General features: G+C 44.3%; 2 protein-coding genes across 5 annotated transcripts; both read right to left on the reverse strand.

Moving 5' to 3' along the window:
* Positions 1-8784: 8784 nt before the first annotated feature.
* Positions 8785-45033, reverse strand: LOC138969167 (phosphoglycerate kinase 1-like). 4 transcript variants are annotated; one of them, XM_070341892.1, is made up of 14 exons: positions 44886-45033; positions 43039-43112; positions 41479-41550; positions 32447-32497; positions 31974-32126; positions 30711-30959; positions 28842-28961; positions 20395-20509; positions 18056-18235; positions 13971-14047; positions 11609-11709; positions 10451-10549; positions 9609-9687; positions 8785-9577 (listed from the first exon to the last, which is right to left on the reverse strand). In XM_070341892.1, exons 1-13 carry the CDS (start codon positions 44970-44972, stop codon positions 9647-9649), a joined length of 1419 nt encoding a protein of 472 aa, XP_070197993.1. In that variant the 5' UTR covers positions 44973-45033; the 3' UTR covers positions 8785-9577; positions 9609-9646. The 4 variants fall into 4 exon arrangements, with proteins under 4 accessions (XP_070197993.1, XP_070197992.1, XP_070197996.1 ...); XM_070341891.1 differs by having other exon boundaries at positions 8785-9687; XM_070341895.1 differs by having other exon boundaries at positions 8785-9687; positions 44990-45006.
* Positions 45034-49845: 4812 nt separating this feature from the next.
* Positions 49846-59891, reverse strand: LOC138969168 (flagellar attachment zone protein 1-like). Its single transcript, XM_070341896.1, has 3 exons — positions 59703-59891; positions 54703-56695; positions 49846-53000 (listed from the first exon to the last, which is right to left on the reverse strand). The coding sequence occupies exons 2-3, from the start codon at positions 56330-56332 to the stop codon at positions 52594-52596; spliced, it is 2037 nt and encodes a 678-aa protein (XP_070197997.1). The 5' UTR covers positions 56333-56695; positions 59703-59891; the 3' UTR covers positions 49846-52593.
* Positions 59892-61750: the final 1859 nt, after the last annotated feature.

The raw sequence follows: 61750 nt of genomic DNA on the forward strand, positions 1-61750 counted from the left end.
GGTTTTGAGCCATTAAGGACTTGAGTGTTTGTCCGCTTTCATACATAAAATTACACAAAAGCCGCCAGACCACATCACAAACAGAACTGAACAATGCACAGGTGTTGCTTACATAGAGACACACACACTCACACACACACACACACAAAAACACAGAGAAGCCGTATCTATAGAGAGATAGATGACAGTGTATTTTTCGCGTGGCTATAAATTGATTCGACCTTTGCACTTTTACAGTGAGGATAATTTACGGGTCCAATTTACGTTCTGTACACTGCGTTGACCTTCTAAAAATAGTAACAGTAACAGAACGCCGGGAATATGCGAAGACGCTCAGCGCAGTGGACAGCGCAGTGTAGTAACTTACAACTGAACGGGAAAGCCACACGAAGGAAGGGAGATAAACGCCAAACACTGGAGAAGATAAGGAAGAGTTACTTATAATGGTGAAATGAACACAAAAACGAAAATGAGTTCAGCGCTGCGCGCTGAGAGCACGTGTTGAAATATCTCATCGATGATATTGTGTCCGGGGTGTAGCTGAATACGGTGTCCAAATTTGAAAAAGATCCACCGAGAACTTTGGCGTTGTGATGTGGTGTAGCGGCTATGGTGTGTCGGTATGGGGGCCCGGGTAGCTGAGGTGGAACCAAAATAGCTGAGGTGGAACCAAAATCGGTTCCGCGCTGCGCGCTGAGAGCACGTGTTGAAATATCTCATCGATGAGGTTGTGTCGGGGGTCTCTCTGAATAAGCCCACCAAATTTGAAGCAGATCCATCGAGAACTTTGGCCGTGCATGGCGATTACACAAATACACAAACACACAAACACACAAACACACAGACACACAGACACAAGTCGTATATATATATAGATAATATGTTTTATTCAAAACAACCTAAAAAAATTAAACAGAAAACAGAAAAGCGCGCTTTCCTGCTTACCGCAGTACGCTATTGCGCTATTCTGCCTCGTCAATTTCGCTTCGTGTTGCACGGGAAAACAGCAGCGGGGATTGACGAAGCTCGGTTAAAAAAAAAAAACCAGTGCGTTCAGTTTCAGTCTGTGATTTCAACAGCTTGACTAAATGTAGTAATTTCGCCTTACGCGACTTGTTTGTATGGTCTTATCCCATGTAAAACCTGACCGGCACGGTGGCCTTGTGGTAAGGCGTCCGCCCCGTGATCGAGAGGTCGTGGGTTCGAACCCAGGCCGGGTCATACCTGAGACTTTAAAATTGGCAATCTAGTGGCTGCTCCGCCTGGCGTCTGGCATTATGGGGTTAGTGCTAGGACTGGTTGGTCCGGTGTCAGAATAATGTGACTGGGTGAGACATGAAGCCTGTGCTGCGACTTCTGTCTTGTGTCTGCGCACGCTATATGTCAAAGCAGCACCGCCCTGATATGGCCCTTCGTGGTCGGCTGGGCGTTAAGCAAACAAACAAACAAACAAAAATTAAACCATATAAAACCTGACCAGATCTGAGGTGGTGAGCCGAACTGATTTCAAGAGAAGGAGTGTCCCTTTAAAGGCTTCTGGGACGGATATAAATCTCTCACAGTGTCGTAGCTTAAACGGGAACTCTAATGATATTGCATTGAAAACGTACGTCCTTTTGGAGAAGTTTTCGGGTGAATTTAACCTTCAACAGTCCATGGAAAATTCGCCGGGGCTTAATTTAGACTCTGATTGTTAATTGCTAATTGTAAATTGTTAATGAATGAACTCGAAATATTCCGTAACTATGCTAATCAATGTTATCACGTTAAAGAGGAGAACGTTTTTTGATCGCAAAGTCTTCAGCGTTAGAACCCCGATTTTGTTCATCAATGTTTTGTTTGGGCAATCACCCAAACCGGCAAACGCTAGCAGCCGAAGCCCGTACAAATTGTAGGTAATCAAATGTGAAATCGGCGAAAAAAATATAGAGCGAAGCGACAACAGAGACATAGTGCGTGGAGAAATTGTATAGTCTGCAAAGATGACACAAACCCAGCTTTAAGAATTTGAATTATTGAACGTTCAAACACTGATGTAAGGGTATTTCTCGCGTGTCGTGACATTGTTGCAAGCCCCAGACTGAACTGTGTAGCTTTTGGAGTGATTTGAGACCGTGTTTTGGTCGCGACTATCCCTTAAACACCTTGCGTGATTAGCACTCGAACACTTGTTAAAAGTCATGTGCTGTGATCCAGGGCTGATGTGCACGAAAAAGTTACCAACCCGGTGGGAGCCAGCCGCGGTGCTGGATTGGTTGACATTGAGATTTGTTGCGATTTCCACCAATCAGACCCGCGGTTTGTTCTCACCCGTTTGGGTGGCACCCACTTTCGCTTCGTGCACTTCAGCCCTGCTTTCTACACACCCACTGAGCGATCACAGAGTTCTGAACATGACTAGTGTTTGTTTTGAAACGTTACACCCAAATTGTCAAATCTTGTTTTCAAATGTCATGACGGATTCTCTGCTTTCAACTTTAGTAGTTGAAACGAAGTGTGTTCAGCTTCAAAACTGAACACATATCTTTATCATGTACATTAAAATCCTCGGACTATTTCGCTTTTTGTGTGCATAAACCCTTCCCCTTAGACAAAAAAAAAAATAAAAGAAAATAAAACAAAAACATAAATGTTTCTTGAGAGCTCTTCCTTTGCACGTTTGAACTTGTGTGTGTCAGGAAGCAGAGTTCTTTAAAACTGCTTATAATATATATATTTTTTTAAATGAAGCAAAAGAAGACGAAGAAAAAGCACTAACGATTGCTCCAGGCATTCTGTTTCCGTCTACATTTTCTCATTAGAACAGGGAAAGCTGCACAAAGGCACGTCAAATGTCTTGTCTCCAAGTTTACTTTTACTTTAACGATTTCTCTCATACTGCCACTTTTCTCCCGGGTGAACGTTTTCTGAAAGAATGTCTTTGGCACGTATTTGTCTACTCTCAGACAGCTCCAGAATTTTCAATTACAGGACGTAGAATACAAGACGTTGGAGGACTTTTTTCTTCGTTTCTTTAGGAAGCTTAATATTAATTAAAGCGTGATTGATTTGTCTGTCATCTTGAAGAGTTGTGTCTGTGCGAGTTGAATGCAGTTACTGGTTCGTGGTTCAACGTCTGCCTTTTCCAACCTCAAGGTAGCAATTATAGCGGACTTCTGTTTCTAAGATACATAATGTCAAAATCTAATAAGTTCACTTTTTACATTTAGTCAAGTTTTGACTAAATGTTTTAACATAGAGGGGGAATCGAGACGAGGGTCGTGGTGTATGTGTGTGTGTGTGTGTGTGTGTGTGTGTGTGTGTGTGTGTGTGTGTGTGTGTGTCTGTCTGTCTGTCTGTGCGTGTGTGTGGCACAGTGTGTGTGTAGAGCGATTCAGACCAAACTACTGGACCGATCTTTATGAAATTTGACATGAGAGTTCCTGGGAATGATATCCCCAGACGTTTTTTTCTTTTTTTCGATAAATGTCTTTTATGACGTCATATCCGGCTCTCTCTCTCTCTCTCCCTCCCTTTCTCAATGTCCCGCTCCCCCCCCCCCCCCCTCTCTCTCTCTCTCTCCCTCCCTCCCTCTCTATCTCCCTCTTACGCTATTTCTGCAGTTCCTCCCGTCCACCACTCTGAAAGATAACAGCAACAAGCCAAACGAGGTGAAACCTGCATTAGGCATGATTGTGGCTAGAAATAAAATACAGACCAGAGAGGTGCACTTGTGCACCACAAGGTGGAAAGCAGTAACAAAAAACAAACTTTTTATATTTGATATTTTAGAGAAACTGTCCACAGAAAACGGAAACTGGCAAGGAAAGAAAAGCACATCCTGAAGTTCTGAAGTAGAAGCTTCCCGGCAACAGAGGCATCGCGCACGTACTATGGCAGAAACGTAAATGAATCCCTGTTGCGCGCGCGGGCACGCACGCACGCACGCACCCACACACACACGCACACGGCACACACACACACACACACACACACACACACACACACACACATACACACACACACACACACACACACACACTCACGGTTTGCAAGAGCACGGGGAATTCTTCAGCATTCAAAATGACAGGATGAAATCAACAGGAAATTGAGACAGTTTCTGTCAGTGAATTTCTTCTGGAGCTTATTCCTGCTGCCCAGCTGAAGACAAACATTCTTGAAAACCTACAATGTTGTGGAACTGTCAGGATTCACCACAGTTAACAGCATTTCAAAACACAAGTGGCGTTGCACGTTCTGGCATGCCAGTTACGTTCGGTTGCTGTGCATGCGTCCAGGGCTCCCCAAAGTGCGCGTCCCTGCGTCCTGTACGCACTAGAAGCTAAAATCACGTACTAGATATTCATTGAGGGGGTCCCGGGACGCACTAAACCTATATAGAGCGGGTCCCGGGACGCACTAAACCTATATAGAGCGGGTTCCGGGACGCACTAAACCTATATAGAGCGGGTTCCGGGACGCACTAAACCTATATAGAGCGGGTCCCGGGACGCACTACATTACCGCTATATCGTGTGCACTCTGTAGGTACTCTTTTCAGACTGTAGTCGTCGTCAGTCAATTATAGTGCAATCACAAATGCCAATTTCACGCCGGAACAATATGAAAAAGAGTGTGTGTGTTCCATGATTTAACAAGGGAGAGTTGAAGTGTCCTCTTCGAATATTCTGATAAAAAAAAGACACTTCATATCACCCTACTCGTGATAACAATGCGTTATATGAACACAGAGGGTTTGGGGACCATTATAGACTCTTGGGATCCTCTCAAACTCCGCGTAGGGGGTCCTAGACCTATGGGCCCTCTAAAAAATCAAAGTGGGGGCCCGGGACCCGCCTGCAGGAGAGACGTCCAAAGGGAGCCCTGCGCGTGCTCAAAGTTGTTCAGACTGCATCACGAGAGCTGGCAGTTCTTTTTTCTGTTTTATTGAACATCTGCTTGATGGTTCTGATACATGTGAAAGTAGAAAAGAAAATGCTCACATACGACTCACCTTCGCCATAAGTAATACGAATTAGAAACAAATTATCGGATGCTCTAGCTCTATCAACATTAAAGAAAACGACAATTTCAGGGCTACTGTTTGACCCGAACTCAACCCCATTGTGACCTTGAAAGGTGACAATGCAAGATCATTCTGACTCGAGTCATGCCCAGAAGTCAGTAAACACTGGAAGCGTCGGAATTTTTAAACATCTTGGTTTAGAAACTGTCAAGAAAATCGTATTTTTGGAATTTTTGAACACCAACTTTACCCCACTATGACTTCAAAACTTTATGAAGGTCAATCAGGCTTAGGTTATCAAACCATTGGAGTGTGTGAAGTTACAAAGCTCGTGCGTTACAGAAAATCATCACTGTTCTTTATTTTCTCACCACTGAGCACAGGGCCCCGCTCTGCACTTGAAATGTCAGTGACTAGGTTCGACAAGACTGACATTATGCCTGGATGTCATCAAACCCTAGAAGTGTGTGACATTTTAACGATCTGGCTTCAAAAACATTCAAAACATAGATCATTTTTGATAGTTTTACCTGAACATGATCCTGTGACCTTAAAATGTGACGAAGATGGACTAGATTTGCGTCATATTTGTTACCCTCCACCACGGAATGAGTCGCATGTCACCTCGCGCGGTTCTGCGCTAGGCTTGATTTAAGTCCCAGGGCCGGCGGGGGAACTGTGGTAACAGTGTGAGGGTCACCTTAGTCACAGGCTTATAACTCGAAAATTGTTCGCTCTTTTCTAAAACGGGTTTTACCACTGGATAGAGCATATAACACTCTTTAGGAAAATGTAAAAATATGAACATCATGCAAAGGTGACATGCGACTCATTTTGTGGTGGAAGGTCATATTTGGAGATTATCTAAAGTTTCAATTGGCCTGTGTGGCCGGGGGGCGGGATATTGATGGCAGCCTCTCCCCGTTGGAACAGTGCTGCTTGAAGAACGTTGTTGAAGGCTTTTCTCCAGTCACTGACCTAAAGGAACCCTACCTTCCCGTGTTTAATGATCGAGGCAACCCCCACATTTGTGGAATTTACATTTGCATCAAGTTTTATGTTTCAAATTAGGAAAATGTGTTGTCAATTTATTTAATTAGTTGTTGTTTTTGTGGTAAGAATTTCATTTTTTTGTGTGCGTGTTCTGTTGCTAGTTTGTATGCTGCCGATATGGTGTGTGCGTCCTTGTGCGTTTGTCCAGCTGTTTGTCTGTGTGTGCATCTCGGCTATTATCATGTCATTTGTGTGTGTGTGTGGTTAATTTGACCATGTACTATATTTCTTGTTATTCAACTTGATGATTAATCAATTGCTATGCCTTTGTTGTTGTAATTGTTGTACATGTTAATCATATTCCTAATTCCAATGCCACAAGAGGACTCCCTGTGATGAGCTGTAAAAAAACCTTGAACCTTTACATTGTTTTTCCCGCCACCTTTTCTGTACATGTTTGTAATTTGACATCAACTTTGTGATAAAATCATGTCTTAGAAGGTGGGGAGTTGGGTGGGGGTGGGGGTGTCGACTGGCACTTTGCCTGGTTGGTTGACGTATACAGAGTTGGAATTCTTAGCTGAATTAATTTCGCTGATAGACAAACATGTCAGTTACGAAAGTATCACAGCAAAAACAATCCCCACTCTGCACAGAAAGCAGCCAGGCTGTTAATGTGCTTCAGTGGGTGCCAGCTCATTGTGACATAGCAGGAAACGAGGCTGTTAATGTGCTTCAGTGGGTGCCAGCTCATTGTGACATAGCAGGAAACGAGGCTGTTAATGTGCTTCAGTGGGTGCCAGCTCATTGTGACATAGCAGGAAACGAGGCTGTTAATGTGCTTCAGTGGGTGCCAGCTCATTGTGACATAGCAGGAAACGAGGCTGTTAATGTGCTTCAGTGGGTGCCAGCTCATTGTGACATAGCAGGAAACGAGGCTGTTAATGTGCTTCAGTGGGTGCCAGCTCATTGTGACATAGCAGGAAACGAGGCTGTTAATGTGCTTCAGTGGGTGCCAGCTCATTGTGACATAGCAGGAAACGAGGCTGCAGACAAACTTGCCAAGGAAGGTGCCTCAAAGGAACATCTCACAGACAATCGGAAACCACCACAACAAGGGAGGCTACCGCTCCTTTCACAGCAGACTCTGCACCCGAGTTGTTGGCCTTTAAGTCAACACCGGTGGATTGTGGAATTCTGTTTGTGATGGGGTCTGGTGGTTTCCGATTGTCTGTATGTTCATGGAAACCTTCGGGTTCGCATAACAGTTTTTATAGGGCTAAGAAATTAGCCCTAACATTTTCAATCCTGTTTGATTGCACTTTGCCTCCCGAGGTGATCGTAGTGTTATGGCACTCGGTTACACCGGAAAAGTAGCATGCCTGTATACGGCCCCAGAGAGGACAGCACATTTCGCCCTGCAGTCCGGACTGACGATCCAACAGCGAACAACAAGAAGAACAATGTGAGTCCAAGTGAATGGGTGCTAGTTATCCTATGTTAAAAGCCTGGGACTATGATTTGTGTCAGTGAAAGTGGTCGCATACAATAATTAAACAGCCTCTTTTCAGATATTGAGTTGAAATTTCGTATTACTTTTCAATGGCCGATGTTATGCACCAGTCAATAGCCCTCAGTTCATAAAGTTTCAATTATAATAGAGTGTTCTGTGATCAAAGAGCAGAATTTATTTTCCACGTGTGAGTGAGTGTGTGTGTGTGTGCATGTGTGTGCAGTGTGTGTGTGTGCGTGTACATGTGCCAGTGAGTGAAACATGTGTTTGATAAGCTTTGTCGAGTATATATTAGAACAAGAAGGGCAAAGCCCATACGACTCACATGCTTGACCTCGACCTTTAGGGTAACTAAACCTAGCAATGACATCATACACTAAGAACTGCTTTACACATTTTTCCTACCAAAATACATGTGACCTTGACCCAAGGTCAAGGTCATCCAAGGTCATGCAACACAAAGCTGTTAATTCAAGACATAGGAAGTACAATGGTGCTTATTGGCTCTTTCTACCATGAGATATGGTCACTTTTAGTGGTTCACTACCTTATTTTGGTCACATTTCATAAGGGTCAAAGTGACCTTGACCTTGATCATATGTGACAAAATGTGTCTCATGATGAAAGCATAACATGTGCCCCACATAATCTTTAAGTTTGAAACAGTTATCTTCCATAGTTCAGGGTCAAGGTCACTTCAAAATATGTATACAATCCAACTTTGAAGAGCTCCTGTGACCTTGACCTTGAAGCAAGGTAAACCAAACTGGTATCAAAAGATGGGGCTTACTTTGCCCTATATATCATATGTAGGTGAGGTATTCAATCTCAAAAACTTCAGAGAAAATGTGAAAAATGTGAAAAATAGCTGTTTTTTAGGCAACATTTATGGCCCCTGCGACCTTGACCTTGAAGCAAGGTCAAGATGCTATGTATGTTTTTTGGGGCCTTGTCATCATACACCATCTTGCCAAATTTGGTACTGATAGACTGAATAGTGTCCAAGAAATATCCAACGTTAAAGTTTTCCGGACGGACGGACGGACGTCCGGACGTCCGGACGACTCGGGTGAGTACATAGACTCACTTTTGCTTCGCATGTGAGTCAAAAATCTTTTTTCCCTATCAAGGTGTTTTCATTCGTTTTTTGTTTATTTATATAAGAAGTTACTGCAAGTAAAGCATATGATTTCGTCATCACCCATTACTCAGGTGAGTCAAAAATGAACAGACATTTGAACACATGTAAACATACACACCCAAACATACAATCCACACTTATTGCCAAGTTGGCAGGTTTATTCATCTAGAATCAAAACATGGGCCGGTTACAGCTTAAAGTACCACCAGGGAAATCAGAAGGAACAAAATCTTGAAACTGTTGCTTTTTTGCACATCCACAAACATTATCTTTTGTACTCTCTCTCCATCTCCCTCTTCCTCCAGCACACACACACACGCACACACATGCAAACACAACTACGAACGGGAGAGAAAAACTCTGAATACTTAAAGACGGAGCTGTCTGATATCTCTTCCTCCTTTGCGAGAAAAGAGAACTAAACTGCTAAGTAACCGCACAGGTGTACTCATCAAATACTTCGGTGAAAGAAAACAAATATTGTAGCACATCAGACACCAATATTCAAAAATATGAATTGCAAATGCTAAATCAAAATGTAACTATAAATGTAAAAAGTTTGCCACAACATACTCTGATACACTTAAACATAATTGTTCCAACCAATCAGTAACAGAAGAAGGAAAGGGAGGACTCTTGCACAATCTTTTACTATTTTTATTGTACATATACTTTATATTTCAAAGGAAAATGGTTTTATGCTCCCTGCGTAGTGAAAAAAAAAATCCCACGAGACAAAAATGCCAGCCATGCTTCTGTTCTTTGATGGAAAGACATTTGTCTAAAATATGCAAAGAAGTAATGCAGCTGGACAGAAGTGTGGTTCTGCTTTACAATCACATGGCTAATCTCAGAGAGAACTCCGCCCCAGATTCTTCACTATTTGGACAACTGCATCTGCCTGATAATCAAACCCACTCTAAGCCACTGCCTAGAACCCTCGCTGTCCGGAAAGACACAGAGCCAAGTGGAAAGTTGCCGTGGTGACCAAGACTCAGGCGTCTGATAGAGCTGCCACACCTGGCAAAGTCTTGCCTGAAATGGGAACAGATAACATTGTAGTGTTACCAAAATAACTTTGGGTTATTTTCAGTTAAGTGGTTCATGTTTAGTTTTAGTAAATTATAAGGCTTGTTGATGTTAATATATAATTTTTGCTTTGGTATAGTGACAACATATTCACATTAGATGTTGAAATAATTTGGAGAACAGGAATAGCAAGGAAACAAACAAGAGACAGGAAACAAAACAATATATTAACTATACAAAACATATCCTATATGAGCAGCATGGAAAAAAACATCAATACACCAACAGCCACCATTTCACGACAATGATAAGCTGTGAATTTTGTTGTTGTTGTCCAGGAACAGCCAAACACAATTAAACCACATTCTCCGTTGTATTTTTATGACCAGCAAAACCCACAGTCATCCAGACAAACACACACACTTACACAGAGAGAGAGACTATTAGGGATTAACGTCCTCTTAGGCCAGTTGGCCTATATTGGGACAGGTATGGGTAATACGCTAAAGATATGGTGTGATACTTTTGACTCGAACAAGCCCGCTGTGGCAGTTTTCTTCGACACACCAGCATTGGGTTTGTCTCGACAAAGTATCGAGATATGATCATGATAATCAGAGACGAGAGATGTTGCATGTGTTGAGAGGAGAGAGAGAGAGAGAGAGAGAGAGAGAGAGAGAGAGAGAGAGAGAGAGAGAGAGAGAGAGAGAGAGACACACACACACACACACATGCACACACACAGAGGGTCAAATCCATGCATGGTTACCTTCCAAGAGTTCGAGACTGGCGCCACCTCCAGTACTGACGTGGCTGACCTTCTCCTCTGTGCCAAACTTGGCAGCACAGGTCGCTGTGTCTCCTCCACCTGAGACAATTAGTCACATTGTAAGACCAAGAGATACGACACAATAGTCAAATTTAACCCCTGTCTTCAGCTACCAGCCCATTCCCTCTTAATCTTGATAACTCCGTCAGGTTTGTATGGGTTAATTGTGAAAGAGTACCCTTGCTTTTCCTCTGACAAATAAAGTCACACACGCTCTTGTCTACGTGCTTCTGACACACCCCTCGCTATTGATTGGTAGTCTGCTCAGGTTCTGAATGTGACTACAGAAACAAGAAGCTACAGCAGAGCCCTTCATTTTTAAACAGCTCCCCCCCCCCCCCCCCCCCCATACTCTTCAACCTGGTCCCCTTTATGATCCTGATTTCTCAATTTTTTTCTTAATTTAATATACAACATACCTGGGAACCCCTGTTTTGCACTTGGAGTATACTCAAAAAAAATTGGTGTATTTTCAGAAATATCTAGGGTCATCAAACCCTAGCATTTGCAACGTTTCAAAGCTTTAGCTTTACCCTACACAGCATTTGAACATCCATGATTCAAACATGCTTTGCATTTGTCCGTTGCACTGTGCAAGTTTACCAATACTTTTAAAACAGCAGCTGATGCTTCTTTCAATATTTAATAAAACAAATGAAATCATTGATCAAAAGTTCTAAAGTTATCTTTAAAATAAACAGTGCCCCAGTAAAAATACAGGAATGAGAATTTATGTGTGTAACTGAGTATGTGAAACTCTGATGTGCTTGTGAAGAAAAGTAACCGAGAATTTCTTTTGGACGTATTTTTTTGCCACCGACGGTACTGATCGTATTAGACATTTAATCGTACAAAATACGACGAATTCGTATGGGTTCCCAGGTCTGATACAAGTATGTGAATTTACCTTCCCATTAAGACTTAAAAGACTTAAAAAAGCTATACGGCCCCAGAGAGGACTTGGAGAGGACAGCACGCTTCGCCCTGCAGTCCGGACTGACGATCTAACAGCGAACGACAAGAAGAAAATAAGAAGAAAAGACTTAAGACTTGACTTAACAGATAATGGAGGGGCATGGACTACACAAAATTACCCACCAATGATTGTGGTCGCTCCTCTGGCTGTTGCATCCACTACTGAGGCCATCACTGCCTTAGTACCTGCTGCAAAGTGGGCAAACTCAAACACACCTGGGGGGCTGCACAAAGACAATGACATCACCTAAATTACAACACAAGATTGTATCATGTCTAAGAGCCAACTTGCAGTGTGTACACTTTTACAGAAGAAAGAGAACAACAAAACACAGAGACACACACACACAGACACACACACACACACACAGACACAGGCTATTAATGTCAAATAACAGAAGGTAAAAAAGCGAACTGGAGGTAAATAATTTCTGAAAGTATATTATATGTAACATTTTAAAGCGTTAGCTTCAGAAATTTTGTGAGAAAAGTAAATATATGACCCAAACTTGACCCCATCATGACTTATAAGTTTGAGGATCGGCACAGACACTTGCAGACACACAGACACACCACACACAGACTATTGTCCAGTAAAGAAGGTAAAAAAGCGAACTGGAGGTCATTAATATCTGAAAGTATGTTATATTTAACATTTTAAAGCGGTAGCTTCAGAAATGCTGAGAGAAAAGTATATGACCCAAACTTGACCCCATCATGACTTAAGTTTGACGAGGGTCAACCAGACTTGGGTCATATCTGCAAAGGGACATCAAACCCTAGCATGTGCAACGTTTCAAAGCTTTAGCTTCAAAAACATCGAAGAAAATGTCAACTTTAAAAGCTTTTGTTACTGGAGGGACAGAACAGCAGGCCAACCGTCCGTCCATACTGATGAACACTGCTAATTAATATTTAGACTCACTGATTACTCAGGTGTGTTTGTTTATTTGTTGCTTAACGTCCAGCCGACTACGCAGAGCCATATCAGGACGAGGAAGGGGGGGATGAAGGGGGCCACTTGTCAAGCGATTCCTGTTTACAAATGCACTAACCCATTACTTGTGTCCCAGCAGGCTTTAGTAAAACTAAATTAATACCTACTGGAAGATTACCAGTTTCCAGTATGTTAAAATAGGCTTAACCTATCTACTGCTGGACTTACATCAGAACACTAACAGATTAAACTATACATGAATCGCGAGACAAGCGGCAAGAGAATTTGTTTGTTTATTTGTTGCTTAACGTCCAGCCGACTACGCAGAGCCATATCAGGACGAGGAAGGGGGGGATGAAGGGGGCCACTTGTCAAGTGATTCCTGTTTACAAATGCACTGACCCATTACTTGTGTCCCAGCAGGCTTTAGTAAAACTAAATTAATACCTACTGGAAGATTACCAGTTTCCAGTATGTTAAAATAGGCTTAACCTATCTACTGCTGGACTTACATCAGAACACTAACAGATTAAACTATACATGAATCGCGAGACAAGCGGCAAGAGAAGAGATTTTTGGAAAAAATACAGGTGAATGAGCAAGAAGGCAGAAAAAAGAAAAGAATTCATGAAGAAAAAGAGAGCATGACAGGAAAGAGGAACCAAAAATCTACCTAACAGCAAACTAGAAAGCTCCTGCGGTTCCAAAAACAGGAGGGGCCTTTAATTTCATAACCGCAGTGCCCCACTGCGGGAGCGGAAAGAGAAGAGATTTTTGGAAAAAATACAGGTGAATGAGCAAGAAGGCAGAAAAAAGAAAAGAATTCATGAAGAAAAAGAGAGCATGACAGAAAAGAGGAACCAAAAATCTACCTAACAGCAAACTAGAAAGCTCCTGCGGTTCCAAAAACAGGAGGGGCCTTTAATTTCATAACCGCAGTGCCCCACTGCGGGAGCGGAAAGAGAAGAGATTTTTGGAAAAAATACAGGTGAATGAGCAAGAAGGCAGAAAAAAGAAAAGAATTCATGAAGAAAAAGAGAGAATGACAGGAAAGAGGAACCAAAAATCTACCTAACAGCAAACTAGAAAGCTCCTGCGGTTCCAAAAACAGGAGGGGCCTTTAATTTCATAACCGCAGTGCCCCACTGCGGGAACCCCATCATGACTTAAGTTTGACGAGGGTCAACCAGACTTGGGTCATATCTGCAAAGGGACATCAAACCCTAGCATGTGCAACGTTTCAAAGCTTTAGCTTCAAAAACATCGAAGAAAATGTCAACTTTAAAAGCTTTTGTTACTGGAGGGACAGAACAGCAGGCCAACCGTCCGTCCATACTGATGAACACTGATTAATATTTAGACTGATTACTCAGGTGTGGAGCACCACAAAAAGAAGAGTTTTAGGTGTCCCCTGAACTGTTTTCTATGAAAATGCGCCATCCACATACAGTCTACCCTCTCCTCACGAATAAGGATGTACAGAGTCAAACAAAGTTAAGTACCTTACACACTCAACAGAAGCTTAATAATAGTTCATTACGCACTTACCCATTCCACACAATGACCTTTGCACGATTAATAGCTGCCTTGAACGATTCGATTGATTTTGGACCCACATCCAGACCCTGCAAACAAACATTGGAAAAGTAGAAATCAAGTCGAACATGGTAATTAATAACACATCTTCCTTCCCTTTCGTAACAGTCCAAATAAAAACAAGGAGTCTATCCAGACCTGTTTACCCCCAAAACTTGACAAGAGTAATGGTCAAGTCTTCTTCTGCGTTCGTGGGCTGAAACTCCCACATACACTCGTGTTTTTTGCACGAGTGGAATTTCACGTGTATGACCGTTTTTTACCTCGCCATTTAGGCAGCCATACGCCGTTTTCGGAGGAAGCATGCTGGGTATTTTCGTGTTTCTATAACCCACCGAACTCTGACATGGATTACAGGATCTTTTTCGTGCGCACTTGGTCTTGTGCTTGCGTGTACACACGGGGGTGTTCGGACACCGAGGAGAGTCTGCACACAAAGTTCACTCTGAGAAATAAATCTCTCGCCGAACGTGAGGACGAACTCACGCTGACAGCGGCCAACTGGATACAAATCCAGCGCGCTACCGACTGAGCTACATCCCCGCCCTAATGGTCAAGTAAAAAAATAGTAATCCAATGACCAAAATAGTAACCCAGTGGTTACAAACCACAACATTAGTAACACAAACCTTAGTTGAAGCACATTTGAAAATCGTAGTCTGAACTCCAATGGAGTATTTTCCCCCAAAAATCCTAAAAAATAGTAATAAATTACTCCAAAAGAGTAAGGGTAAACAGGTCTGTCTATCCCATTCCCATGTGATCGTATCCATTCCAACATTCAAAACGAAGGTGTGCATCCACACTGTGAGGCAATTATCAACCAATACGCCCCAAATAAACCTTATTTTAACATTATTTTCAATGTACACCAGCAATCCTTATGTTTTGTAAACCCTTTTGTTGCACCAGCAATCCTTATGTTTTGTAAACCCTTTTGTTGCACCAGCAATCCTTATGTTTTGTAAACCCTTTTGTTGCACCAGCAATCCTTATGTTTTGTAAACCCTTTAAGTGCACGAGTACAAATAGTCAACAACAAAAATCAATACTGTGGGAAGGGAGACAACACCTGTAAGTTACTCTTTGCAGACTTTGAGGCAATTGATCACCTCCCCTGGATACCATTTGTAATATATATGTGTGTGTGTTTTACAAAAACATATTACAGTATTAGGCCTAAAAAAAAAAATAGGTGTGGTTACGGTAACCCGACCTACCCTATTTTTAGGGGCCGACCCTATAACTTTTTAATTACATTTGTCAAAAAAACGCACAAAAACGAGTGCAGAAAACGCAATGAAAGCGAAAGCGCTCGAGTCGCACACTTATTTCCCTGAAAAGTAGGTTTAATTTGTACACATTAGAAAAAAAAGTTTAAAAAAAAAAGTGATTGCCTACCTTCCTACCCTATTTTTTTTGGCTATGTTACCTGAACCACACCTATTTTCTTTTTTGGCCTTAACATTATTATTATTCATGTTATTGAGACATCCCAGTGCACTGAGGGATTTATAGAGCAAATCGAGAAAATTCATTATTGAACGAAGCGCATTGTTTCAATAACGATATTGTCGGTACCACCAGAGAAAAAAGAAGATACAACACGCACATTTTGCTACGCGCATTTGAATAGGCATAACTGTGTGGTCAGGTCGTAGAAGATCTACTTTTGTGCAGGCTGTCTCAAGTGTGTCACGCTTTCATGACACGCAAACTCTTGTTTTAATTTCTGTTGGTAAATTCCAGCGTAGCGTTATTTGCTAAACAGTGATGATCTTTCAGAGAGACCTCATTTGAACTCGGAGAAAGGACTGGGATCTTAGTTATTTGTGATTCGAAACCTCAAGTCGAGCTTCGACGGATTGACTGTACAGAGTGACTCCCCTTGAATTGGCTAACCCCCCAAGGTCGACGGTTAGCACATTTTCAAAATAAATGTGGCATGTTTCTCGTGTTGTATCTTCACTCACCGGGGAGTCTGATACTAAATATGAACGGTAAGAATGCTCTGAACCCTACACATATTATATCCCCATCGTATTTTCGTTCACAAACTTGCTGTTAATTTGCTGAGCGGGGTTTATGTCGTCTGCTAGGCAAGGGCAATCGAACCACTGCAGTCTGCACTGAGTCTGCACGCATGAGGCAGGCTGGTAATAAGTCTTATATATGGTAAGAACGTTCTGAACCCTACACGTTTTCGATTATGATTGTTCTTGCCTTGAAATAATAATTCGGAAACCATTCCTTTACTGAACTGATGCAGTCGTATTCAGTGTAGTCTGCTACGTATGACAGAGTCGATCGAGTCAGTCTTCCAAAATGCTGGTACGTTATCGGAATAACACTTGTGTTTTCTGTTAGCCGCTGGGAATTGTATTCTAACTCATCATTTGTGACCGGCTCCACCACGGAATGAGTCACATGTCACCTCGCGCGGTTCTGCGCTAGGCTTAATATAAGTCTGGGGGATGTCTGGTAACAGTGTGAGGGTCACCTTAGTCACAGGCTTGTAACTAAAAAAATGTTCGCTCTTTTCTAAAACGGGTTTCACCACTGGATAGAGTATAGGAAAATGTAAAAATATGAAAATCATGCAAAGGTGACATGCGACTCACTCCGTGGTGGAGGGTCACATTTGGTAATGTGGATGATAAGCTACATGCCACTAACACGGCATATGAGAAGAATCTATGCAAGTCGGCGAAAACGAGATGAAACACAGCGGCTTCTATTTTTAGATCAGTGGCACTGTGGCACAGGCACATGCAATCTGTCAGAAAAAAACCCACTTCTGCTTTAATTGAGAAGCAGGGAATTTATGGTCATTTGGTATTGTGGAGAATATAAGCTACATGTCATTAATTAATTCTGAGGATGAGAGCACAGTCTCGCTTAGGCAAAGGGCGGAAGAATACGCTCTGTGGAAAAGTTAGCGCACTCTTGGAGTGCGCTAACAGTTTTAGCGCATCGCCATTAGCCAATCAACTGGTTCACATCAGTCATGTGACACCAGTACTTACTGACAATTATTATTATAATGATTATTTTAGTTTTTTTAGATGTAGTTTTCTTGGATTGCGTAGACAAAGTTTTTTTTATTTTTTTCTATTTGCCGATTTGTTAATTATTTTTTTCATGGCAAACGCAAAACTAATATGCCTCTCTTTCCCCAATGCTAATCCTGCTAGGAGAATTGCATATTTTTGCCTTTTATACAAATCAAACACACAACTGTTGCTCTGTGATTATTGCAACAATGAAAACTACTCTTTCACAATGTTTTCCTGACATGAAAAAGTCAGTCCGCATAAATATTGCTCCGTGAAACCGTTTTCCTCATTATCACATACATTTTGCACATTTTTAAAATAAAAGGTAGCATGATTCCTGTTGCCGTGTTTGGCTTTTACGTTGTGATTTTTTTTTACCAGTGATTTTATCATGCAAGGGGCTTTGAGCAACCATGTAAAATCCACACCGAACATTTAAACCAAGGATAATAATCTGAACACTCTACTGCATAAAGTCACAAGAGATTACTCCCTTCCAGGTAAGTTTTGAACAATTTTTGAGTTACCGTAAAATTAGCAGTTGTTTAAAGTGTTGTTTGATACAATGATTTGGCTGAAAAACAGTGACAGTGAAAACAGTGACCCCTGCTTCTGTGAGAATGATACATGTACTGACCTATTACATTTCAAAAAGTGTAATAACTGCCTAAATAATGGGACCAAATGACCTTTCTTTTTGCAACTTGTTCACACAAAGTTCATCTCAGAAGACAATAAGCTCACTCCATCTAAAATGATATGTTCCCTTAGGCAAACTAATCGCACCCGGCCGTCTCAAAGTAACTGCTTGATACCTTATTTCAAGCTGCACAGACACAAACAAATGACCACAGCACACTGCGGACACAAAAACTGACAACCAGACACAGAAACTGACCACAGCACACAGACACTGAAACGGACCACCGCATAAATTATAGACACCGAAACTGATCACTGCATACAGACACAGAAACTGACCATGGAGCCAGCTGGGATGCCCGACTTGACGTCAGCAGTCTCCACTTTGGCATCTTCAGCAAACTTGTCACCAGTGACAAAGTCCACTGGGAGGTGGATCTGAACCTTGTTCTTCTTGGCCTTGTCCATCAGTGCCTGCACAATCTTGGCTCCCTCCTCATCAAAGAGGGAGGCGCCAATCTGAAAATAACACGCCAATTAGTAAGTCTTCGATTCATTTTGTATGTTTTGTGCTTGATTACACACTGAGGAATAAAAACAAATGTTAATACTACCTATTTTATTCATGTTTTTATTACTTAGTTAGTGGAAGAATCTTTTGTAATGTATGTTTGATGATGTATGCTTTTAATTAAGCGTTGCTGACTATGAATGTAGATGTAAATGCTTGTATAACTGTGTTTTAATTTTAAATGTGTCAAGCGCAAAGAGCATAATTGTAAAGTTATGATGTTGAGCTATATAAATGCTCATTTATTATTATTATATATTATTATTATTAAGAAGTGCTGTGCCAGCAGGAGCCTATTTTACTAGAAGCACCTTACTACTATTACCAGCAGTCGACACACGATCATACATATATATATATATTGCCCTTTGACCTTTCCTTGGGGATATCCCGTACTAAAAATAGAATACAGGATTGTGGGAAAGCTGTTCAATGACACTCACGCACTATATTCGATTTTCAATACACGACTCAAAACCTTTGGGATAAATCAAAAAGAAAAAAAAGATAAGTATAAAGAGTTAAGAAAAGAAGAAAAAGTTGAGAAAAAAGTTTAAAAAAATACTTAATTTGCCCATTTCTTTCTTTCTTTATTTGGTGTTTAACGTCGTTTTCAACCACGAAGGTTATATCGCGACGGGGAAAGGGGGGAGATGGGATAGAGCCACTTGTCAATTGTTTCTTGTTCACAAAAGCACTAATCAAACATTTGCTCCAGGGGCTTGCAACGTAGTACAATGTATTACCTTACTGGGAGAATGCAAGTTTCCAGTACAAAGGACTTAACATTTCTTACATACTGCTTGACTAAAATCTTTACAAAAATTGACTATATTCTATACAAGAAACACTTAACAAGGGTAAAAAGAGAAACAGAATCCGTTAGTCGCCTCTTACGACATGCTGGGGAGCATCGGGTAAATTCTTCCCCCTAACCCGCGGGGGGAAATTTGCCCATTATGGGACTCAAACTCGAGACCGCCAGATCAGCGAGCAAACGTACTACCACCCCGTCACGGCACCTCTCGACCTACCTGTGTGAAAACTAATACTTGAACTGCAACCATACCTTCCAACGTTATTGAATGAGCATTTATTGGCTAATCGATTGCCCCGTTCGTATTTGTGATTTGTACATTGTCACGTTCTCATCATTACATGTATAGTCGCGGTGTTACCTATAGGGCATTAAATTTTCACCAAAGCCGAGGTTACTAAAGAAAAGAATTATGGGAAATTCTGGGCAAATTGTCCCGCTGGAAGTACTCAATAATTATGCAACTTTTTGATATTTCCATTCATTACATCATCCAAAACGTTTGGAATGAAGCAAATGAATAAAATACAGGAATTACGAGTTCAGAAAAAAATTAAAATAAAATTGCCGTCGAAGCGAATCGAACCCAGGACCACAAAAGTAAAGACTAGCGCATGATAAGGCACTTTACCAACTGAGCTATTCTGTCGCACTATCGACGAGGGGGATTTTAACTTCAAATATTACACTTGATATCTCGAGCGTGGCGACAACACTCCTGTAAAATTTCATAAAGATCGGTCCAGTAGTTTACTCTGAATCGCTCTACACACACACACGCACAGACACAGACACACACAACGACCCTTGTCTCGATTCCCCCTCTATGTTAAAACATTTAGTCAAAACTTGACTAAATGTAAAAAGGAGACGAAGAGCTTGTTTACATAATTTAGAAATGTATTGAATATGGGCTGTGTGATTGTATGCTTTATTGTGTTTTCCCGTTGTTTTCGTGTTGTTTTTTTTTTAATCTAATTTTTTATTTTTTATTATTTTTTTTATTTTTATTTTTTTTAAGATGCATAGTTTTGTATGGTTGATGTTATTTGATGTTGCTGTCTGATGTTGAAGTCGTGTACCAAAAAGAATTAAAAACGTGTAAAAGAAAAAAAAAAGAAAAAAAAAAATAAAAATGCACTTTATCCCTGGTTTTGTGGTGCCTGGTCACAAATGATGAGACTGTTTAACAGAACATACAACATCGATTTAATTGGCAGAGATTGGAGCTTAGTCGTTACTTTCTGCAAAAAAAATGTTTGGCTGCAGCTACTTATAGCTGTTACTGACCTCCATATTGTCTGTGACCTTCAGGAAGGTGAAGGCCATCCCTCCACCAATGATCATCTCATCCACCTTGTCCAACATGTTTTCAATCAGCTGAATCTTATCAGCTACCTTGGCACTGTAACAGATTAATTTGCACAAAATAAGAATATGATTCATAAACGTATCCAGAGGGAGGACAGCAGCCATCTCAGACAGAAATTCACTCACCAACTCGTTATTACAGAATATGTTAATGCAATGGGCTAAACTTGTTTGGCTAATACATTATTTTCTCATTTTTCTTCTGCAACTGCACATTTATCTAGGTATGGGAGCAGTTATGGACTTAATTTTGCATACATTTCAATTTTCGTAATAGATGCATATTGTTATGTAGGAAAACTCTTCCTGATTTGTTTTTTTTTCTAAGCCACCATTAGTATGATAGGATGTAACTTTTTTCTTGGTCCAGACCTAATTTTCTTTTGTCAATCATCCATTCGATGATTCATGCACTCAAATGTTTCTTAAACTGCTGGAATTTTAGCTTGAATTCTGGCTTATAAGCCACATGCACCCATAGACAGACTGAGACATTCTTCTAGCACCAGCAGAAATTAAATCGAAAATTTTTAATTAAATTTTCATTTGATTAATATACTTACCCGAGTCACATATTAGCATTGACGCAGTCGAGATGCTAGGTAGACTGAAAAAACGCTATCCCGTCTATAGTATAAGGGAAGCAACCCAAGCAAAAAAGTAGCAAGCTTGCTACCCTGGGTTGCCTCCCGTAGCGTGCATCACGCCACAGATCTCGTACCCAATACGAGACACCCTCATTCGACTTCTAGAATACAAAGAAACTAAAAGCGGGGAAGGTGGGAGGGAATTACCTATGTGACTCGGGTAAGTATATTAATCAAATGAAAATTTAATTAAAAATTTTCGATTAAATTACATATTCTTACTCCGAGTCACATATTAGCAGATAACTCCAACAAGGTGGTGGGTAAGATCAAAAAGTTCAAACTCACTCTAAAGTTCTGGAGAGACAAAAGCCAGCTGCCGCCAAGGAAGGAACAGGCCGAGACCCATCCTGACAGAGGGCAGCAATGTCTGCAGAACCTGATAAGACAAAATCCTAGCGCCAGAAGCTGTGCGCAGGACATCATCCAAACCCCATAGGCAAAAAAGGCCAAGGCCCTGGAAAAGAGCTCAGGCCGAGCCGAGGGAAAGATAGCATAAGCTATGACAAGGCGGAAGGCAAGAAAATCCCTTGCCGAGAAACTGGCCCACTGCCAAAAGTCAGGAAAGGATCCCGTGAGAAAGCAACCACTGACTCACTCTAAACCCTTGCCAGGAACTGGCCCACTGCCAAAGGACAGAATCGGACCGAGAACCACCCTGATTGACAGCCGAGATGTCTCTCAGGCAAGAATGCGAAAGACAACCTCAGAGAGCCAGTAAGCTGTGCCCAGCACTTCTTCCAATTTTCTGAACCGTAAAACAGTCCGGAAAAGGACCCCAGTCTTGGATAAACCCGACCAAGTAGAGGGAAGGACAAGCTGCCCCCCCCCCCCCCCCCCCTTAAATGGAAGGAAATGCTAATGGCCTGGAAAAGATCCGTGCGTAAGGTTGCCGGCTAAGCCCTGAAAAGGACCGACCCTCACGGAGACCATAAGGCAAACATGCCAAAGTAAGAAAACTTTGGGATAGAGTGAGGCCCAAAGGCCGTTGAGAGAACAGTCAGCTCCGGAAGAGTGACCAAACTCCAAACCGGAAAGAGAGAGACGCCTGAGTATCAAGTACCAGGGTCCACCTCAATGAGCAAAACTCAAGGGAGACGGTCACCAGTCGTCCCTTGCCCCTCCCTGCGCAAGCAGAGAGAGGGGTAAAAAAGGGGACGAAGCGACCTAAGGTAGTGCCTAAGCACCGCAAATGCGGACCCGCAGTGGCCAAATCCTAATGTGACCGGAGACCGGAAACAAAATGACGAAAGCCAGCGTGATCTCAGAGCAGACTGCTTGTAGGTAATTGAAAATGAATCAAAAAACCCGAAACAGAAAGGACGAAGCTGGTAAGAAAGACGGAAAACCGTGAAGCGAACCAGCCGTCAGCCTCCCGAGACCAGAGTTCTCAGTAATAGTCATAGTTGCAAGTGAAGAAGGGGTGACCAGGCCGGAAGCCCAACCCGGCAGAAATCGTCCCAACTCACATCATGCAAGCATGATGGAGAAGAGGAAGAGACGAAATCCGCAGTCACAAGAACCAATTGCCAAAGTCGCAACACGACAGGCAGGAGACTATAACACAGGCTAAGGCCGAGAGCCTTGCTGCCCGTAGGCCGGCCATTGCGCCAAAGTACTCAAAGTACACAGGCACAGTAAGAAACCAAAAGTTTCGGCCGCCGAAAAAGATGCTGGCCTAGAGGCCAGCACCGAGAAAACTGGAACATTAGCTAGACCTCTGCCCACAAAGGGGAGGAGTAGCCAAAAAACCTGAGAAAAAGTGACAAGCCAAGAATGACTTCTCAAACATGCGTTGCCCAGACAATGCACCCTCAGGAAAATCTGAATGTTACTTCCGAGGCCAACTCAAGTGAACCTTAAGTTTGGACGAAACACCAGAACGCGTCTGATCGCTAGAGAAAGACAAAGTCAGACTCGGCGAAAGACAAACCTGGACCAAGTCCAGAAGCTGGTGGCAAGAGAAAACGGGGAAGCCCAAAGGCAGAAACCCCCCTTTAAACGGAAATCGACCTCTCAGCACCCATACGCTGGGAAAGAGAAAGAATGTCGAAGCCCGAAGCCACAAGCACAAGGAAAACAACAACCACCACCTCCAACGGATGAAATGGCTGTTGCTCCCGCCGAGGCTAAAACCCCGAAGCCCTACGGCCGGCTGTTGTTTCAAAAACCCAGCGTCCTATGACGGCTGTGAAAGAAACAATCTCACCTGAGCTGAGGACGTAGGCCGCTTAGGCTGAGTCCGCTAGGTATAGCCTGCTTAGGAGCGGCCTGCTTTTGCTGCTTTCAAATTGAAGCTCAAAAGAAGGGAACCGCTGTTCTCTGTTGGTCTCAATCCCCTGCTTCTGGCATGAGAGGCCAGGCTGCCGGAGAGAGACCGTCCACCAAGGATGACGAACTGAGAATGTTCCTTGTCGACTCCTCAGAAAACCGGGAGTGGGCAAGAAACAAGTCCCTTCCGCACGAGACCGCATGGAAATAGCGCAGAGAGGACCGCCTCATCTGTGCCTCGTTCACCCTTGTAAGTGTGGAGAGGAGTGAGACACTTCCTCCGCGTCCTGCCCTTTACTAAGGGGAAAGGGCGCCAAGGAATCTGCCAGAGCGCGAGAAAGCGCCCGCAGGAGAGTCTCGGAAATGGAACTGAGTTCCAAAAGTTGTCAGCCCCCTTCCTCAGAGAATAGGAGATTCTGCCCATAGAACGTCAGAACCGAATTCTTCCTCAACGGCTTCGTAAGAAGCGAAAGAAGTTCCGGCGTGACCGAAAAACGGTGCGCGCGGACGGGGAAAGGCCAACAGGCAGCTACGAGACGACCTTGGCCAAGGCAACTTCCTCTGGTCCGCTAAGGGCACGAAGGAGGAAGCCTGCGCAGGAGCGGCAAGGCATTCCGATGCCAGCTCCGAAGCTGAACCCTGAGGAACCAGCAACGAAACCGACGCCGGAGGCCACCCCCTGTCGAAGAGGGGGGCTCGGCGAAAAGGCAAAAAGGCGAAAAGCTACTAAGGGCGATTCTTCCAACCAGAAGTAGCTGCTTCCTCTTTGCCGACCGAAGTCCTTCCTGTTGGCAATCGATTGTGCTCATTCCCTAACTGAGAGGGGGATGAGAGGAATCAAAACCAAGGAAAGTGGGAGAGAGGAGCTCGCGGCCACCACCGGAGTGTGTGGATGCTGCTGTCCCAACAGAGGCAAGAAGCCTGTATGCCCATAGGGCAAGCCTTGTTCGAAATTCACCGGCGACCAAACGGAAGCAGCGGGAACTGAACCGGAAAATCCGGGAGGAGCCGGAAGTGCGGCAGCAACAGCAGCGCTATGCCAAAGCTGGTGCTGAGCCACCTACGAGCTGAAGCTCGGAACCCAAAGGTAGGCCGTAGGCCAGAACCGGAAGTGACAGTAACCTGTGCACTACCCGCTTGACCTACCCTCCTGCCAAGGCCGGAAGCGAAGCTGCCGGAAATGGCTGCCGTGCAAAGGGCAAAGCTCAAACCGGAAAGGGCCATGGGCTGCCCACATCCCGATGAACTAACATTTCCAGCCGGAGCCGGAAGAGAAGCTGTCGCGGACGACTGCTTACGTATAGCGCAGCTCAAGCCGGATGGGATCATTATTTGTCCACCTTCCAACGAGGCACTACTTCCGTGAACCGGAAGTGCCGCTGTCGCGTACGACTGCCGACGTAAGGCAAGGCTCGAGCCGGACGTGACAGTAGCCTGTGCACTAACCAGTGAACCTACACTTCCGGTCGGAACCGGAAGAACAGCTGTCGCGGGCGACCGCTGTCATAGGACAAGGCTCGAGCCAGACGTGACAGTAGTCTGTGCACTAGCAAGTGAACCTCTACTTCCGGCCGGAGCTGGAAGCGGCTGCCGCGAACGACTGCTGACGTAAATTCGGAAGCTGGCCAGAGCCGCCGAAGGCAGCTGCTCCTCGTACACGGACCCGAAGTCCGAAACGCCACCTGAAGGGGACGGCTCATAGCCAAAAGAACCCGACAAATGACGCTGCGAGGGAAGGCCGTACCCATCCTGTTGGCCATCGATGAAACTCGCACCCCTGACTAAGAGGAAGATGAGAGTCACCAACGACCGAAGGCAGCTGAAGAGAGGAGCTAGCGGCCACCACCGAAGTGGGTGGCTGCTGCTGTCCCAACAGAGGCAAAAAGCCTGTATGCCCAGGAGAACCACCGTATTCGAAATTCACCGGCGACACAACGGAAGCAGCGGGAACCGAACCCGGAAAAGCCGGGAGGAGCAGGGAGTGCAGACGCAACAGCAGAACTATGCCATAGCTGGTGCTGAGGAGTCTGCAAGCCACAACCCGGAAGTGACAGATGACTGTGCACGACCCGTTTGACCTACATTTCCTGCCCAGGCAGGAAGAGCAGCTGCCGGAAACGGCTGCTGTAGCAGGGCAAGGCTCGAACCGGAAGGGACCATGGGCTGTCCGCAAACCAGTGAACCAACACTTCCGGCCGGAGCCGGAAGCGAAGCTGCCGCGGACGGCTGCTTACGTAATTCGTAGCTCAAACCGGCAGGGACCATGGTCTGTCCGCTGTCCAGTGAACCACTACTTCCGGCCGGAGCCGGAAGGGAAGCTGCCGCGGACGGCTGCTTACGTAATTCGTAGCTCAAACCGGCAGGGACCATGGTCTGTCCGCTGTCCAGTGAACCACTACTTCCGGCCGGAGCCGGAAGGGAAGCTGCCGCGGACGGCTGCTTACGTAATTCGTAGCTCAAACCGGCAGGGACCATGGTCTGTCCGCTGTCCAGTGAACCACTACTTCCGGCCGGAGCCGGAAGTGCAGCTGCCGCGGACGGCTGCTGCGAGCACATACCTTGTGACGACCGTATCCCAAAAGGGACCTGCTCAGGTGCACTCCCGCAAGCGGTAGCCACCGAGCGCCGGCCGAGAAGAGAAACGCCTCCCTGTTCACCGCCTCCAGCACCAACGCCGAAGCCAGCAGGCTGGACAGGTGATCCGGAAACAACAGGAACACAGGAAGCCAACGACCGAGGGTCGCACACCCCCGGGAGGGAGGCAGAGCTGGAAACAGGGTCCGTCCGCGCCATCTCAATTTCTGGAAGCAAAGAGGACAAAAGGCTAGCCACAAGAGTGCCAGCCTCCGGCACAGGCGCCGGGTTCGAAACGGACGTGGTAGCGGTAATGCCCGCCGCCCGCGAGCCAGACGAAGTTTCCTCCGGCGCCGAAATGGGCACCGAAAAAACGAAGTTAGTCTTCGGGTCAGAAACGTGAACCGTGGGGTTCCTAGCCGAAGAAGTAGAAGCCGAGGACTTAGGTTTGCCAGGGCCTTTGCCCTTACTCTCGGCCTTAGCCGCTCGCTTTTTCTCACTATCAGACATGCTGTCACGCGAGAAAACAAACTACTGAAAATACACAAGTCTCTAGGACGTTAAAACTTCAGCAGAATAAACTAGCACAAAGTACAAGTTACAAGCAGGTAATAGTGCTACTGGTCGACGCTAAAAGTCCGAGCACGGACCCAAACTAACCAGCAAAAAACACCACGTGTAAGCGAAAAATGGCGACCAAAATGGCGGCCACAGCAACAAACTACCGAGCAAAATTCACAAGTCCGCGGACGAGAAAATTCTCAGCAGAATGGCAAAGCAAACAACAACAAAATGGAACAATCTCACCGCTAGAAACAGCTATGAGCAGACGGGGAGCCGAGGCTGGTGGGTGTCAAGCAGACAGCAAACAACAGCCTAGGAGCGAAATCAAGCACGACCTGTCTCTCTGGCTGAAAGATGTCGAATGAGGGTGTCTCGTATTGGGTACGAGATCTGTGGCGTGATGCACGCTACGGGAGGCAACCCAGGGTAGCAAGCTTGCTACTTTTTTGCTTGGGTTGCTTCCCTTATACTATAGACGGGATAGCGTTTTTTCAGTCTACCTAGCATCTCGACTGCGTCAATGCTAATATGTGACTCGGAGTAAGAATATGTAATTTAATGTGTACTTTTTTCTCACGAAAACCACAACTGTATAATTGGATTCTCCAACGTATTAGTTTACTGAATACATGTAGATGGATGCAAGTGGGGTCCAAACAAATTAAGCTCTATTTAAACATTCCCGCAGCGGAATGCATAGCCCCTCCATAGGAGCCTAAATTGATGACGTCACTGCAATAAAGTCTGTAGACTCCATAAAGTCTCTTATTTCTAATGCATGGACCGCGTATAGAGCCTTATGCCATCCATAAAGTTATAGCAGGTCCCTCCTTCCAACAAGAGTTATGGAACCGGCTATTGGAGCGTTTAAAATGGCGGCTGCTTTCATGCCGATTCAGGACGAGAAGAAATTTGAGAAGCAACCGGATCTTTCTTGACCGCCTACATCCACTGAATCGTTACGACGACGTGGAACTGTACAGAAAATTCCGCTTTCGTCGGCAGGACATTCTTGCAATCATGGATGAACTGCAAGAGCAACTCGAACTGCCGAATCGAAAGGGTGCATTGCCGCCGGTTCTGCGGGTTATCTTGACTTTGGGTCAGTTTTTACGCATGCAGATCTTTTCAAGATGTGTGTGGCGAACTGATCGCGATACGTAACAATAAGGATAATAATAATAATACGGGAATTTATAACATCAAACACAGCATGCAGAACCAGCAAGAGAGTGACTTATACCTTTATGGCGAGGGTACCGGAATGGATATAGTTTCCAAACCACGAAAGCCAAGTTTTATCAGGAGACAGGCTTTCCAAACTGTCTGCGGCAAATGGTGTAAAACTGACCCGCCGCGAAGCATCACAAAGCTTGACGCATGCGCAGAGACACAGGATGACGGGGAATCCCTTCCACTATCTACGTGTTAAAAATAGAGCCGCTCTTAGTTATTGCAGGCACTATTTGACCTCATGCATGCGGACCGCTGAGTTCTATAGTGCGTTTCATAGCTATGCGCTCCACAGCACTATGAAATCCTAAAAGTATGGAGGGGCTATGCATTCAGGCCCTGGTCTCTTATAGTTCTTCAGACCTTGTAATTTCTTCCTGCACACTAAAGGAACATATAAAAGCTGAAATTCCATCTTCAAGTATATATATGTAGCCACATGCCACCCTGTCCGTAGAAATCTGTTCATGATTTAAACATATGTTGCGCGCAGCTTATAAGGATACATAGAGAATACTACATGGCTTGCTGTGTCACCAGATTTACACGAGTTGCAGTTTTAAATATTGAACTGTGAGCAAAAGCAAGCTTTTCAATATTTGAAAAGGCAACGAGTGTAAATCTGGTATGACACAGCAAGCCATGTAGTATTCTGTTTATCCTACATATTGTACTTATGTGTATTTTACTCAAAACGTCCTGCAGTCGAGGCGTCCAAATTGAAGACGCTTCTTTTGGAACCTCGATCTCTTCCAAAGCCTCGTGCAATCTTTGACATCAAAGCAAAGAAACGTCACTCCAAAAAGTACAGCGAGACGTGTTAGTTCTAAAAAATTTTTCAGGTGAAACAGCAGACGCAAAAGTGTTTTCATAATGACGTTACTAATGTCTTGGTGACTCTGGCGTCATAAGCAGTAAAAACGCAGGTCCCTGCCAGACTAGTTAAATGACACGACCTCATTTACATGATATACACACATGTGGTTTGAATGATATTGTTATCTCATGAGTGGTCTCTCTCATGTATGCTAAGGATACACCATACAGCGTGGCAGGAATGAAAGTCAAAGAACTCACCCTCCCAGGATGGCCAGGAAGGGTCTCTCAGGGTTGTTGAGGGCCTTGGCAAAGTACTGCAACTCCTTCTTTAGCAGGAAGCCTGAAGCTCGCTTCTCCAGTTTGCATCCAACCATAGAACTGCAAAAATAGTTACCAAATATAAGGTGGAGGACTTTCTTTTTCTGGTCGAGGTTACCTGAAAGACCCATGTTATTGACCTTAGCACCGCAGCTTTTATGGATTGTTACGTGTAAGACAGTTTTTACCCCGCCATTTAGGCAGCCATATGCAGATTTCGGGGGATGAATGCTTGGTATTTTTGTGCCTCTATAACCCACCAAACTCAGACAAAGATTACAGGATCTTTCCCATACGCAATTGATCTTGTGCTTGTGTGTATGTATCAAGGGGGATAATTATAAAGGCACTATCACGTCTGCCCATAAGTTGACCTGGGAGATTGGAAAATCTCCACCCTTATTAACCCACCAGACACGACTGGGATTCGAACACTCAACCTTCAGCTTGGGGGGCTGGGGTCTAATCCACTAGACCATTGTGCCCATCCTAAAGATACTGAAGGTGCTATTTAGTACTAAAGTAGAGCAAACAAATTTAAAAAAAACAAGTCGCATAACGCGAAATTACTACATTTAGTCAAGCTGTGGAACTCACAGAATGAAACTGAACGCACTGCATTTTTTCACAATAACCGTAGTCCGCCGCTCGTGCAAAAGGCAGTGAAATTAACGAGCCTGTTTAGCGCGGTAGTGGTTGCGCTAAGCTGCAATTAGCACGCTTTTCTGTACCTCTCTTCGTTTGAACTTTCTGAGCGTGTTTTTAATCCAAACATATCATATCTATATGTTTTTTGAATCAGGAACCGACAAGAAATAAGATGAAATTGTTTTTAAATCGATTTTGAAAATTTGATTTTAATCATAATTTTTATATTTCTAATTTTCAGAGCTTGTTTTTAATCCAAATATAACATATTTATATGTTTTTGGAATCAGAAAATGATGAAGAATAAGATGAATGTAATTTTGGATCATTTTATAAAAAATTAATTTTAATTACAATTTTCAGATTTTTAATGACTAAAGTCATTAACCCCTTGACTTCCGGAACTATTTGAGGATATTGGTAAAAAAAGAGTGTTTTGATTTGAGAGTGCATAAAAACTGTTAGGATAACAGTAGGGGAAAGAAACATATATGTATGTGTGGGTATATGATTGGAGATTCCAACAATACCACAAATTACTCAAAAGGGGCAGACAATGTTTGACGCAAGGGGCAGATAATCCAATTTATTCAGTTTATTAGTGAAAATATAGACAAAATGCTATTTTATGCTTGTAAATAATAAAAATATCCAGTCAAAACTAATGTAGACTTCAGGAGGAGTGGGACACCATCCCACAGCAAGATATCCGGCATCTGATCCAGTCCATGCCCAGAAGGTGCCGGGCAGTTGTTGCTGCTCAAGGCAGTCACACCCCCTACTGACTTGACAGCCTCGGCACCCAATCGTATTGATTGACTGATTGATTTGAAGATGCAAATGAACTGTGTGTGCATTCAACTGTGTCCATACCAAATTTCAAACAAATAATCTAAATATTGGATTTTCTGTTAATTTTTTCGAAAAATAAAACAAATTTGGCAAGTAGCAACTATGCGTTTCTTTTTTTTAACAGTATAACTTGACTTTTGGGAGATACAAAAATCTAGACTCCTTACCCACCAGGCGCGGCCGAGATTCGAACCCACGACCTTCCGATTGGGAAGCCGGCGTCTTATCCACTTGGCTATTGTGCATCATTCACCGTGAACGATCCACAGAAGGTCAAGGATTCAGTACTGTAATACAACCTGCACATACCTGTGAGCTCTGTGGGCTGTGCCAAAAGCGTCGTTGACATAGATGTCTCCCAGCTTGGAGAGTGAGGCACGGAACTTATCGACATCCTCCGGGCTGGCCTTGGTCTTTTTGCCGTCGGCATCCACCCCCTTGCCTTCCTCCTCCACATGGAACCGCAGATTCTCCAGCAAAATGACGGAGCCTGGAGCAGGGTTAGCACACGCTGCCTCCACTTCAGGACCCACGCAGTCTTTCAGGAATTTAATGTCTCTGAGGTGTAAAACAGAAAATTGCAATTAAAGTTGCAAAATTGTTTAAATCTGAGCAGCTTGGCAGCAACAAGCACATTAACACTCACCTTTGAAAGTTGGTTTACCAGAAACACATTAATATATTATATACAGAACATTTCCCATTGTAAACAAACTTTAGTTTTCAGCCACATACATTTCACTTACCGTACTTATAAGGCGCTGCCGTATAGAAATGTGTACATAGTATACCCTACTTTTAACAAAAAAACTGAAAAAATCCTAGAATAATGCGATGCCATGGATAAGGCGATGGTGTCGTGCATAAGGCGACGACATGAAAGAAAAAAAAAATAAAGAAAAAATATGAGAAAAAACATCGTACGTAGGAAAAAAACAAACCCATCAATGATCAAACATGGCGACCGCTCAAAATCGGCACGAAACACTGTTTCAAACAGAAAGTCAGGGAAGAAGATCAGCGGTACCTCAATCGTCACTCGTTGTCGTCGTCACTCTCACTCCCAGAAAATCCAGAGAAATCTAATTTTTTCGGCGATCAACATTGCTTGAATTGTGTTCACTTAAATGGTTGTTAGTTGCTCATTGATCTTTAGTTCACAGTGCTCGTGAAACCTATTTTATCCAAGAATAAGGCGACCCCACAATTTTAAGTGAAAAACAAAAGAAAAAATATCGCCTTATAGTCCGAAAAGTACGGTTAATCCAATGAAAAAAATGTAACTGAAAGCTACTAAACCACATTATAAGTTTAGTAAATTTACATCACAGTGAACAACCATGTAGTGTCTTTGCAACATTTGCATTTTCACATCTGTACTGTTAAATCATATTAATCTTCGTTTAAACATGATTCTTTGCATGGGTACATGGCTGCAGATTCCTAAACAAAAACAACAAACAATCAATTAAACCTCAGGGTCAAAGAGTCACACACAAACAATTGCAACACACACACACACATGCAAACACACACACATACACAAACGCCAAACAATGAAAGCATCCTTACTTTCCAAGGAGTTTTTTCAGCTCTGCAACCACAGGTTCCAGGGTGTACTTGGGGTTAGGCAGACCGTCAGGCCTGCCCAAGTGGGACATGAGCACAACGGACTTTGCACCCTTGTCCAGTGCATACTTGATGGTGGGTATGGCTGCAGTGATGCTGCACAGTAAAAGCAAGGAATGCGTCATGCCAAGTCTTCAATTAATCAATCCGGGTCTTCAAACTTTGTGTTGGTCTTTTCTTCTGCGTATTTTGCTTTTGTGAGTTCAAAACACACTCGCAAATCTTGTTGTTAGTTGTTTTTTTACAGTGGACTGATCGCGATCTACATGCCTTAGGTTTCTAATCTTAAACCTCCTTCTTCGCATCTTGTTTTCATGGGCGAGAACATGCTTGATTTTTTTTAATGTGGAGGGACATCAATCTGCTTAAACAATATAAATAAATCTTATAACAAAATGTGTTACTGAGGTGCTTACCGCTGGGTGTTTGTGATCTTTCCATCCTTCAGTGGCACATTGAAGTCGACCCTGAAATATAATTTCACAATTAAATCAGCAACTAAATCTAACAAAAAAAACAAGGCAGTCATGGCTACTATTGTGCCTCATTTATACAGAATGTAATTGATGGCTTGGCAATTCTACAGGCTTAATTTACACCGCTTAACAGGGTGAGGCTAGCTACTCTCTTTATGTTTTGCCATCATAAACTCATTCTGGGATTTTATTGATACAAACACTATAATCTCTGAGAACTCTGTTTTAGATATCAGTGCCTGTGACCTGATACGTCTAACTGATGTCGTAATCTGGCTCGGCCATTTTCTGTGATGCAAAGACTTTTAGACTGTTTAAGGTGGCAAAACAAGTTCTAAAAGATAATAATTAAGTTCTCTGGTGTTTGAATGGATTCAGTGTGTGGAGAGTGCAAATTAACATTCATCTTGTCACTCTCAGAAACAGAAGGCTGATATGTAGTGTCCTATTTCTAAAAGTAAAAAAATTGGTAGCATCGATCGTCCTGGACCCTATAGTACTTTAGAATTAAGGCTTTATGCAAAATAGAGCCCCCCTCCCCCCCCCCCCCCCCCCCATAAGCAAAAAAAAAAGTGGTGTAAATTAGTCACTGTAAATTAAACAAGAAGAATGAAATCATTGGAGTGGACCAAAAGAATGTACGGTGTGTATTAAATCACATTTTATTTTACGAGAGCTTTGGCATAAGCATTACAAACGAGCTTTCTTTCAAACATGTATGTAGCCCTCGCTCAGAGAGGGACTATACTCTAATATCACATATTATACGCACTGGCTATACGCACTCGGAGTGTATACAAGACCTGACCACTGTATACACTCCGGCTTTAACTTCCGGTCGCGAAGCGAATTTGCCATTCGACACCTGCACTTTGCAATAGGAACGCAGAGCAGTTGATTATAAGAGTACAAAGAAACAAAGACAATCTGATGCTGCACGGCCTTTGCTGTGACGTAGATTACATTTTCACCATTGAACCGCATCAACACTTGGAGCGTCATTTGATGCCATTTTGCAAAGCGGTATACGCTTCACTTTCGATTCATGGTATCAAAGTATGCTGGGAACAAACACAGACGGAAAAACAAACAGACACACGAAACTGCATAATGCTTCCAGTTATGGCGCTAATATTTTTTGAAACTGGTACACAAACTTTTATGATGAAAACTATCAACAACAAAAAAGGTAGGCTGGTCATTGGAACCAGTAAGAGTCCAACTTAAGAGTACTGGTTTTGTTGTTTTACCAGAGAAAAAAACAGTAGTTCTAAAAATCAATCGGTAGGTTATACCGGCAGCCAATTATTTTCCGGTATTTTCTCATTTCAACCGGTAAAATACCGGTAATTACCGGTTAACGCCAATACTGTGCTTCATGGCAGTTAATTGTCAGAGTTTGGAACACATTAATTTGGAGTGTGTATCGACCTAGAAACGGTTGTATCGACCTAGAAACGGTTGTGAATTAAAAATTTTAGTAATAAATTTTCATTTGATTAATATACTTACCCAACTCACATATAGCAATTAACCCTAGTTCAGTGCCGGTAACGCTGTACGCATCCCCTTGGTAACCAAGGGAAGCCCCTCTAAAAAAAGAGTGACCAATCCCATAAGGCCATATTAATACATACTTCCGACTTCCGTATGCGCGCGCATACACCGCCATATGCATCATTCCAAACGAAGCCCAACTCACACCCTTTTTTAGAAACCCACAACCCACAGCGGGGAGGCGGGAGGGAATAAACGATGTGAGTTGGGTAAGTATATTAATCAAATGAAAATTTATTACTAAAATTTTTAATTAAATTACATATCTTACCCAACTCACATATAGCAGATTGCTACTATAGGTGGCGGGTACTCACCCTCTCAATTACGAAGAACCTGCCCGGCAGCCACCAGAGACGGCAAGGCAGACGAGCCGTCCTGACGACAAGAGGCAACATCCCTCAAGTAGTGGTTAATGAAGATGTCCTCTGATCTCCAATATGCCACCGCAAGAACCTCCGAGAGGCGTCCTGAGCGGAGCACAGCCAAGGACGATGACCATGCCCTAGCCTCATGTGTTCTGGCAGAGGAAAGAGGCAGAATGGCTCTAGCATCCCCCGACTGGGTCTGCCACCACGCATAAGCCTGCCTGATTGTCATCGACACCCATCTGGTCAGGGTAACTTTAGAAATGTCTTTACTTCTGACAGTATTGAGTGAAATAAAAAGAAGCTTTTGAGTTTCCGAGCGAAGAGGAGACGTTCTAGACAAGTAACTGCTGAGGGCACGAACCGGACAGTTAAGAGCATCAGGATCTCCTGGAGCCAGCACAGCGCTCAAGGGGGGAATATGAATAACCGGGGAAGCATGACCGGGCTTTTGATTCTTTGCTAAAAAATCCGGCCTAAACTTCAACGAAAAAGAACCATCCTTCTCTAAAGAAATATCACGCGCCAATCCCGACAAAGCGTGCACCTCACTGCCACGACGAGCTGTGGCGAGCAGAACAAGAAACAAAGTTTTCCTCGTAAGCTTAGCTAGACTAGCTAAGTGCAGGGGCTCAAATTCGTCCGATGCCAAAAAACGTAAAACTAAAAACAGATCCCACGCCGGGAGCTGCGTTTTAGACCGAGCTGAAAGAAGGGAAGCGCCCTTTAGCACACTCGCGATCACGCCACTTAAATCAATTTTGCGTCCCAGCTGTCTAAGCGTCGAAGATATAGCAGAACGCCTCACGCGCAAGGAAGAAGGCGATCCCCCCCTCCCTGCCAACCAAGATAAATGATTGGCAACTTGCATTGACCTGGGAGAGAGAGGGCTAACACCATTTTCAGAGCACCATTTTGTCCACGCAGACCAGTGCGAAGAATAGACCGACTTCGTCGAATCTCTATGCGCTTGCTGTACTAAATTCAGAGTTGAATTTGAGGCACCCGCCCGGAGCAGAGAGCCTCTGATAGCACCCAGCCGTGAAGCTGCAACGCTTGCGGGTCCCCGTGCGGAATGCCCGACCTGGGTTGAACCAGGTCGCCCTTTCGAACGCCTAGAGGAATGGGTGGACGAACCGCCATGCGCACCAGATCCGGATACCAATGTTGGCTGGGCCACCGCGGGGCCACCAGAACCAACGCTGGCTTTTCTATGTCTGCTTTCCGCACCACCTTGCCTAGCAGGCAAAACGGAGGAAAGGCATAAGCCTGCAGACCCGACCAATCCAGATCCAGTGCATTCACGGCCCAAGCTAGAGGGTCCGGAAACGGAGAGACAAACAAGGGGAGACGAGCCGAGAATCTCGTTGCGAACAGATCGATGGGAGGCTTGTGAACCTGCACCCAAAGACGATCCAGAGCCTGATGGGAGAGAGTCCATTCTGAGTGCAGGACCTTGCTCCCCCTGCTGAGGGAGTCGGCCAGGACGTTGAGAGAGCCCCTCAGGTAGACAGCTGACAGCCGAATGTTGTGAGTGCTGCACCAGACCAGTAACCGACACGCGCTGTTCGACAGAACCTGAGAGCGCGAGCCCCCCTGGCGATTTATGTAAGCCGCTACCGTCGTGTTGTCCGTGTGTACCAGAACATGACTGTTTGCCAGCAGAGGCAGAAACGAACGCAGACCGAGTGCCACAGCCTCCAGCTCCAGAACATTTATGTGCAGAGAGGCCTGACTGGCGTCCCACACCCCTGAAGCAGTCTGGTCTGCCAAATGAGCCCCCCAGCCCGAAAGCGAGGCGTCCGTGAAAAGATTGTTCTCCGGTGCAGGGAGAACAATAGGGACACCCTGTGACACCCAGGGAAGAAGCCATATGCTCGTTGTACGGCTGAACCAAGCACCCAACTCGATCAAGCAATTCCAGCCTTGAGTCGCTTGGTCCCACTGCGCTTGGAGCGCTGCTTGAAAGGGCCTCTTGTGGACTCTTCCCAGAGGGACAACAGTGGCCATGGATTCCATCTGCCCTAAAAGAGAAGTCAACTCCCGAGCCGTAGACAGATTCTTTCCGTAAAGAGCACGGATAGCCTCCTGCAACTTGTCCACCCTCTTTCGAGCAGGACGGACTGACCAGTTCAGTGTATCGAACTCCATCCCCAGGTACGTGAATTGCTGGGAGGGCACCAACTCCGACTTCACGAGGTTGGCTGTGAAGCCGAGCTGAACCGCTAGACTGAGCACCCTCTGAGTGTGCGTATTGCAAAGGACCTGGTCTTGATGCAGAATCAACCAGTCGTCCAAATAGGCTCTCAGCCGCACACCCTCTTGCCTCACGAGGGCACAGAGCTGACGCACGACCATCGTGAAAATCCAAGGGGAGAGAGACAGACCGAACGGAAGCGCCCGAAACTGAAAGATCCTCTCTCCCCAGCGGAAACGAAGCCATTTTCTGTCTGCCACATGCATCAGCACGTGAAAATAAGCGTCGGTCAGATCTACAGACGTGACCCAGTCCCCTGGCCGAAGGGCTTCTCTCACTGAGGCAGGCGTTTCCATCGTGAACTTCACGACACGCAGGAACCTGTTCAATGGCGACAAATCCAGAACAGGCCTCCACGCACCCGAGGCTTTGGGTACTACAAACAACCTGCCGTAAAAGCCTGGGGACCTGTGATCGATCACCTCCTCGATCGCGCCTTTTGAAAGGAGTGCAGCGACCTCTCCCTGAATAGCTGCTTTGGCCTCCGCGTCTCGCGGAAACACAAAAGGCGGCGGTATCCTGGACAGCGGTGCCTTCCCGTCTGCCCAGAGAAGACGAAATCCCGAACTGATCACCCCCAAAATCCACTGGCTGGACACCAAACGAATCCAGGCAGCGATGGCCCTGGAGGGGCCGCCCGCCACCACCAAGGTGGGGGCTAACGGGGCGATCTGCTCGGGAAGACATCATTGGGGGTGAGGCTTACGCCCCGACCCCCTAGAACCACCAAACGAACACCTCTTCTGATAAGGGGCGCCACGCCCCCTGCCTCGAGAAGAGGAGTTCTGGTTCTGGCTCTTGCCACCGCCCGAAAACGAAGGCTGAGCCTTGTTCTGCTGCTGAGGCTTACTGTGCGGTTTTTGAAAGCCCTGATGGGCGATCCTGGCAATCGCCAAATCCCTGGCATCCTGGGTCTCCTTTTGCAACGCATCGAGAGACGAGCGACTTACAAGAGAGCCGTCCTCAAAGGGAGAAAACCTCAGACTATCGATAGTTCCCTTGTCCCTGATCTTTGAGCCACTCAGAAAAGCAGCTCTGCGCGAAAGAATCGCATGAGTGTACAGCTTAGCTGAAAGCCCCATTTGCTCACGAGAGACCCTGGCTAAGGTAGCCAACAGCGTTGTAACGTCTTCCGCCGAAGCGTCATAACGAAACTCGAAAGGCTCAAGACTTGACGCAATCGATCTCGACAACGAACGCTGCAGTGACTCAGAGACCGAAGCCAATTCCAAAAGAGATCTCCCTGTCTCCTCAAGAGCCAACAGAGAGCCCTCCACATAGGGTACCGGTCTGTCTTTGCTATAACCGTCTTCCCTGAGAGACGCCAGATCCGGCGTAACAGGCAGAGCCGCTCTAGGGAGAGCAAAAGACTCCACCAAGTCAACAGGCTGCGGCACCAGCTTGAAATTGCGGAGAGCAGCTGCACCAGGCACCACTTGTCCTGATTGAGCCAGCCACGACGTGGCCGAATCAGGTGCGTCCCCATGTTGCACCAACAAAGGCATTGGGACCACCTGATTATACGACTGAGAATTCTTCTTCATGACTTTCGACATCTCATACGCAACAGCGGGCGATTCGAGAAATTTGAAAGAACATTTCTTCTCTTTCGCACTGCGAAAGTCTCCAAGTGCAGAGGGAGGAGGAACCACAAAAGACTTAGATTCCACCACCCCCTCTTCAAAATATCTTGAAGCCGTCTCGGCCGCAGATGCCACCGCATCAGAAAGCCTAAACGGAATTTTGAATTCGGTACCTTCGACTGCTGCGGAAGCACCGTCTTCAGAACAGCCGTCCGGCATTAACATGCCATCCGTCAGCTGGTCCCCTGCTTGACTCCCATAGTCAAACAAAGAGCCAGCCACACTGCCCCCTTCCTGCCCCCCGGGCGGAAGCGAAAGACGCGCACCCTTACCACATTCTAAAGAAGCGGATGGTTGCGACAAATCTTCCGTTCGCTCTCCAAGGTTCTTAACCGCCACCGACCTGCTGCCAATGCAGTCAGAGCCAGCCTCAGCTTCAGAACTTTCACCCACAAAGCCAGAGCCCGGAGTTACTTTCTCTTGGAAACGCTCTACCCTTTCTCCGGAGAACCCGGATACTTGGGTAGAAGACATACCTTTAATGTGGCGAGAACCACCAGCAGCCGGGCCACACTCCACCAGAGTAGGCCTGGTACCATCCTGAGACGCATGAACCTCAGCCCGAGTAACAGTGGCCGAAGGCAAAGGGCGAACGTCGGCCAGAGACGACACACCAGCCACACCCGCAGGCAGTGACCGGAACTCCGCCCGCGTGGACGCCACCTCCTCCGCCAAGGACGAGACCTGTGAGCTTAAAGAAAGTAACAGAGACGCCACGTCCACAGACGCAAGGCCGGGAATCACAGACACCGAAGCCGCCTTAGCGGGCTTATCAGCACGAGACAACTTGTCTAAAGTTTTATCAGTAGGCTTGACAGCACGAGACAACTTGTCTAAAGTTTTATCAGTCACATTCGCCGAAGTAGGCATGTCAATCAAAACATCGGTAATCTTTTGCAACGACGGTTCCAGAACCGAAACATGTGCCTGGCCGGGAGCATTAGCTTTCCTAGGCGTTTTCTTAGAAGGCGAAGACTCAGCAGCTACTTGCTTAGACGAGTGCCGCTTCTTGGCGCTATCCGCCATGACCAAAACAACTCACGAAAAATTTTGTAAACAAGAAAATTTTCACAAGTTCAAATTACAGGTCAAAACGCCCACAAACACAAACAAAAAACAAGAACGACCTCACCTCAATATGTAGAGAAGCGAAGACAAGCTAGAAGAAACCAAGAGGTAAATGACCAAGTCCGCAGACGAAGTGTCAAAAGGCTGAACACAGCCAGAGCGTACAAAAACGCGACCAGTCTCACTGCTCGCTGAGTATGGAATGATGCATATGGCGGTGTATGCGCGCGCATACGGAAGTCGGAAGTATGTATTAATATGGCCTTATGGGATTGGTCACTCTTTTTTTAGAGGGGCTTCCCTTGGTTACCAAGGGGATGCGTACAGCGTTACCGGCACTGAACTAGGGTTAATTGCTATATGTGAGTTGGGTAAGATATGTAATTTAATGTACATTATTTGCCAACCATCGACACTCCGAAAAAGAGATAGCGGAAGTCCATATGATTGTCAGACTGATTTTTCATTGGCTCCATCCTAACGACTTGTTAGTGGGCATTTCATTGGCTACAGATTTGTAACAGAGCTTTTTTTATTGCCAGAGTGTATACAGACTCATCGATCCTGTATACTTGTAGCATCGTCAGTCCACCACTCATTGCAAAGACAGTGAAATTGACAATCCAGAATAGTGCGGTAGTGGTTGCACTGAGCAGGATAGCATGCTTTTCTGTATCTCTATTCTTTTTACCTTTCTGAGCTTGCTTTTGATCCAAACCAGTGATGTTCCAAGGACTGGAGGGCAACAGGACAAAATGTCCTGAATCAAAAAACTGTGTTCTGAAAACTTAGTTTTTTTTATAGAATGAAACTTCCATCATTGTGACTTTTCGCAATATGACATTTAATATGACGTAAGGTATGTGTTGTACTTTTTTTTTAAGGGAGAGAGAGATCCTTTACAAGTATTCCATCACGGACTAATTCAGTGCCCAATCATAAAGAGCAAGCTTGTCCCACCCCCACCACGACAGCGCCGTACCCATGACCAGCAGTTCTGCCTCATCAACACCAGAACTCGATCAGTACAGAGGTGGATCATTCCTACCGAGGACTGTTAGTGTTAGGGACTGGAACCACCTTAATTTCCAGTGAAACTGTCGAGGCAGCAACAGTTGACGCTTTAGTGTCACGAGCCTCAGCAAATTAAGTTACAGTTCCTGACAAAACTAGGCCCTTACGGATACGGACTTTTGGCAATGTTTTACGGACAATGAAAATGACTATCACAATGACCAGAGCACGCAAATGGATTCTAAAACACCCTCCTTTTCATGCGAGAATCAGAATCTGAGAATGATCATCCTCAAGATCGTGGGCATTACCGGTGTAGGATCCGGTCCGGTCCCCCCTCTGAAGTAGTCCCCCGGGAGACCAATTCGTGGCAAAAACTGCTCTATAATGGTCCCCCTTAGACATCCAGCCTCGTTTTTCTTAGGCATTCAAGCCATTTTCAATCTATATCTTCGTCCAGTATTATGTAGTGCACAGACAGCAATCTCTTTGTTTGACTATATTTTGCAGAAAATAAAATAGATCTGATTTATAATGCCGTTCAAAAGAAAAATGACATGAAATAAAATGAATAATAAATAAATACTGATAAGAAGAAATGAAACCAGTCTCTGATTCTTTCCTTTCTTTTCTCTAAAATTGCTGGTAACATTACTAACATTGTAACAAGAAAAACGAGGCTGGATGTCTAAGGGGGGACCATTATAGAGCAGTTTTTGCCACGAATTGGTCCCCCGGGGGACTACTTCAGAGGGGGGACCGGACCGGATCCTACACCGGAAAGAAGAAGAAGAGAGAGAGAGAAACAAAACAAAATCATTTGCTGACAATGGTGTCCTCTTTTTGACCTGATTTTACTCTAGCAGTAGCATGCCACTAACAAATTTATAGACGGCCGCGCTCTTTTCACAAAAAGGTGAGCAAGAGAGAAAGTAATGGAAGAGGCCTTGACCTTATCAAGGTCGCTTTGTTTGCCAAGGTCTCCGCTCAGAAAATCTCCCGGTTTAAAATTTTAGTCGAAAAGCAAAGAACGATTGTTAACTATTTCCGGTAGGTCTGACTTACCTCATCACAACCCGCTGTCCTTTCACGTCAACCTTGTCGATGCTGAGTTTGTTTAGTGCCATTTCTGTTGATCTGTGTATAAACAAATGAAGATGATCTGTCTCGGAGCCGGCGTCTGCTGAAAAGCGCTTGTTCGTCCAAGGGAGCTAACGTGAAAACTAGCAATAGGAGTCAAGAGTTATGCAGCGTTTCTCATAAAATCGAAAGTAGCTTTGTCTCTCCGGTTTGTTCTTCACTAGTCTTTTTGTGTGGGTCGGTTTTCAAGGTAGTTGGCCTGATTGTGAGTGTGTGTATGCGTGGGTGTGAATATTATGTCTCATATTCCATCTCACACGGCATAAATAAATCCCTGCGCCTTGAATATGTGCGCGATATAAATTGCATAATTTTTTTTAAAAATAAAAATCCCTGCGCTTAGAACTACCCACGGAATACGCGCGATATAAGCCTAATATTGATATTACCTCCACTGACTTTAGCCTCATGGTAACTGAGATTCCCTGAACCATCATTATATTTAGTCAAGTTTTGACTAAATATTTTAACATCGAGGGGGAATCGAAACGAGGGTCGTGGTGTATGTGCGTGTGTGTGTGCGTGTGTGTGTGTGTGTGTGTGTCTGTGTGTGTGTGTGTGTGTGTGTGTAGAGCGATTCAGACTAAACTACTGGACCGACCTTTATGAAATTTGACATGAGAGTTCCTGGGTATGAAATCCCCGAACGTTTTTTTCATTTTTTTGATAAATGTCTTTGATGACGTCATATCCGGCTTTTCGTGAAAGTTGAGGCGGCACTGTCACGCCCTCATTTTTCAACCAAATTGGTTGAAATTTTGGTCAAGTAATCTTCGACGAAGCCCGGACTTCGGTATTGCATTTCAGCTTGGTGGCTTAAAAATTAATTAATGACTTTGGTCATTAAAAATCGGAAAATTGTAAAAAAAAATAAAAATGTATAAAACGATCCAAATTTACGTTTATCTTATTCTCCATCATTTGCTGATTCCAAAAACATATAAATATGTTATATTCGGATTAAAAACAAGCTCTGAAAATTAAATATATAAAAATTATTATCAAAATTAAATTGTCCAAATCAATTTAAAAACACTTTCATCTTATTCCTTGTCGGTTCCTGATTCCAAAAACATATAGATATGATATGTTTGGATTAAAAACACGCTCAGAAAGTTAAAACAAAGAGAGGTACAGAAAAGCGTGCTATCCTTCTTAGCGCAACTACTACCCCGCTCTTCTTGTCAATTTCACTGCCTTTGCCATGAGCGGTGGCCTGACGATGCTACGAGTAAAATGGCATTGCGTTCAGTTTCATTCTGTGAGTTCGACAGCTACTTGACTAAATATTGTATTTTCGCCTTACGCGACTTGTTTTTTTAATACGCCGAGTCAGTTAAAGCCGCGCATGCACTGAACCCGGCTCAGCCTAGTCCTACGCCGCAACACTGAGAAACTTGAAACACTGACAACCACAACAACACCACAACAACACCACCATTATCACCACCACCAACAACATCAACACGTGTTTGTGATACGTACTCATTTTTCGTTTTGCAGCATGGCGGCATCTTTTCTTCGTCTTTCAGTTTCTCACGGCAAAACTGATCCTTCGTCTGAGAGAGAAAGAAGGACAAACAAGTCAAGGCAAGATAAATACAATCAAGAACAATTACTTCTTGATCAGAGAGACACACAGAGAGAGCGAGAGAGAGAGAGAGAGAGAGAGAGAGAGAGAGAGAGAGAGAGAGAGAGAGAGAGAGAGAGAGAGACTAAAAAAGAGAGAGAGAGACTCAAATCAAATCAAATCAAATCAAATCAAATTTTATTTTACGAGGGTTGTGGCATAAGCAATATAAACGAGCTTCTTTTCAACCAGCCCTCAGAGAGAGAGAGAGAGAGAGAGAGAGAGACAGAGAGAGAGAGAGAGAGAGAGAGAGAGAGAGAGAGACTCGGAGCGGAGAGAGAGAGAGAGAGAGACTCGGCTGAGACGGAGAGAGAGAGAGAGAGACTCGGAGAGAGAGAGAGAGAGAGAGAGAGAGAGACTAGACAGAGAGAGAGAGAGAGAGAGAGAGAGAGAGAGAGAGAGAGAGAGAGAGAGAGAGAGAGAGAGAGAGAGAGAGAAAATAGAAACAACACAAGACTGAACACAACAGCAACAACAACAACCATGAAATAGATACGTGGAAAACATTGCTGCTACTTAAACTTCCGAAACATTAAACATCAACATATTCATTTACAATATACCTATGAAAACAATTGTCTTCGTCGATTGCATAATATATACATTTTGCAAGGGATCTACACCGTCTCTACATCTTAATACTGAAGAAAGTGGCATATTTCCAAAACTATTTAGAAATCTCATTCTCAAATCAGAATACAATGGACAGTGTAATAAAAAGTTGTGTTCATTCTCTTCCACATTTCCACAGAGAGAGCGAGAGAGGGAGAGAGAGAGAGAGAGAGAGAGAGAGAGAGAGAGAGAGAGAGAGAGAGAGAGAGAAATATATGAGAGAGAAATGTATGAGAGGAGAAGAGATAATTATTAATGATGTCACCACGCACCAGGACCATCTTGAAATATGAAGGTTGGGCGCTTCATTATTCAGATTTCAAATGGGCTGTTCACACACACACACACACACACACACACACACACACACACACACACACACACACTCACACACGCACACAAACACACGCACTCTCACACACACGACACACACACACACGCAATCACACACTGAAAAAAAAACACACGCACACACACGCGCGCACACACACACTGCGCACGAACACAGTGTACACACATGCATGTTTATAGTGGTGTGGTGTGTGTGTGTGTGTGTGTGTGTGTGTGTGCGTGTCAGTGTGTGTGTTGTGTGTGAGAGAGAGAGACACACACACACACACCAAGGGCGGATCTGGGGGGGGGGGTTACACGGGTTACGTAACCCCCCCACCCCCCACCCCCCCAAAAAAAGTATTTTGGTAAGAGGTTTCAGAGGTAATTTATTGGCTCAGGATGCACCAGATAGCTCTATTTTGCTCCTTTGGATTAAAAAAATTTCAGGGGGGGGGGGGGGGCATGCCCCCGGACCCCCCTAGAGGCTTAGGCACCTTCGGCGCCGTCAACTTGTATCTTCGCAGTCATTTTGTAACCCCCCCCCCCCCCCCTCCAAAGTGAATTGATCCGCCCTTGCACACACACACACACACACACACACGGACACACACACAGACAGACAGACACACACACACACACACACAGACAGACACACACAAACACACATACATACACACACAGAAACACACACACACACACACACACACACACACACACACACACACACACACTCACAAACACTGGCATGTGAACAAACCAGGGCTGTTTCAACAACGTCTGACACATGTTTTGTGGACGGAGGCTGCGTTCGCCGGAGCGCAGGGGTGGATTTGCAAGCACCCATAAAAATGGATGAAATACCTTGCACTCGGCACCCGTCCGGTGCTGAGAGAAGATGGCCTACTTTTTTCCGGGGACGCAGATGTCAGATGTTGTCATTTCCTGTTCATGACGTAGGAAGTGTGATACGGTGACGTCATCGGATTCTTATGAAAGTTTTTGCTCCAGTGTTCTATCTGTAGTTTTGTCTTGGCCACCAATATCTCCTGATTGTCTTTGTTAATCGAGTTTTAGTTCGGTGAATCTCGTGTAAATAACTTATTATACTAATGCTACGTTAACACTATTATGTTCCCGGCGGCCACGGCAGCCCCGTTTCAGGCCACCGTAGACAAAACGGGATGGACTTGAGACAACGTGCGGGGACGGAATGGGCAAACGTGTCAGGCCATGATTGCCGTGGATGCCGTGCCAGATTTTTAAACTGTCAACAAATTTGCCACGGCAGTCACTGTGCGGCCGATTAGAAACCTAGTTGGCCGTAGTGAAACGGAGTAAACGCAACAAAACGTGACAGTACGTATAGGTCTTAACAAAACTTGGAGGCGGTCCTAGGGGGTCCGTAGTGGGACGGGAAGCATGTATATTCCCCGGCATCTCACGGTCCTTTGAAGTTTTTGCACGTTCTGCCGCGTTCACTGTTGCTGCGCGTTTTGTCCCGTTTTGCCACGTTTTGTCACGTACGGTTCTCACAGCAACTTAAGGTAGCCGTTTCGTCGCATCCAATCACGACGCATCCCGGCGTGTGACGGTTTGCGGGCCCGGTGTCACGAAATGAAACCGCTGCTGAACAATCCTTCTCATTGCGGTCAATGCGCATGCGCCAATCTTGGACTTAAAAAATGCGACCCTTTGACCGAACGAACCATGGGTTATATTATATATATATATATACGACTTGTGTCTGTCTGTCTGTCTGTCTGTCTGTGTGTGTGTGTGTGTGTGTGTGTGTGTGTGTGTGTGTGTGTGTGTGTGTGTGTGCGCGCGATGCACGGCCAAAGTTCTCGATGGATCTGCTTCAAATTTGGTGGGCATATTCAGGTACACCCGGGACAGGACACAACCTGGTCGATATTTCAACACGTGCTCTCAGCGCGCAGCGCTGAACCGATTTTGGTTCCACCTCAGCTACCCGGGCCCCCATACCGACACACCAAAGCCGCTAGACCACATCACAACGCCAAAGTTCTCGGTGGATCTTTTTCAAATTTGGACACCGTATTCAGCTACACCCCGGACACAATATCATCGATGAGATATTTCAACACGTGCTCTCAGCGCGCAGCGCTGAACCGATTTTAGTTTTTCTGTTCATTTCACCATTCCCAGTAACTCTTCCTTATCTTCTCCAGTGTTTTGCGTTTATCTCCCTTCCTTCGTGTGGCTTCAATCCATATTCCCGTTTCTACGTTACTATTTTTAGAATGTCACTGCGCTGTCCAGAACGCTTCCCTTGCACCCATAAGTTGTTCTTACTGTCAAAGTGAAAAGGTCGAATCAATTTATAGCCACGCGAAAAATACACTGTCACCTATCTCTATATATTTATAGATATAGATATACATATATATATATATACGGCTTCTCTGTGTGTGTGTGTGTGTTTGTGTGTGTGTGTAAGCAACACCTGTGGATTATAGAGTTCTGTTTGTGATGGGGTCTAGCGGCTTTTGTCTGTCTGTATGTTCTGGCATTTGAGAAGCCACAACAGATAATATAGGGCTAAGAAATAAGCTCTAAAATTCTCAATCCCGTTTGACAGGACTTCGCCTTCAAAGGTGATTGTGGTGAACCGCCACGCTGTCTGTCTCTGTCTCGCGATTCACCCCGGCGAAGCCGGGTATTCCTCTAGTTATATATATATTATGGTTAGGGTTAGGGTTAGGATTAGGGTAAGGGTAATTAGGGTAAGGGTTAGGGTTAGGTTGTTCACGACCTGATTTATCTCCCCATGTTAGCGCATGCGCATTGACAGCAATGAGAAGGATTGTTCAGGCCGCAGAGTTTTCAGTTCGTTACACCGGCGCTTTACGGCGCGTTGCGTTCTACTACGGTCTGACACGGCGCGCGCGGTCTTGGAGGGAGTATAAAAACCGGGCCCGGGAATGTATGCACCCAACAAACATGCAAATACAAATCTTCTTCGCCTTGAGCATTCATGTTGCCTCCTCAAAATCTCAGGATAAAATGATTGCTATTGCTTGGGAGGCCTCCTTTTATATCCTGGGCACAAACGTGCTCCAAAGCTGCCCGGTGTCCACGTTTCATCCGTAGAAAGCCTTGACAGAACGTGAAAAACGTGTCAGACCTTGATCAGAACGTGAAAAACGTAAGGGCCGGGAGGGAACGTACTGGCATCCGTGGTAGACCGCTGGCCGAACCGCAATGCGCCTTTGAGCCTCCGGGGCTAGCACCCCCTTTCCCACCACGGCCCGTCACGGATACCGTGATAGACCGTAAGAAAACTTGAAACGACCTAAAAAAAAAAACCACCTTGAATACAGAGAACAACAAGGAGGGCCCAAAAGGGGAAGTATCATCACGATCACGGGAAGGGAAATTTTAGCTTTCACGATCACAGTTACCTTGATTTTTTCACGGATCACGGGCAAAATGTACGTTGAAAATAAAATGCTTTGCAATAATGCCAATCACGATCACGAAAACAAATGACGATCACGATCACGAGACTTGATTTTTTTGTCATCACGGATCACGGGCAAAGTCCCATCACGATCACAGAAATGGAAATTTCGGCAATCACGGTCACAGAAAGGTAAAAAAAACGCCAATCACGATCACGATTTTAAACCCTTTAGGGCCCTCAACAAGAGGCGAAGCCTTCAAGGCTCATGTAAGAAATCGACAAACAGTAACACAAACTCAATCACTCCGTCACACACACACACACACACACACACACACACACACACACACACACACACATATACACACACACACACACACACACACACACACACACACACACACACACACACAGAGAAAGAGCATAGGTGAAACTGTGCAAGAAAGCGAGACACTAGATCTAGATCTGTCTGTCTGCATGTAGCCTATTTACAGGGACACGACTGCCAACTAGTCTCGGCCCGCTCAAAACAATGACCGAGACTTTCAGTAATTCCTTCGCGTGACGTCTAACCCTCTTACGAAATAATGTGACGTCTTCAAATGTTTCTACCACAGACATACACACGCACGCACACACGCACAGACAGACAGACAAAGTTACGATCGCATAGGCTACACTTCGTGAGCCAAAAATGGCCAAAATCCCACGGCGCACTTCGTTTCGGGCAAACGGGGCTGCCGTGGCCGCCGGGAACATAGTGTAAACGTAGCATAAGGCAGACACTGAAATAGACAGACAGGCAAGCATACACACACTGATACACACACTGATACACACACAGATACACAGACAGACACGCACACACACACACTGACACTGACACAACACACACACACACAACACACACACACACACACACACACACATCCACACACACCACACACACACACACACACACACACAACACACACACACACACACACGCACACAGACACGCTTGCTTGCTTGCTTGCTTGAACTGCCGTTTTCTCAAGCACAACAACGAACACAAACATTACGAGTCAAGTGGTCCTCTGATCAAAGTACCAAAGACTGAGAGGTGACAGGTACACAAGCATACAGACTGCAATAAGCAAGGCAGTCATGAAACCTTCTCAACAGTTAACATGCACACCAAAAAACCAAGACAATGAAAGAACAGTGAGTCAATTAATGGAATTCAGTGGGTTTTATTTTGTATTACTTCAATATTGCGAATGAAAGCTACGGCTACATAATTTACGATATAAATAGGCTAATTCAAGGATATGAAAGAAATTACAGACGATCATCCCATTCAAAACTGACGATGAAATGAACCACCCCTTTTGGTCTGAAGCTAGAAAGAAAGAGAAGAAGAAAGAATATGCAACAATTACAAGATATGCTGGTTATTCTTTTAACAGTATGAAAGTCATTGACACTTCCGCACTTCTTGTCAATGTTCATTTTTGATTAGCTTAACCAATTAAGCACATGATGTTGTGTGTTACCGCAACACGGTGGCCTAGTGGTAAGGCGTCTGCCCAGTGAGCGGGAGGTCGTGGGTTCGAACCCCGGCCAGGTCATACCTAAGACTTTAACATTGGCAATCTAGTGGCTGCTCCGCCTGGCGTCTGGCATTATGGGGTTAGTGCTAGGAATGGTTGGTCCGGTGTCAGAATAATGTGACTGGGTGAGACATCAAGCCTGTGCTGCGACTTCTGTCTTGTGTGTGGCGCACGTTGAATGTCAAAGCAGCACCGCCCTGATATCACCCTTCGTGGCGGACTGGGCGTTAAGCAAACAAACAAACAAAAAAATGTTGTGTGTTCATCTTGAAAACAAGGCCGAAGAAAACATGTTTATATTCTTTGTAAATTAGTATAAACATGATGTTTTGTGTCCTAAATGTTGTCTCAAAATGTAATTAATGAAAGCGAATCACTTTTCCTGTGAATGGTGATGTGCATGGACATTATCACTGTAACTATATTCACTTCGGCTCAATATATTGTCTCCCTTCCTCCAAAAGCGCACCACTGAAACACATGTTAAAGGTACACTCCTTCTCGTGTCAACATTTTGGCTCATAATCCCAGCGAGAATGATGTAAAAAAGCAAATCACTGCTTATTCTATTACCCTCGCAAAACAAAAAAAAGAATTGTCAACTTAAATTGTCCCAGATCTGAGGGCTTTTACATGGGGCAAGACCATCCCACCACTTTGACACCGCCCCCCCCCCCACCCACCCACCCACACCCACACTTGTACGCACACACGCACGCACGCACACACACACACACACACACACACACACACACACACACACACATACACACATACACACACACACACACACAAATCATCATCCTGACTGCTTGCTGTGGTGAGTTGGCATTTCTGGATGCATTTTTTCCTCAATAAACAACTAGTGACTTTTACGAAATTATTTCATAAACAAAAACTCCCAAGGTGTGAAGAGAGCACCAAGTCTGTTCATCTGTTTGGTATTCTTATCCCATGTAAAAGTCTGGCCTAATCTGAGATTGCGAGCCAAACTTTAAGAAGGAGTGTTCATTTTAATGTAGCCAAGATCGAGGCCTTGTCCGCATGATATTTGACCATACAAGAATAAAAGTGACTGGCGATTTTGACTAAAAACAACAACAACAACAACAACAACAGCAAATATCCAGACATATCTATTTGTGCCTGTGATCCAGTATCTAAGATCAAAATATCTCACAAAATAAAAGTGTGATTTACGGATACAAAATCACGGTTCAAATAACAGCACAATTCAAAATAAATGAATCAAGTAAATAATGCACAACAGGCAGTACATAAACGCAAAACAAAAATCAAATACATGTAACCTCCTGTACTGTATGAAACGATATCACATTTATAGCTTATTACTATTGTTGTTCAAATGAACACACATACTAATTTAAAAAAGTTCATTTTGCTTTCCGTCACAGACAACTTCTGCATTTTCCTTTCACGCACAATGAGATTTTTTTTACAACTTTGATATAACAGCGCTGACCTATATCTCTTTTGAATGAACAAACAAACAAACAAACACACAAACAAACAAACACAAACAAACAAACAAACAAACACACTTTTATCACACCCGTTTCAGAATAATCATCACCCAGTATTAAGCAGTTTGATTAGATCAGCATTGCCGGGTGAAAAAGATGGCTCGGCAATTTTTCGGTATCACATTCTTACTTGTAAAGAGGTTTGCTATAAACTCACAAGTCTTTCTGAAGTTATTTTAGTCCTTTCTTTCCGAGGGTTTGAGGTTTTTTGCAACTTACCCGAAGAGGAACCCTAATGTGCTTGTTACTTCAAATAAATCATAATTTATATTTTGAGTCGAGTATAGCCGATTATCTCAGAAAAGTCCTTTAGTAACTTCAAATACATTGGAACGAAAATGTTAGTTGAACCCTAGCATATAACCACGTAATGTCCCAAATATATAGACACTAGTTCTGGGGACAGAAAAACCAAGTTAGCATAGAATGTTAGTTAAAGGCATATTAACTCGATGAATATACACGCTAATTGCTTTACCAACAGCTGGAGACATGCTAAATTAAGTTCCCTGCAAAATATTGTGGTCTAGGACCCCTTAAATGTTGAGATATTTGAATTTTTATTTTGATCTAGATCGTCCTATTTATAGATTTGCCAACAGAGGGAACGTTGACGCAAGGGAAATAACTCCGCGTCTTTGTTGACATCCTCACTTTTTCAGAGGCTAGAACAAGCTGTAATGCATGTATATGGTCCGCGCATTGCGACATATCGTCATTATATGGCCTTATGATGCATTTGACATCGATTGTGGGCAAACTACACTTTGTAAACACGGGAGCGCGTACATATGCCTTTAAGATAATTATCGCTTATTTTAGAACGCTCATGTGGCCCAACAGAATGTCATCATGACGCAGGCATTTCTTCATGACATTAACTTAAAAAAATTCATTTAAAGAGGAGACAAGAGAAGGTATCTGTTTCTTGGATGGTTTCTCTTCTCGGATGGGGCATCAAATAAAAAGGGCTTGTGTAAAATGTAAAGATGCGGGCTTCAACCATGAGAGCAGCAACAATATTCGACAACTCTTGGACAAGAACTGGTTTGTGAAAATGTGACCCTCCGCCACGAAATGAGTCGCATGTCACCTCGCGCGGTTCTGCGCTGCTGCTTAATATAAGTCCGGGGAGTGTCTGGTAACAGTGTGAGGGTCACCTTAGTCACAGGCTTATAACTCAAACAGTTTTTGCTCTTTTCTAAAACGGTTTTCACCACTGGATAGAGCATAAAAAACTCGTTAGGAAAATGTAAAAATATGAAAATCATGCAAAGGTGACATGCGACTCATTTCGTGGTGGAGGGTCACAAATGTCAAGTAGGAACGAAAGATTCCTTCGATATTGTGTTTGGCAACTGACAAAGAGGTGGTACCCATGGAGAATGTTACAAAATCTCACACGCCTCTTGGTCAAGAATTATCTCAAGAAACCTCATTAAGAAGCAATACGAAAAAGGTTAGAGAGGCATTCAACCGGAACTTAAAAAAAGAAATGCTTGAGAAACACATTCAGCCAAGTGTTCGAGAAACATGCAGCTCAAACTCGATAAAAAGAATTCGTGAAACGTACGCTTTCAGCAAAGCGTTCGAGAAAACATCCAGCCGCAAACGTAGAAGGTGTTTGAGAGGAAAGTTCAGCTTTTTAGACTTAAAATGTGTTCGAGAAACTATTAAAGCCAAGTCTCCGATAAACTTCCAGCTCAAAACTCAATCAAATGTTCGAGAAAAACGCATTCAGCCTAGCGTCGAAGAAACGTCCAGCCGAAAACGTAGGTGTTTGAGAAACACTTTTATGCGAGTGTTCAAAAAAATCCAGCCGAAAAGTCTGAAAGCAAAAAGTAAACGCGAGTAACAAAAATTCAGTCGGATGTTCCTCTCTCTCTATCTCTGTCTCTCTTCTCAAATCGCTGGCTGAAGCAGCATCCCACTGAAGCTGGTCCACCAGCCGCCGCCGAAGGTGTACTCCCGGTCACCATACGACCTCAGCCACACCCGCTGGCCGGGCTTGACCCACACAGCCGTGTGGCACGTGGACCATCTCGTGCTGCCGGACACGAGGAAGCCCTTCATGTCGTTCTCCACAACGATGGCCATCTTGCATTTCTTCTCCTCGTCCATCTTGCAGGAGCTGGCGCTGGCCATGAAACAGTAGGAACCCGCCACGGGAGCCGTGAAGATGCCGGTTTCGCTGCTGTAGGCTCCCCCAACGTTGCTGACGATGGCGTCACAGACGACAGGCTCCGAGGACGTGGTGATCTTCTCCTTGTCCAGCACGGCGTGGAAGGCCACCTGGACACTGGAGTTGGCTGGACAAAAGACAGGATAGTACTGTGAGGGTGTACGAGCTAGCTAAACTAGACACTATTTTACAACAGAGGTACTTGACAAGAGTTGGATGGAAAAACAAGGACACGAGATACTGTTGTACTGTAGAAGGCGGGGAACTGTGTATATTCTACTACCGTGGTACCTGTTGGAATTGGCTGGGAAAATATACGAGATTATGATGTAATGTAAGGGTGTAAGAGGCTGGAAACTATTCTACTACAGAGGCACCTGTTGGCTGGAAAAACAAAACAGGAGACACTGTTGTACTATAAGGTTGTAAGAGTGATACTCTGTACTGAACAAAACAATGGAACATGGAAGGAAAGAAAGAAATCATATTAAGCTACAAAAGCAGATTGAAATCGATGAATTTTGTTTTTTGTAACTCTGTCACCAACTTCGATGATACATCCGTAAGCAAAGTTTAAAAAGATCATGCAAACATAGTCTGTACATTAACAGACGTGCATTTCGGTTTTATAATTTCATAACTGTGCATTTCAACACCATGTCCGCAACGCACTTGCAAGCCTACTGTTAATTCACAGATCCAATTTTCCTGTCACATAAGAAAATATTTAAGAAGCTGAACAATAGACGAAATATCTCCGTCGGGTTTGTATGGGTTGTGGAAGAGTGATCTTTTCTTGGAAAACCTCTGTCAAACATTGGAGGGGCCAATCACTAGCGAGGGGAGTGTCGGAAACTGTGACACGTGCTCACGTCCACGTGTTTCCGACACACTCATCGCAAAATATTGGCCCCTCCAATGTTTGGCAGAGGTTTTCCAAGAAAAGATCACTCTTTACAATCCCATACAAACCCGACGGAGATATTTCCGAAAATCGTCTATCCCATGTCCATAGCAGGATGCTCATATGCATCTCTGTAGGGGAAAACGTGTTGCGAGTTTTCAAAATCACGAGGCTACTCTGTACCGTCAATCAAAGTAGAGGGCAATACATACGTTACCGATACAAATGTAACTGTCGCCTAAAAATACATACTGAGTGTTGACTTCTGAACAAAATATGCAAGGGATGTTGCTTTTTTGAAGGAACCTTGAGTAGAATGGTATTCAGGGCGAACAAGTCTTGTGAAAACCCCTGTGTGATCTGCACTAGTTTACTTTACATCAGTATTGACGTCACTATAATTATTGCATCTAATTTCTGAGAACGGGTGAATTCATAATTCCTTGCCAATCTTTACAGAGGTGTCAAGTACAGAAGAAGGTAGAACCGGGAACCCACCAGGCATAAGGCGCCAAGGCAACCTGGCAGATATAATAATGAAGTAAGCAGGCAAACAATAGCTAGCTATCTCCCCCCCTTTCCCCGTCGCGATATAACCTTGAATGGTTGAAAACGACGTTAAACACCAAATAAATAAAGAAATAGCTAGCTAGACAGTAGGCTCAAGGACGGACGGTCGGACGGACGAATTGGATAGATAAAAGCAAACTGACATATTCACACGGTCACAAATCGAATACGTGCGGAAAATAATACTAATACTATAATGCAAGAAAACACACACACACATACACCCCCCCACACACACACACACCACACACACACACACACACACACACACACACACACACACACACACACACACACACACAAACACGCACACATACACGCACTCAAAACACCCCGTTAAAAAAAAAACACTCACCCATCTTAGTTTGCAGAGATGTGATTTCTTGCTTCCACTGTTTGAGGGAGTTCTCCAGGGCTTGGCTGACCTTCTCCAGGGTGCCGAGTTTGCCCGTGTTGTTCACCTGGTCCTGCATGACTTTACCCACCTCGGTACGCAGACGTTCGACGCCCTGCACCTCCTTTCTGTTGTCTTCCAAGCGGACGATGATCTCTTTCTTTAAGTTGGCGTTCTCGTTCTTGATGTTGCCGACCTCTTGCTTCAGGTTGCCGCTCTCCCCTTTGAGGTGGTTGAGTTCTTGCTTGATCTTGCCGTTCTCGCCTTGTAGAGAGCCCACGTCTTGCTTCAGCTTGTTGTCGGATTTCAGGGCCGCCGTGTCTTGCTTCAGTTTATTGTAGTCGTTCTTCAGAGCGTTAAGCTCCTGTGTTAGCTGACCATTAGCTCCTTTGAGGGCCGCTAGTTCCTGTTTCAGCTTCCCGTTTTCTCCCTTGAGGCCGTTCATCTCCTGCTTCAGTTTGTTGAGCTCTGAAAGAAGCTGGGCCGATTCTTGTTTTAGTCGGTTGTCTGACTTGAGGTCTCCGAGCTCTTGTTTCATCTTGCCGTTTTCTCCTTTCAGTCCTGCCAACTCCTGTTTCAGCCTATTGATCTCCTCTTGAAGACTTGCGGTGAGTTGCTTCAGCCTGGTGTCTGACATGAACGCGGTGGCTTCCTGCTTGAACCTGGTGTTTTCGGCCTTGACTCCTGACAGCGACTCGTTAAGTCGAGAGTTCTCTCCTTTCAAGGCGGCCAGTTCTTGCCTCAGCTTGGCGAGCTCCGCTTGCAGAGCGGCAATAGCTTGCTTCATTCTGCCGTCATCCTTCACAGCGTGAAGCTCCTCCAGCAGCTTGCTGTTCTCTGCCTTCAGGGTCCCCATCTCTTGCCGCAGCTTGGCGATGTCGCCTTGGTTCGTGGTCAGGGCTTGCTTCAGACGGGTGTCGGACATGAATGCAGTGGCATCTTGTTGGAACTTGGTGTTTTTCGTTCTGAGGTTGGCCACTTCCTGTTGGAGCCTGGCGTTGTCTGCTTTGTAGGCCGCCAGTTCTTGCTTGAGCCTGGCCACGTCCGCCTGCACGAACGCCATGGCTTGCCTCACTTTGCCGTCGGACATGAAGGTGGTGGTTTCTTCCTGGAACTTGGCGGCGTCAGTTTTGAATCCCGTGAGCTCCACGAGCAGCTTGTTGTTGTCGTTCTTGAGGATGGCCACCTCGTGCTTCAGCTTGTCGTTCTCGGACTTGAGGGTGTGCACCTCTTTCATTACGTTGCTGTTTTCGGCGCCCATGGCCTGCAGACTCTGCCGCAGCTGGATCATCTCCGCCAGAAGGGCTTTGACCTTGCTGTCGTGAGATGCCAGGTCTTCGTACATCCTGGCGTTGCGAGCCTCCATATAGTCTTTCAGCTCCTTCCGCAGCCTGTAGATGTCCTGTTGCAGCACGGAGTTATTCTCGTGGGCCTGGTGGAGCTCCTGCCGCAACGACTGGTTCTGCTTCTCCATGTGGATCATGATTTCGTGACACTCTCTGTACTTCTGGGTCATCTTGTCCAGCTGTGTGCTCAGCTCGTCTATCTGCCGGCTCAGGATGTCGAAACATGTTCTCATCTTCTCCTCCATGGCTGCTGTTTGCAAAACGTTTAAAGACACAGACACAGAATAAGGTGGTCAGAGTTCTGATACGCCGATATTGTTTTTACAAAGTCTTTGCTTCTGACAAGTTTTGCATGCAACAGACGCAACAGTTTTTGAAAGCTGAATTTATTAGTTGTTCAAACCGACCTAACCAACGTTCAGTTGAGACGTGAAAACAATATATTAAGTCACATGGGGCATGGAGTGTCACCCATCGAACTTAACTTGGAAGGATTCAGATAATTTAGTGTCTGTCAACTTTTCTCGCGAAGCATTTTCAAGTTGTTTTATTTTGTCGCAATGGGTATATCGCCGGATCGATTTAGGCACTTGGTGAGGCTTCTGATCCTGAAAAATAAAACCCAGACACACAATCGAAACGCGTACCAATGAATATAATTATGCAGGGCAAGACATCAACAAAATACAACACAACACAACACAACACAACACAACACAATACAATACGATACTTTATTTTTGCACTATTTGACGCATAGTTATTTAACAATCACAATCATAAAAAAAACTGTACAAAAACCAAACTAGTGGTGAATTTTGATTGTCTGTAAAATTAATGAAGACCCTTAAGTAACGCTAACTTTCCAAACTGTTATCAAAATTCAAGTGTAACTGTTAAATATCAAGAGATTAAGGTAGAATACTTAAGCACTAGAAACGATGAAACACTAACATAGTGCCTGGTAGCTTAGAAACGAAACAGGATCACTGATCTTTACAAAATGCCTACAAACGTGCGATACATAACATGCTGTTAAGAATCGTATGAAAGAGTACGGAATGCGTAGTGCCTTAGCCGTGCCCCATAAACAGAGAACGTAAAAGAAAATCGAAAGCATTGATCCGCTCGTCTTTCTTTACCTTTTGCTCTCACAAAAAAATCAGTACAAGCAAGTATCTTTTGCTTGCACTATTTGATTTTTTCTTATTTTCCCCCCTGGATATTTGTCTTCTTTCTTATTCGTGTGTGTGTGTGTGTGTGTGTGTGTGTGTGTGTGTGTGTGTGTGTGTGTGTGTGTGTGTGTGTGTGTGTGTGTGTGTGTGTGTGTGTGTGTGTGTGTGTGTGTGTGTATGTATGTGTGTGTGTGTGTGTGTGTGTGTGTGTGTGTGTGTGTGTGTGTGTGTGTGTTTTAATGTGCATACAGTAGGCGTTTTATTTCACCGTCAATGTGACAATGAATTTGATACAGATCTACAAAATAGAAGAATTGTGTCGGAAAATGTTGGTGGTTTTTTTCGGGGGCAGAGGATGGGTGGGGGGTGGGGGGCGGTAGGTAGCTTACGTTAAGCTTCATTGCAGCCGTAAAGGGCGTTTTTAGTTTTAAAAAATGATAAGCATAGCATTCCGCAGTTTCGAAAAAATGTTACACATCATGCATCAGCTTCTTGAATGACGATGAAGCTGGCAATAATATTAAAGTTGAAATTATTAACTAACTATGGCTTTAACAGCCTTTTTTTTATCCTCGGTGTCTTTTCTTTTTCTTTTCACAAACGGAAGACAGGAGAATTCAATTGTGCATGAGTTCCAGAAACGCTACAGCTAGTTCTTATGACAGGGATACAGAAATTACAATCATTTGTAAAAACGGAATAACCTCTCTCTTTTACGTGACATATCATTTTCGTTTCTGTATCCCTGCAACAAGAATTATGCAAATGATTTTGAGGAAAAATGTGCATGTAAGTGATCATGTTCAGGGCCGGACTACCGGGGGGGTTATGGGGGTTGCGCAACCCCCCCCCTAGCCTAAACATGTACCTTACTTATTTAATTTTTTTTTTTATTATTGCTTATTTTATGCCGTTTCATGCAAGGAGCGACCATTTTCCTATCTCAGAATATGACCTACCCATCAGCTTCAGGGGGCTTTGCCCCCTGACCCCCACAACGAGGGGGGGTTCTAGGGTTTCCGGACCCCCCCCCCCCCCAGCCAAAAAATAAAAATATTGAATGAGGTATGCATTTCTTTATTTTACATTGAGTTTCAATTTTTGGGGTATTAATCAGTGACAAAATCTGCTGCCTGAAACTGGTAATGATCATCCTCAGAATGCACCAGATTGCACCATTTTGCATCCTTTTTTTCAAAATTTTCCGGGGGGGCATGCCCCCGGACCCCCCTAGCAAGCTAGGCGCTTTGTGCCGTCGGCTCGGCGCTTCGCGCCTTCACACCCATATCTTCACAATATACTTTTGAAAAAAAAACACTCCTTAAAATGAACTGATCCGCCCCTGCCGCCAGGGGGGACATCCCCCTGGGCCACCACTGGCAACCCCCCCCCTCCTCTTCGCCTAGTCCGGCCCTGATGTTCATGGGAAAATGTTCTCGTTTCGTATAGGCTGGACCAAGTGCGCACGGAAAAGATCCTGTAATCCATGTCAGAGTTCGGTGGGTTATAGAAACACGAAAATACCCAGCATGCTTCCTCCGAAAGCGGCGTACGGCTGCCTAAATGGCGGGGTAAAAACGGTCATACACGTAAAATTGCACTCGTGCAAAAACACGAGCGTACGTGGGAGTTTCAACCCACGAACGCAGAAGAAGAAGAAGTTTGCCGAAAACCACGATTTTTGGAGGCGTTTTGCTTCAGTTCCCCCGAAACTGAAATGCATTTCTAGCCTGTACATTTCAAAAGTACAAGTTTGAGAAATTAGCACTTGTACATCTGATCATAAAGTTTTTAACTTGTCAAATTTGGTCTAACAATGAGCTAATGAGCTTGCTGTAATCAACGGTTGCGATTAGTGTCTACTTTTGAATATGGAGTTAAATTGTGGAAGGTAGCCATGACTATATAATTATAGTATCGATATTTTGCTGCGCGGCATGAACAATGTATATACCCAATTTCAGTACTTTCTTTTGATCAAACTTTACGTTTTGCTTTGTTTCTCTCTGTCATTGTCTGTCTGTCTTTTCCGTCTTTTTTCTGTTTTTAATGTACGCCTTTAATTCACTGAGTATTTTTTCGGGACAGTAACCGTGATTATAACTATCGTAATCTATTTCGTTTAAATATATGAGTGCCTCTTCCTTTATAATGTTACTAACGAATAATCATTAGAATAGTCTCTCTCTCTCTCTCTCTCTCTCTCTCTCTCTCTCTCTCTCTCTCTCTCTTGTAAGATTAGGCTTTGCCTAAAACCTCTATCCTTTTGTAATAAAGTTCAGTTTCAGTTTTAGTTTCAGTTTCTCTCTCTCTCTCTCTCTCTCTCTCTCTCTCTCTCTCTCTCTCTCTCTCTCTCTCTCTGTACTGAAAACACATGCGTCATGGTCGTGCATACATCCAAACACCAACATCCCTACCGAAAGGAAAAGCAGAAACCTACCTCAACGATTGCAGAGATTTCACATCAAAGAATCACTCTCATAATACAACATAAAATCTGGACACCACAGGTAAACCAAAAGTCAGAATTCAGACCAAAACGTGTGCTGCTAGACACCATTTACACCACAGAAATCCACCATTAAAGATAGGGGTAGGAAGCGCTTAGTTACAAAAGGGAGATCGTTGGCAGTGACAACTCGGACAATGTTCCGTAGAGACCATGGTCGCGTCTTCTATGATCTGACAAAGTTGTCAGTCAGTCAAGCAGAGGCGCATGAACATTTTCATATGTCACCTCCAGTAAATCGAAGGGCGTCACTTTCCAGTAAATCTACCTGGGCAAATGCCAAAATAATCGCAGGTGCCAGAAGAATGGTTCCGAATAACTCTCACTAACTCTATTACACATGTCGTATACATTTACAGGACCGGCACGGTTGGCCTAGTGGTAAGGCGTCCGCCCCGTGATCGGGAGGTCGTGGGTTCGAACCCCGGCCGGGTCATACCTAAGACTTTACAATTGGCAATCTAGTGGGGTTAGTACTAGGACTGGTTACTGGTTGGTCCGGTGTCAGAATAATGTGACTGGGTGAGACATGAAGCCTGTGCTGCGACTTCTGTCTTGTGTGTGGCGCACGTTAAATGTCAAAGCAGCACCGCCCTGATATGGCCCTTCGTGGTCGGGTGGGCGTTAAGCAAACAAACAAACACAATACATTTACAGCGCTTAACTTTCCTTTGTTTATCAGATCTACCTGAGCAAAGTTAACAACCAAAAAGTGAACAAAATGAAATTCGTTGTTCACTCCTCATTCTATTTCTATTGTAGATAAATTGTTTACAAAATCTTAAAGTGGGATGTGCACGAATAAAGAAGCTGTTCTGTTCTTTTACACACTCGGCGTTGAAGCAAGAAAGGCAACTTACCGATTATGTGTGTATAAAGTCGATATGATGTAATGCTTGCTTTGAAGCGGAAGGTGCACATTTTATGTAACATAAAGAATGTAATTGATACTGGACTACAGCAAAGCATCAACATTGCTAAAACGAACGCCACCATCTTGAATCTCATAACTATATGTATGTTCTTTGAGTGTATTTTTTGTGAAACCAGAGACGCCTTTTGTTTTCATATATTTAGAAATGCTCTGTAAATTGAAGGTTAATTCCTAACTTTTATGATCAGTCTTCATGTCATTTTAATTTCTGTGCTGTTGAACATAACAATGAGGCAGTAGTGCATCACGAATAGTTACAAGTCAAGATATGTAAAACACAGTTCCGTACTGTGCCTGCTATTGCCAACAGATATGAATTACAAACTTGTTTTCAGTGCGACTTCAGATTTGTAAAGCCGTGAGACATCTCTTTCAATGAGATCGGATCGGGCATTCAGGACTTGAAAAGAAAAAGTTCTCTCGCCGTAGCAGATCGTTTATTGGACTCGATACAATAACATATTCGGGTGTTCATGGGTTAATCGTGCTACTAGTCTATGCATGGTAGATTTTGTGGAAGGGTGTGTGCAAGTGTGAATAAGTAAGACGCAGGTCTCCGTTTGCTTGTGCAGGTAGGCGGAAGAGAGAGAGAGAGAGAAAGAGAGAGAGAGAGAGAAAGAGAGAGAGAGAGAGAGAAAGAGAGAGAGAGAGAGTGTGTGTGTGTGTGTGTGTGTGTATGTGTATGAGACCTTGTATATATATATGTTACAGGCAAGTTGGGAAACCAGGCATTTCCGGAAATGACTACCGAAAAGTAGTCATTTACGGAAATGACTGATTCACTCGGTCATTTCAGGAAATGCCTAAAGTTTAGCTGGATATTTTAGTCATTTCCAGTAATGACTGAAATTAGCTGTTAGGCATTTCCAGAAATGCCTGACACACAAACTCTTGATCAATCGAAACGCACGCACGCACGTGTACAATAAGAATGAAAAGGGTTATAAATATGTACCAGATTTTAATGTTATTATCTGTCAGATTAAAAGGTAGATAAAAGAATAATAACAAAATGAAATACTAAAATACACACATTTTCATGTAG

The sequence above is a fragment of the Littorina saxatilis genome, linkage group LG6 (assembly GCF_037325665.1).
Source record: "Littorina saxatilis isolate snail1 linkage group LG6, US_GU_Lsax_2.0, whole genome shotgun sequence".
In the NCBI taxonomy this organism is placed as follows: Eukaryota; Metazoa; Mollusca; class Gastropoda; order Littorinimorpha; family Littorinidae; genus Littorina; species Littorina saxatilis.

Bases quoted from the DNA above. Each gene is read 5' to 3' on its own strand.
- LOC138969168 (XM_070341896.1), bottom strand. From the start codon at position 56,332: ATGGAGGAGAAGATGAGAACATGTTTCGACATCCTGAGCCGGCAGATA. The intron at 53,001-54,702 runs GTGAGTGTTTTT...TCTTTTGTCCAG, and splicing joins ATCTCTGCAAACTAAGATGG to CCAACTCCAGTGTCCAGGTG.
- LOC138969167 (XM_070341892.1), bottom strand. From the start codon at position 44,972: ATGGGTGCTTGCAAATCCACCCCTGCGCTCCGGCGAACGCAGCCTCCG. The intron at 43,113-44,885 runs GTTTGTTCACAT...TTTCTCTCTCAG, and splicing joins ACGTTGTTGAAACAGCCCTG to ACGAAGGATCAGTTTTGCCG. The intron at 32,498-41,478 runs GTAAGTCAGACC...ATTATATTTCAG, and splicing joins GGACAGCGGGTTGTGATGAG to GGTCGACTTCAATGTGCCAC.